Source organism: Centruroides vittatus, unplaced genomic scaffold, assembly GCF_030686945.1.
Source record: "Centruroides vittatus isolate TY-2023 unplaced genomic scaffold, ASM3068694v2 contig_439, whole genome shotgun sequence".
Lineage (NCBI taxonomy): Eukaryota > Metazoa > Arthropoda > Arachnida > Scorpiones > Buthidae > Centruroides > Centruroides vittatus.
In genome coordinates this window covers 202,917-275,005 of record NW_027122239.1, presented here as the reverse complement: position 1 = coordinate 275,005, position 72,089 = coordinate 202,917, and the positions used below count along the sequence as shown (strand labels likewise).

Below are 72,089 nucleotides of genomic sequence, written 5' to 3'. Positions count from 1 at the left end.
ACTTAAGAATATGGAAACCTTAAGTTACTTATACTAACAATTGTAAGTATGAATAGTTTGCAAAATGTTTTATATTTTATACAAAAATATTATAATGATATTTGTTTCAATAAAAAAATCTTTATTGAATTAACATTTAAGAAAAATGCAAGATCTTGATGTCTTGGAAATTTTATTAATTAAAATTTTTATCAATTCCTGCAGCCATCTTCAGATATCAATGGCAATAGAAATTACAGAGATGTTTTTAATAATATCATTTAACTTATTATATCTTAAATTTAATAATACTTAAAAAATACTACATCTTATCTCAAGAACTTTAGAATGAAAATTGAAAACATTTTAATCATTACTATAACCTTTATTACTATGATAATATTGTTATATCTATATTATTGATATGCTATCTGAAAATAAGAAACTTAATACTTAAAAATAATACTTAAAAAAAATACTACGTCTTATCTGAAGAACTTAATACTATGTCTTTAATCTTAATGTCTTAATACTGCAATTTTCTTTAATTTTTTTTTCATTATACAATGTAGCTCTGAAACTATACTATATTAAATCAACTACAAACAAAAAATCCATTTTAACAATAACATTTGCTCTGCATTGTGTAATGAGTTTCATTCTAATATATTTATAAAATTGTTTAGTACCAAGCTAAAATTAGCAATATTTGCCAGATATAATCATTCACTTTTATTACCACTTAAAAAGGGTGGTTTTTAGACGAATAAAATGAAATGTTATGTCCTTCGAATCCAACATTCACCAGAGTTCAAGATTTACTCAGAAGACTGTTCTATTCCCAGATATTTTATTTAAATGCATTTTGGATCAGAGTTTTTGCCAATCCCTCTTCAGTAAAAGGTACAATCTGCAACAGAGTTTACACCAATTTTTTGGGCCTCTTCAACACTTACCATAATTGATATCGGAGAGGCCCAAAAATTGGTGTAAACTCTGTTACAGATTGTGCCTTTACTGAAGAGGGATCAGCAAAAACTCCAATCTGAAATGCATTTAAATAAAATGTCTGGAAATAAAATCATCTAAGTAATTCTTGAACTCAGGTGAACATCGGATTCAAAGAATATAACACTTTGTTTTATTTGTCCAAAAATAACTTCCTTTTAAGAGGTTATAAAATTGTGTTTCTGTTTATCACATAATTTTGTAAATATGAATATAAAAACTATATTTTTACATAATAATTTAATATACAAAAATCAGCAATAATTAATTTTCACATACTATTGGATCCTAGACATACTAGACCAGTGATTCTCAACATTTTTTTCGTCACTGTACACTTTTAATAATTAAAAAATTTGGCGGCACACACACACATAGTTACTTCGGTAAGTACTGCAAGACAGCAAGACAACCGGAGACGTCATAACAATGATTTTTAAACGCAGTTGGTTATTTAGGTAACATTTTCTAAACGCCTTGGTACCTACCGGCAGTTACCAGTAACACCGGTTACAATTTCTAAATGAGCCCAAGGAAGGTAGAACCGATTGAACTACTTGTCTGATGTCGCTTATGTTTGGGTATTTGCAGTGGCGGCACACTTCAAAAATCTCGTGGCAAACTAAAGTGTCTAGTGTGCCACAATGGTTGAGAACCATTGTTCTAGACTAATAGGGGAAAAATGATCCAATAATACTAATTGTCTGTTGTATCTAAAGATATAAATTGTTTTGTAGTTAACCATGACATGAGATATGATAAGAGAAAAAACAGCCCAAATTATGGTGTATATAAGGAAAGCAAACATCATACTTTCAAGCAGGGTCATAAACAATACATTTGACACACAAAAAAATATTCTGTGCATTAACAGCCCAGTATATTTTTAAATATTGTAATTCCATTCCAAAATATTCTTTGGAACAAGTAGATCTGATTCATTGTTTCAAAAATCTGTTACATCCAGTTAAATCAGTCAATAAAATTGAGGATCAATAGTATTTTATTAAAATAAAATAAAACAAAAAAATATTTTTTTAATAATTTTTATTTGACCAATCATCTTTTTCTTCTAACCCAAATTTGCTGTCATTGTATTTTGAACTTATCTATGGTCTAAAAGAATCAATCATTTAGCCACAGTGTTCTAGAATTAACCATTAGACATACAAGTAATTTGAAGTGTAGAGTCTTTCTGGTCTGTTAGTCACAAACCTTTGTCTAAGTGAACAAGTATGCTGTGTTTTATTGGTTTCAAAACAATGTTCAAATCTTTAGGCTACACAAATTGTATTTATGTATATTTTATTATTTATGACATGATTTCTTTTCTAAATATTAATATTTAATCTTAATTGTATGATCTTGGCAAGATTTATCAGCTTAACAATAAAAAACAATGTTGTAAAAAGTGTAAATATACATAAATCTTGTAACACAGTAATTAGTGCAAAACTGTTATAAAAGAATAAGAACCAGTAAAACTAACAAAAATAAACAATTTTACTTTTATGACTTTAGGAAATATAATTTACATTAAAAACAGTAATAACTAAATACATAAACATCTTACAACTCATGATACATATGCCAAATAATGTACTGTACAGGACATGCATTTAATTTTCATCACTGCTAAGCACTATGTAATAAAAATGTTTTCATTTTTGCAGGATATTTTCACCTCCTGAATTTTTTTCTGCAGTATCTAGATTTGTTTACTTTTGCTTGCTAGAGCTTTGTAATGTTCATTATAGAAAGCTAAGCAGATACACAATCACCTGATAAATATTACTAATCAAATGTTAAAGCCAGATTTTTATTGGGCCTACTATGAGACTAATTAATCAATCAAATCTTAAGCAATTAGGACTAGGTCAGTACTTCCTATCCAATAAAATCCATCTTATCCATTGACAAATATATATATCACACTAACCTTATGAAGCTTTGCAAATATTTTTAATGTACCACGAATGTTTTTGGTCCACCTTACAACCACACCTGAAGAGGGTCCTATTCGAGAAAACCTTTTTCAGTGCAATTCCGTTCTATTCTGTTTTCAATATGTTCTAATTTTCCTTTTTGTATTTTTTTACTTTAAAAAGAAAAATTCAAAAGAAAATTAGAACACATCAGAAATGGAATAGAATGGAATTGCACCGAAAAAGGTTTTCTCTAATAGAACTACACCTGAAGAAGGTTGTAAGGTGAACCAAAAACGTTCATGATACATTAAAAATATTTGCAAAGCTTCGTAAGATTAGTGTGATATGTATATTTGCCTATCCAAAGTGATTCTGTAGTCCAAAGTGCAGTATCTGATTAATTAATTAGTTTCATGGTAGCCTGATATGGTCATAACATTTGATTTGAAGCATTCTTTTGAACTTTGTGCTCCTTTCAATAGAATCAACATTCAAAAATTAAGATTCTAATTGATTGGATAAGTTTATGCCTTCCTGTGTACTTTTTTAATGCAGAATTTAAAACTTCAATTCAGAGGATGATAGTACAAACGAAACTTCTGATTTGATTTACTATGATTCCATTTCTGCTAAATATTCTTTATCAGCTTTTTTTTCTATCAGTAATTCTTGAACATCTTCAGTAGTTATATCTTCAAAAATCTTCACCTTCCATTAGCTTAGCAAAGTTTTACTATTGCACAGATTTTGGTGGTTCAACCATATTTTCTGAATAAACTGATTCTAGCTATATATTTTTCTGACAAGCATTTCATGTTGACAGCTTTATTCTTTGAGCAATAAATCTACAATCTAATATATATGGTCACATTCAGCATATTAACAGGGTTTTCTCTGTACAAGTCAAAAACACACAACTAAGCCCAAACTACTATATTAATTAAATCATTTTATACCAAGCTATTTTGAGTTATATCCTGGCTAATTAAGAATTACATATCCAAAACAATAAGTCTTTTATAAAGTGTTACTGTCTTTAAAGTTAACACGCAATTGCCAGTCAGGCCAACCTTGTATATTTCTAAGGCTTACAAAAGGCTTTGTTCTTCTGGCACTCCAAAAGGAATTTAAATTTAGCCTTAGCCCTAGTCAGGGCTAGTCCCAGTTTTTTGTACAACTTAGCCATCATAGCTTGTACAGATTAAAATTAACTTCTTACCAAATTACTAGAACGAATACAATCAATCAAGAACCTTTAAAATTTAGTAAAAATTTTTAATAAAAACATCCCTAGTTATTATTGTTGATATATAGCTCAATATTATACAGCAGTTGCTATAGCTTTATTGTAATGTATCTGGTTTCATAAAATGTTTATATTTGACAATAATATTTTTATAAAAAATATGAAATTAATTTCTATATTAATATTTTTGCTGCCAAATGATGTAAAATTGCATTATTTGGATGTTGGAAGTTTTTGGTAAGTTGCATGCACATCTTTTTTGTTGTTGTTTATTTCTATGTGAAAGTGTAAGAAACATTATATTTTAATGATTAGTTTCATATTTTCCCAGGACATATTTAATTATAATGGTTTTTCATTATTTTGTCTTCAAGTAGATTCCAGTGACTCACTTTTGTGTCATCATATATAATTCCATAAATATTGTTTGCAATAAAATTTTTTTTATTCTTAATCTGTTTATAACAGTGACATACTTTATGAAAAAACAAATCAGCATACTCAGACACCTTATTTGGTTCCAGCAGACAGATTTAATGTAAAAATCAACCAAACCAACATTTTCGATTACTTTCTGAGATCTTTGTCTTTTTTTTTTTTGTGGTTTTAGGCCTTTTCACACTCAGTGAGCACTAAAAGACCAAAATCTTCATCAGGTTAATATACTGTTCTACAAATCAGCAATTTGATACATCTTTCTCTCTCAATGGCAGCAGTGAAAGTGTTAATTATGCATATTCAACTGCCATAATTTGAGATATTTTAATGTATGAAATTAAGTAAATAAAAACTATAAAAATTTAATTTTATAAGTTTCTTACTTTTCTAAATATAATATTAAATTTAAAATTGTGAAATTTCAGTTTTCACTATTTTCACACTGTGAATACAAAGAGTACTTTCCTCCTATGCCTGTCATGGGTTTGGTCAAGCCTACATTGGAGGTTGCCAGGTTGTGTGAGGAGCAAGACAGACTACCTATAAGAAACTCCTGAGGTCTCTAACCAGAACTCAACCTGTAAGCCCAGAGTGACAGGCTATCATCTTTACACACACAGCCATCAGGGCCATTATAATGTTTTGATTAAATATTTTCATAAAACAATTTATATTTTAAGCTGATTTAAAACTACGCACATGCATAATTACAAATATTTTAGATTTGCTATAAAACTTTAAATATAAAAATTGATAATTTCCACACCTTTTTTGAATATTTTAATTTTCTTCTCTACAATATAAAGCTAGTAATACATAACATGCTTGACTTTATAAATTTCTAAAGTTCTAGTCCAATAGTTAATTCTGCTGTATCATTTGATTATTAATATAATTTAAGCTTAATTTTCTGTATATCTCTATATTATAATAAATCTTAAAAACTGTTTTAATTTAACCACATCCTTAATTATTGCTACAAATCTTATACTGCATTTAAAGGTATTGATATGACATCCTGAAGTATTGATAAACTAAAAAGTTATTCATTCTAGTTTTAAGCAATATTGTGTCAAGATATCAATAATTGCTGGCAGCTATTCAGAAGATCTCTGACACCATTTCATAGAAAAATCAATTTAGTTTGCAATTATAGTTAACATTGTTATATTCTGCTTTTCACCAATAACAATAATATTAAATAATAAATGAAATATCTTAATAAACATTTTAAAATTATTAAGGTTGTTAATCATAACCAGTGATTTAATTATTTTTATAATTAATAATCACATCGGTGACCTTTGCTTTAAAAAAAGACACATTACTGATGTGATTTATTTACATTTTTTCAGTTTGGATTTCTTTCTTTTATTTTTATAATAATATCAGTATAGAAAAAAATGTTAATCATATGTTTATGTAACTTCTCTCCACTTTTTAAATTGATAAATATAAAAGGTATTTTTATACAAATTCAGAAAGATAAATTTTTAGATGGTTAATGCATTCATTAATTTGTCAAACACTAAACATTAGTGCTGTACATATTGTTTGAAGTTGTCATATTTACACACTAGTTATAAAGCTTAACAGAAATATTTGCTACTAACAATTAAAATATATTTATAACTTATTCCAATCTTTGATTAAAGATTTCATATTCAGACTTACAATATGCAGTATATTTTAATTTATAAATGGCTGAATTACTTAATGGACTTTTAACAATGGGATTTTAAAAAAAGAAAAATGAGTGACAACCTGTTATCTGTGTCAAAAACATTAGTGTTATTTTTTAAAAATCCCACCATTATAGGTACAGTACATAAAGTAATTCAGCTAAGTTACCACAGTGGCTACTACATCATCATCTTTTATAAACAATTTTATTTAAATTATTTTTAATAAAAAATTAATAGAGTTTGAATATTTAAAAACATAAAAATCATTAGAATACAATGCAAAAATCAAAATAGATACTGAAGTCCTTAATTCAAACATTTTCCTGATATCGATTAATGTCAACATGTAGATTTATCAGTTTCTAAAAAGATAAAAAGTATTGTAAACATTGACAATATATAGTAAAACATGTATTAAAAGAAGATACAACAAAACTTTCAAAAGCCAGGAAGTTATTTTAGTTTCATGATTGTTAAAATTGATTTTTGTATTTTAAATGTGTATAACTATTCAATGTCAAATAATATCAATCATTCAAAGCACAGAAAATATAAAATTAGTGTGTAGAAACACAGGAAGGTAAAAATTTAAGCTTTAGAATACAAAAATACAGTACATAATATGTAGTGATGACATATATCAAAAATCATAATGAGTAATTGTCTTTAGGTGTTAGAATTGTTATTTTCTATTATTATATTTGTATACTAGGATTTCTGATGTAGGAAAAAATTCCTGGAAAATTTCAAAACATTTTCTTGTCTGCAATTTCACAAAAAACAACTTGGTACTTTATAAAATTAAACTTATGAATCTAACCCAGAAAAGTGTTGAATTTTTTATAATTTTTAATTCCAGTATAATGAGTATTTTATCAACTATTTCTGTTGAGGTAAGTCAAACATGTTTTATTTATACCTAATACAGGTATGTACTGTACTTGCTATTGTATTAATAAAATACTGTACCTTCTGTGAAGTCTTTTACAGTTTACTGTGTATGACCTTTATATCACAAAACCTGTCTATCTCAAATTTTTCTCATTCTTGTGAGATTTGAGATATACATAAACAGTTGAACCTGTCTCTCTAAATACAATGTTTTTCAGCTGATATTTATATAGGAACAATTAATTTTAATATCACTATAGCAGTTTTAATAAAATGATGTGAAAAAATCTGGAGTTACATTCCAAAATACCAGTAACAATGTTAGAATCACATGTAGACATTTTGAAAAAGGTACAAAATGTAAATAAACAAGATTTGCATCTTGAATGTTGCTCATGCTGAGAGAGGCATCACATCATCTTGCCAATATCCCATAAAAGAACGTCTAAACATGCTTTTATTATATCATTAGCAATAGTCAGTCAATCATTATACAATTTACAGAAGTATCAGAGAAATTTTCTTAAAATGCATAGCAATATATTCCACATTTTTGTTTTAAATTTTTGTCTACTTTTTTTTTTAACAAATCTCTCTATTGTATGTCTTATTTACTAGGCCACATCATAAATGTACTGATAATGTTTAAGGTACAGCATACAAACTATATACATTACTACATATAAAGCAGCTGTTTGTTAACAATTACATTAATGATTTGCAAAGTAATCAGAAAACAATGTTTTAAGAATTTTCAAGTTTGATATGATAGTGTTTGATTGTTACTTATTTATAGTTTGTTACATATAGGCATTTTGTTGTTTTTGTAATGTTTTAAAAAACTGATTTAAGATTTTGGATTTTTTTCATATTTTTTTTCCAACTCTCTGTCCTGCAGACACCAAAGGTGACTTTATTCCATGCCCATTGTGGGTTCAACCAGTAGTAAAGGATGATGCCCCATATATCCAGGACAGAATACTCATGAAATTCCTGAGGTTGTTCACCTAAATTCAATCCCAGGTCTCCAGAGTGGAAAGCTAACACTGTCTCGGACATCCAGATGCCAATCTTTTGGATTGTGTTGAAACAATCTTTTTCTATATAGAATAATGGAAAATAGGCTCCTAATTATAGTTTTTACAGGAAACATTTGATATTAAAATGCAGAATGATTGTATAATATCATCTTTATATGCAGACCATATAATAACCTTATATGATTAAAATGACTATAAACTAAGTACAAAGACCAAGTAAATAAAAAACAGCCATAAGCAATAATAGAGTTATTAATTTTCCCTTTTGAGTCAGTTCATTCACCACACAATTATCTTCCTCTTCAGGCATCTTGTTAGTTAAACACTTTGTTTGCATTTAATATAAGTTCATATTCACATGTTTTTGTTATATGTAATTAATAATAATTGTATGGATAAACTAGTAACTAGTTAATCTACCAAATTAATCCACATACCTTTAACAGTGAGTGAAGTTAAAGAAACGCTGTAGTAATAGTATTGAAAAATAGAAATTATATTTATTGTTTTATTTATTTTAATTTATGTGTAAATATGAATTTTCTCTAACTAATTTCTATTTATTTTAAAACTTGCCACAACAAATCAGTGATGAACAGAATTAAAAATTTGAACAATACAATTAAAAAGCACATTTACTTGATAGGAAAAGACTTACATTCGATGGCATTAGTGGTGTTTGCAACAGAATCTGAGACAGAGGTACAATGGGAAAAGGATAGTATTATCCATCTGGTGCATGACTTCATGGACTTATCAATTTCAATTTTTTTCTAAAACTCAAAGTCATTGAAACAAGGCACATATATTGATTTCAAAGAAGCTAAAGATCTTTCCAATGCATGGAGATCAGTTTGTAAGGTGTTGTAGTGTGAATACGAGACTCCACATAAAATCACAGTGGTATCTATGGTTTGGGTTATCTGTGTTCTCTTAAAATTTAAGTATTTGTTTTTTGGCAATTGTATTTTACTCAAGTGTTGATTTGTTTCTTTAATAGGATATAAATGTGTTTTGTAACAGGAAATTAAAAATTTTTGTAAAAGTATGAATTCCATTAAATTCACACTGATAGACTGTAAATAACACCACCAAAACCTTCAAAATACACCAGCAAATATAATTTAATATAAATACATTACAACAAACATTTTCGATCCCAAAAGGATCTGCATCAGGTCAAAAATGATAAAACTGTATTCCATTTTAATTTTTGAAAAGCAGTGTGCTTTTCAAAAATTTTTGTAATGTTTTGTCTGTTCATTAAGTTTAAGCACATGGAATGTATGTTCTAATTTGTATATCAGTCAAAAATATCATCCAACTATTTAAATTATTAGTCATAACAAATTTAGGTTTGATGAAAGATTTGTATTAACTATACAAGACTTGAAAAATATGTTCATCTATAACATATAAAAACACAAAAACTTAATAAAGAAATTTCAATTAACAGAAAACTAAAATGAAAATTATGCTTTATTATCCTAAGATATTAATTTAATATAACTGAAAAAAATAAAACAAATATCTAAATAATTTATAAAATTTGAGTGATTTTTAGTTTTATTTTTCACTCAGCAACACTAAAAAGAAATTTTAAAAATGTTAAATTTCTTTTTAGTGTTTTTAAATAGTTTTAAATTTCTTCTTATTAACAATTACTTATGCATTAATTTAATTACAAAATTGAAAATTGTTAAGATTACTTACATTCCAAGTTGTTTTTAAATGTCCTTTTCAATATTATTTTATTCTTTTATCTGAAGATATGATAATTTTATGAAAATATCTAGTAAATAAATTATTTAATTTTGTCTATTTGTTTTAAATAAAATTATTTAATTCATATAACAGTGTTTTCTAACAGCTATAACAACTGTATTTTCACAAACAAAACTAGAGAATCACTGACAAGTGATTTAGAAACAGATTCTGGCTGTGCCAAGAATAGAGTTTGTATTATCCGTCAGGCTAAGTGACTATGACTGCACTGCATAAATTGATTGCTATGAATATGACTGAGAATTTCATGCTCAATATCCTTACCAATATTTTGCATAAATCAATAACAACAATATATACATTTCTGTTGGGATATTGAAATTTTTCTCAGTCACAAGAATATAAATTATTCATATTAATTATAAGAATAATTTATATTTTATTTTGAAAACTTTTTTAAAAAGATTCAATGCCAATAAATTACAGAGAAACCAAATTTAACAGACATTATATTGTAACAATATGCACTATACAAATCATGATATAAACAGATAAATACCACAATTAAACAAAAACATAACTGTTTTCATTGTTTTATATGAGTTGTTTTTTAATGAATCAAAATTTATTTTGGACTTTTTAAAATATAAAACACTGATACAAATATGGATTTGCAAGAGTTAACAGTAATTTAAACTCTTAATACAAGATGTCTTTTCATTACAAAAGAAAATAAATTTTATAGAAATTAATTCCTTCTCAGTATTGTAATAATTCTATAAATTTACAATTAGTCAAACTAACATATTTAAGTTAATCTGATTAAGGAAAAGTAGGCCTACTAATAAAAGAAAAGAATAGAAAAAAATGCAGGGTTAACTAATTAAATGACTTGTGTTACAGCATTACTTCTCAAAAACTTACAATAAAAGTAAATCTAAAATCTTAATAATTTGCACTTGACCATTTACACAATCAACAACAACAGAGAAAATATGTACAAGGTAGCTTCAAAAAGTCTCCAGAATTAGTTTATTACTCAAAAGTATGTGTACAATTAACAAATCAAGCAATGTGTCCTTCAAAGTATTTGTTCCAGCAAACACATGCTTTTGCCAATGCTGGTATAGCTGCTAAAAACATTCTTGGAAGCTGTCTCTCAACAGTGTCTGCAATGCAGATGTCACACATTATATAACCTCATCTTCATTCTTGAAATGGCATCTTACAAGAAGATAGGGAACCAGGGGAAGAGTAGTGGGTACTGGGAGAAGAGGTAGAAATTGCATGAGGTCCACTATGAGCAATTCATAGCAACATGTGTTGGCAAACATGATGCATGTTCAATTGATCATGCAGGATGGAATGACAACTTCCAACCGAAATTTTTGCCATCTTGGAGATCTCAATTTACTGCCATCTGTCTGACCTCATAATCTTGTGCACAACCAACACTTTCTCCTCAGACATTGCTGTTGACAGACGAGCATTTCGCAAATCATCAGCAATACTTTCTTGTCTCTCACGAAAGCATTTTTGACAGTCAAACTTCAGAATGTTTCATGGCAGATTCAACATAGACATCCTGAAGCATCTTCAAGGTCTCAGAAGGATCACCCCAATAACACACAAAATTTGATATTTGTACATTGTTCTTCCAGACATTTTCATTAGACTCTGTTTCATGTCATCTCACCAACACAACCTTCAGTAAATGGTAACTGTTGTCATCTTTGCAGCAAGTATGGATTTCTTTGAACATATTTCTCTATTCCTGACATGTGTAACTAAGACATATACTACATGTTCTTTTCATTGCCTTTAATTGACTAACCCAGCATAACTCTGGAAACTTTTTGAAGCTACCTTGTATATGATAATAGCTAATTTGTTTCATTATTTTTTAACAGTATTTCTTTCTTTTTTAAAATATATTTCTTGTTAGTATCAGAATCCTAGCAATATATATCTGAAAAGTAAGATATTTGATTAATGGACAAGCATAAAGTTTCTCAAGTTCTAATCATAACTATAGATATTTGGAAAAACAAGAAATTTATATAATCAAAATGCTTACTGTAAATTAAATATTTTCAGATACAATTTTCAAACTTCATATTTTTTCTATAAACATATAGTAAACCAAGTCCAAAGTATATATTAACAATCAAATGATAATGCTAATTTCATCATCTTGTATTACAAAATGGCAACTTAATCACCTATGTTTAGTTCAAATTATATAATATCAATATATTTACTATGAATCCTGTATCACCATTTGTAATTTGGATTATTTATGTTTTTTGAAAATCTTTTCAAAATGCAGCATCATTTAGGACAATTATAACTCCTTAAACTACTGACAAACAAAAATTATTAACTCAAGTACTTATTTAACAACATTAAATGATATTTTAATATTCAGGAATTAATTAATTACTATTAGTTATATTCCAGTCAAAGGTTACTTGCAAATTGTGTTGCAATTCAACTCTCATTTTAAACAAATGTTTTTTCATATGTTTCTAATATTATAATTTAAATTAATGTTGTCAACACATAAAACATATTTAATGATCTGTAAATTTGGATATAGGTAAACAACTTTATTAACCCAATTTTAATCTAGAGATTGTAATACAGTTAAGGTTTGATAATTATTTAATTATAATACTATTAATTTATGTAATGATCAGTTATAATAATATTTAATAAAAATATGCATGCATACTATTCTATATTCTGATGGAAACAAATTATACCACTGTAATATGATATATAATTGTTGAGATGTTCCATTTTTTTCTTACATATGACAGGATAAGTTCTCTCTTTCAGTTACGGCCTCTTTTATTAAATGAAAACAAAATAATAACACAGTAATAATAATATTTTAGTAATATGAAAAAATAATACACAAAGATAAAATAAATTAGATTTATTATTTCAGAAGAATATCAAAGTTTTTATCAATAAAATTTATTTTTATTTAATAATGATAAAAGCAATAAGGAAAAACTGATTTAAAATTTGAGATTACAGACTTAATTCTAATGGAAGTATAAGGCAATGTAAAGGAAATACATTTATAGTTTTCCTTTTATAGTCCTACAGTTCATTTTTAAAGCTAAATTCATTCTGTTAATATATTTTTAAAAATATATATTTTTTCTATTTTAAATAAACAGTATTTTGTAACACATTTTGATCCTTTGATGCTGTTTAAACAAACAAAAATAATAAAAAAGGTAAATTTTAACAAATTAAGAAGTCTTATTTAATTAACATGAATATGCTTGAAAACATTAGTGTCAAATAAATAACACTTCTTAATTTGTTAAAATTTTTGTTTGATATTTAAATGTATTATTTATTGTAATTATATGTAGATTTATAAATCATTATCATCAATATAGAAATGGTGATGCCAAAGATCTTTTGCAATGCTCTTAATAAAATACAGAATATTGAGTGCAGTTACATACTTATTTTCACTTTAAAAAAGTTAATAAATGTATTATATATATTAGGCTACTTAATAAACATTGATGTTGACTTTTTTGACTTTTCTGTTTCTTTTGAAAACTGGAGAGAGGCTGCCAGATATCCAAAATAAATTTTTTAAATACAGAATCAAAATATATGAAGTTTATTTCTCAAAAACCCCAAAATAACATTCTTACATTAAAAATTCATTTGTAACTTTGCTTGGTTGTAACAATAATGTTAAAGAACAGATTAAACAAAATATAAAATGCTTATATGCAGAATTACATTGTTCAATAGTGTATAATGCATATTTGATTCAAGGAAAGGTTTATATATATTATTAAAAACAATTTATAGGTTGCTTATAAAATTGCTTATTTTACATAATCTTTTGATTAATATCATCACATGGAATTATGTTCTATTAGTCATAATTTATTAACTGATTCATTAATTATTGAAAGTACTTTTAGTCACATATTTTTGAATTCTCTTTAAATATATATAGATCTATTATTAATAAAACCATTATTACAATTTGAAACATTTAACACAGCTAGTAAATATTTCTACAATTTCTTTTAAATGAATATGTTATCCAATTTCATATCACCACCTACACAGGAAAAGCTTATCAGAATATCAAATTATTCCAAGGTATAAGAATAACAATAAGAGTAGAATTTAAAAAGATACAGAAATGTTTTATTACTTTGTATTACATATGAAAATTATCAAAATTTCATCTTACAAAGATATTTTCTTCATTATATTTTTTTTTATTTATATTGCATTATTCTAAGATCTTTACAAGAAAGGAATTATATATATATTTTTTAAATAATGCCCTTTCAATGTACTTTTTTTTTTATCTCTACTGTTAAGAAATTGCATAATATTGAGTTCCATTGAGAAATATTTTAAAAGTATAGATTAAGTAATATTTGGTCAGACATTCTTTAAATAAATGATATCAATAAATAGCATACACAAATGTATTATCAGAAAACAAGTTTCACCTATTAATCTTTTTTTTAAAAAAAAAAATCTATAAGTTTATTTAAAAATTGTATTATATAAATTTAATTTAGATATATTTCATAATTTTTTTTATTTGCTATCACTATCATTGTATTTATTTTTGTATAAAATTACACAAATCTATCGTGATTTAATAGCACTGCGTTTTTAACAGTGTTTAAGAGGGTTGAAAACGTACTGAAGTTAATATATGTTAATTGAAGTTAAAGGTTAGTGTTTAATGATGATTTAATAATAAATCATTTCTCGTTGATATTTTGAATTATTTGGTCTACAGCATCAAAAAAAATATTGTACCAGTACATCATATATCTTCAAATACAATAGCCGATTTAGAAAATGATATTTAATAATTGTCAGAGAAGATAAAGATCAACTGCCTGGAGCCATATTCAAACTGCCAACCAAAGAAACTGTCTTAAGCCTTTTGCCAGCTGATTCTGATTTATCATTAATTTAGAAAACTCAAAACATTTATCAATAATTATAAACATGTACACATGCACAAACATTACTCAAATAAAACAATTAATTAAAGACATAAAAACCATTAAAATGTTGAAATCTGGAATAAACTGTAGAAGATTTTATTGGAGTCTGCCAAGTATTTTTGTAATACTATCTATTACAACATCTGTCTTGCTTCAATATAGCTTATAAACTATAAACAGTTTTCAGACAAAATGAAAATATCATCCAAGTGCATCTGTTTTTCTTCATCATCATAAAATAAATGATTCACATAATATGTCATTTATATATTTTAATTATGAGATTATAATGAAAACACAATAAATTTATTTTTATTTGATTCAAAATTTATTTTTTACTTCAACTGATTAAAGAATTTCTCAATATCAGTTTCTTATGTAGTGTTATTAAATATTTTGTAATTGATATATACAAGATTTATATATATTTTACTTCATCTGTTAATATTTAAAACTCCTTTCAGAATTATTCAAGACATTTTAATTATATCATCTCTTACCCTGTAATTTAAAATCATTAACTTCTTTAAAAATTTACATTTCCACCACCTACACAATTATTAACACTTCCTAATAACTGAATAATGCAAACCATCCTTGATGAAATCAATGCGATTTGTTTTAATAATTTCTACATTTATTTTCTTCAAAATACAAAAGAAAATGTAAAATTTTCGTAATGATCCTATTGGTTGTCGATAAGTTTTATCGATCAGCTCACCACTATTAATTTTTCAAAACGTGAGATAAAATATTCATCAAACTTAATCAAAAAGCCAGCATCTATTTTAAAATTTATTAAATTTTTATATATTTTCCTCAAATTCATTTATTCCCCTAAAAAATTTGATTCTAGAAGCATAACAAAAAATAAAAATAAATAAACCTTTACTTACAATTTAATAAATTTTAACTTAATTAAAACAATTAATCATTTACTCTATAAGCAATAAACCAATGAATCAATAACTCAATAATACAAGTTCTTATACTTAATTTAAAGAGAATAACCGACAGAATTTTTCTACTTTTAAAACTTCATTTTTAATTTAATATTTTTAGAATTACAGAAAGATTGAAATCCTCCTCTAATTTTAACTTCGTATCTTAATCCCCTTAGTAACAGTTTATAAAACACGATCATTGCAAGAGCATCCCCTTAGTAACACACTTTAAAAAGCTTCTCACAAAAAAAAAAAATAAACAACAATATCCTTAATAGGAATAAGGTCAATGGTGCATCGTATCTTTGTAGGGCCCGGGCAAATTTAAATTAGGGGCCCCCGCATAGCATTTTGACTTTGGACATTTTCATTCAGCCGAAATATTTTCTCGTAAAAGATCGGTTCGGGGGCCCCAAATTGCCCATAGCCACCTAATAATGCAATACTAAGGTAGGGAATACACCATATAAAAACACAAACCACAATAAACAAAATAAACCTTACTGTCAAAAATAGTCCTTGACCCCTTTTAGTAACAATATTTGGCAGGAACAAGAACTGAAGAAAAAAAATTTAATCCTGCATCAACCTTTAACCTTAAAAAAGCAAGTGACGTGATAGACAAACAATTATTGGGTAGGTGTCACTTATAGGTAATTTACACGTATATAAACACACGAGTAGATGACCTAAAAGTAACATCTACCAATTGTTATAGGAGGAAGTGACTTATAGTTTTTTCCCTTTCATTATTAAATACAATTTAAGTGAAACTGATTTTTTAATGCTCTCTCCTCCACGTAATTTCACACGACAATCGGTTGCTAAGGGTAGACATTATGTAGTTACTTGAAAACAACTGTGTATATAATATCTGTCATTATTATTGATCAAGTGAAATTTACATTGTCCCGTTAAGCCTAACAACAAATGATCAAAACACATAATTGTGTGTACAATACACACGTAACACTAAACTTACCTTTTCTTTACGTGTTATAGATGTTCTTTAATTCAAATATTACGGTTAAAAAAAAGGAGTAAACGTACAATCCCTGTTTATTTTCCATCGAAAGCTTCGATCATCAAAAAAGCAGCCGACCGTCCAGCGACTGAGTGACAAAAAAACTGACCGGTTATTGGTAGGTTTGAAAGTAATTCGCCAATAGCGTCTCTCGTTACATTAATGCCATAATTACGTCATCAATGGAAGGATGGGCGCTAGGTGACGCCCTGAGTTGTTTGTATTTGTTTTTTTTTTATTTCGGTTTCTTTTTCTTTTCTTTTTTTTTAATTCTTCCTTTAAAAATGGTTCGTATTTTTAAAACGAGTTTTAATCGATTCGGATTAAATTATTTATTTATTTTTTGAGCAATTTTATGTTATTTAATCCGCATTTATAAAAATAGAAAGTAATAAAATGGTTTGTAAATTGCGTGTGATCATTTTTTTGTTTTCCATTCATGAATAGTCATTTAACAATTGATACGGAGTTAATGAGTGACTACAAAATTATTTAAATACCTTTTGTTAAAAAGTTAATGCATTGTTAAATTTAATATAAATATATAAACTTAACCCACATTTTATTTTATTTTCTTTTTAATTTAAAAATGAGAAATTCACATAAACGATCGCCGGAATAATTACTTTTGAGAATGGCTGCGTGTGTGATTAACATCAAATTTACGCGATAGGATCGTTTGTATTTATAAAAAAAGGAAACAAAAACACTTTTAAAGTCTAATATCCTACTATATAGATCCTAATTTTCCTTTTTAAAACAAGGTAAACAGGATAATTTGCTTGAATATTGTATTTTATAGTACGAAAGAATCCATTCTCGAAAATTATATGTACCATTCGCATATGAAATTGAGAGATTTATCTTTATTGTCTGTGGCAATTCCGCCAAAAAGGAGGAGGAGGAAAGTATTTTATAGTAAAATGAAACCAGTAAAATATTTATTTCTTTAAATTTAATAAAGTTAAACATTCATGAACCGGGTCAGACAATACAGGAAAGGTTCCAGTTTCATAGGCCAGTGCACCTCCGCTGAAAATACAATGGCAAACCTAACAGATATGCATTTAAAATTAAAATAACGTAAATTCTGAAGACATAAGAATTTAATTAAGTAGAAAGTCTAAACTGTACATTCGCACTTTCAGTATATTAACAACAACTGAACTATTCAAAAGATTATTGAATGAATCAGACTATTGGAGCGATTACCTTTCATGAATAATTTTTAAAAAGGAAATAATAATTTTAAAATATTTTTATATTGATTTGAAAGTTGCACCGGCGATATATACCAAAATAATTATAAGTCACGTATGAATGGAGATAAGCAAAAAGCTTAGCATTAAATTATTCTTCACGTATCTAATTTTTATTATTTCATCATTTATTTTTTAATGGCCTAGAACTTATAACCGTGACCGGACTAACAAACCGAACTGACTTTTATCTATTATCAATGGAATGTACGTGGAATAAATAAATAAAAAAATAAAACAAAATTGTGTCTAACCAGTTGACGTTTACACTACAACAAATGCTACTACAGTAACAAAAAAAAAAATCAGATTGTTTCACTTCTTATCTAATACTTATGTAAATTTTAGTGTAATCTAACCCAAAAATAGTTAAATTACTTCAGAATATATTGATTGATTATGTGTACATTTTTATATTGAATGTACACATCCAAGTACATGTGGTATATATTTTTAAAACCTTAAAACCTAGTTAGAAAATAATTTTTTTTTTATGGACGAACAAATTGTAAATAAATGATATAATGTATTGTCTGATAATAACAGGAATGCCATTCATCAATTGCAGTGAGGCACCGTACAGTAAGTCAAATAAACCAACCTCCGCACTAGGATAAGTATTAGTCACCACTAGAAAGACATTACGTATATGCAAAACCATGCTACCTGTCTAGCCACACCTTTATTTCATAAATTAAAATTGTAAGCGAGTTCCTCCACAAAGAAAAAAGAAAGAAAATATATGTATATGTATATATATATATATATATAATCCTTACTACAAGATATCTACGAACCCGTTACACGTAATATGTCGTAATCATAATTTTATGAGTGTTTTTGAATGAGGAAATTACTTTTTTTTTTATTTTTTATTTATAAGGTCAACGTTCAATAATTGTAAAATGGATTGAAATTTTAGGGAGGAAATAAAAAGAAAATGTAACTTTATTCTAAAAATTCTAAATAGTTATCAGGGTGAATCGAATTTTTTAAATTTTTAGAGGAATTTTTGTATATAAAATATTTATAAATTTAGTTCGTAATTTAATATTAAACAGTTCATAAAGGGTTTTAATGGATAATTCATGTGTTACTAAACATTAATAGAACAGTCCATACAGTCTCGTAAACTATTAACTAGCAGTTCATGCAAACTATAAATTCACAAATTAATAGCTCTGGCTATTCACATAGAAAATTAATGATTCTATAGAATTGTTTATAACTGCATGTATGATACAGCATTCAACGCATTTTAAGCTCTTATAAAAGGGGTCGAGCATTAATTACAGATATAACTGTGATCCTTGCCTGTTATGTACAGTGATGTGCTTTTAGCAAACCCCTTTTCTTTAATTACGTGTATAATAGCTCATGTTCTCTCCGCCATTGAAAAAATGACGTAAGTACTTACGTAACTAATGATGATAGTAAATACGCTTCTAAGAAAAAATTCGTTGTAACATTAATACCGCTAAAATAGTTTACGTTGACAATTCCTCGATCTCCTCCCTCCCCATCGTGCACAATAATGTATTTTCGTGACTCCCCTTAAACTGTACACGTAATTAATGCGCAGCCCAAATTTTTGGGTGATGCATGCATTAGTGAATAATTCACACACTATTTTACAAAATATTGTATAAGAAACGTAGAAAAACCTTCTATCTTATGTCCTCTGCAAGTTTTTATATTTAAAAATACGTTTTAAATAAAATTTAATTCGTAAAGATGATAACATAATACGAATTAATCGAACATAGAAAGAATTATCCAGCATCATCATCGAATCCATCTTTAAAAACACCTTATCTAATAACCCGAAAGCAAATTTCTCAGTTAGAAATAACATTATTTTAACACATCATCATCATTAAATGAAAAGTTTATTAAAATTCTAAATTAAATAGCATATTAAAGATAAATAAGAGCATAACATAGCACATATACCTTTATTAGCATCTTCTCCAACTTTCGCATCGGTATGTTCATCATGTACAATTTTAAACCACCAAGACATATTTATAAATGGAAAAGTTACTTTTACAACTTAAACTAATTTACAGTTTCCTCATCTAATAAATATTTATATCGTTTGGATGCCATTTATCGCATTAGACATATAAACACGTGTGGCAGATAGCAGGCAGATGTCTTAAGTTCTTAAATTTCTTCGATAATTTTCCATTAATAACATTTAAACTCTCGACCAAATATTCGATTCATCACGTAAGAAGGACACGATTTTTCTTGTAAGTCTATAACATCCGATAAATGCCACGCAAAATATTTATATAGATAAATAAATAATAGAAACTGCATGCTGCAGTTGAGACTTCGTCATTTATTTATTGTATAAAGTTGATTAAATTATCTAGCTGTGGGCTTATGTTATTTTTGGAAAGACCAGAAAACTTTAAACATGGTTTTTTCGTGCAAAAATTAAAAAATAAAATAAAATAAACGGATATTTGATGATTAATATTGTGTGGATAGTTCCTCACATTCAGGATTTTTATGTTAAAAGTCTATTAAATTGAAGGAAATTAAACATCCTTTAGGATACTTTCACAATTACTTAATGTACATAATTTCCCGTTTTTCTATAAAAGGAAATAATAAAATTATTAATTATAATATTAAAAAAAATTTATTCTGTAATAATTATTTTTTTAATCCTTTTTTTAAACATGAAACATTGTTTAAAATTTAAATTTTTGAAAATAGCCAATCACAATTAATTCTTTAAAAATTAATTTATTAAATTTAAAATTATTAAAATCAATAAATAAAATTTAAACCTGATTAAATCTTAAAAATAGAATCATAGAAATTTAATCAAAGATTTTTAATATAAAATAATTTGTATTAATTTCAAAAATTTGAATTTTTAAACTGAATAAATCAGTTTGAATCAACCAGATTTAAACGTTTAAATGTATATTTAAAAAAATCAATGTTGTCATGCTGGGAAGTCACATTTACAGGAAAATCTCTTTAATTAAACGATATACAGCAAATATTTGAACAGTTTAAAAGCTCTTCGTGCTTAAATCAATTAAATAAACAACTTTTTTTAAAGCAGAATATTGTGTATAAACAGCGATTCTGGGATCTTAACCTTTAAACGAAATGGATTTATACAGTTGATGATAAAGAAAAGAAACTTTGTTAAAACAATTTATTACACAATAATAAAAATCATATAAAGTAAACAAATATTTTATAAACAAAATGAGTTTAATAATTACTGAAAATAAAAAGAGAAAGAAGAGAGGGAGAAAATTTAAAGTATCACATGACAAGAATCACCTAAGTCTATCATTCAAGCTTTGATTCTATTTATAAAAAGACTTATCAGCACCTCAGATGTTAGAATGACTCAATCATCCATCTGGCAAAATGACCTCTAAATGTCAACATAAATATCTAATAAATAAAATGTAAAAAAAAAGGAGTAGATACTACGATTAAATGTTGATACTAAGAAAATGCTGGTTGATATCAATGGAGAACATTTCCCTTATCAACCCTCTTAGTTTAAGAAGTGCTTTTAAATATATATATATTTTTTTAATTTCAAAGATTTAAAAATAAATGTTTAAATTTTAAATTTAATTAAAAATATACAGGCCTATTATATAATTTAATAAAAAAAAGAAAAACTTTTAGATGAAAGCTCTAATTATATATTTTTTTTTAAAAAGAAATTTACCACACGAATAAATTTATGCATAAAACTTTTTACACGCTCTTATTTAATTGTTGAAGTTATTTATTTTTTCCGAGCCACTGCACTTTTTATGCTAAAACTTTCCGCCACTGCAAAAAACACAGTCTTCACTTTACTTTTTTATTTTATAAAAATTGCACTTTTAAATATATATTTTATATTAATTTTTAAAATAATATATTTAATTCTAACTTAAAAAATGTTTTTTTTTTCAATTTATTTTTAATCATTAAAAGTAACTTAATTATAATGTAAGACTTAAATTAGTTAACTTTTATACTTAATAATAATAAAAAAAAATACAAATTTTCTACTTCCAATTACAGAATTTTCAATATAAAATTTTTATATACATTAAACTTAATGAGTTTTAATTGAAATTCTTGTTCCACATCAATTATTAATATAACAATTACAGTTTATATTCGCAACTTTAATAATTAATGCCTTAATTAGTAAAGAGTTCTTTATATTTAAATATTTACTTGAAGAAATGCATCATTAGTAACACAATTATCTTTTTTTTTGTAATTTTTATATAACATATTTAAGAGCTTCAATAACCAGTTATTATTAGGGAACTGTACTCCGACATTCTTTAAAAAAAAAAATTGTAATGAAATAATGAATAAAACAATCAATAATACTTATATTTAAAGGCACTAGACTAGTTTCTGGTTAGAGAGAGAGGGGAGGGAAAGAAAAAAACAGCAAAACAACTGCATATGGTCGATGGATGTACCGAGGTTAACAGCTGCTAAATGGTCCTTAGAATAAGTCTAACAACTGATATTATATTTAACATGGAGGGAACCAAGAATGAAAGATTAAGTCCCAGTTAACAGGAAGTTATTAATTTGTGGTTGATAAGTAAATTGTAACTTCTTTGATGATAATTGTTACTTTAAATTCCAGCATTATAAAAACAATCTTGCTTGATTTATATCATTTAAAATGTTCCTTAATTTATAAATTAAATATTAAAATTTTTTTAAATATTAAAGTTGTATTTTTTAATTAATTTAGCACACATTTTTTTATAATAAAATTTTTTAAAATATTTATTAAGAAAACATAATAATAAAATTAATATATAACATTTTATTTATTAATTTTTTTAAATATCACAAATTTGTGTCCAAAAACACAGTCATTTGAATTTTTTTAACAAAATTTTTATATATATATTTTTTTTAATAATTAAAAATTTAATTTTTTTTAATAATATAACAACAAATTATTAAAATATAAACCTCCTCCACCACGTTTTAATTAAATAAAATTATATATAGTGTAAATATAAAATAATCACAGATAACCGAATACAAAAAGATATTCAGATTAAAGAAATTTCATTTTCTTTTGTTATTCTGGTCCATATATTATGGAAAAGTTCTATGGATTTAAAAGTAAATCACTGAAGTTAAAATTGTTTTTTAATTACAATTTGTTTTCATTTTGATTTAATGCTGCTTTTAAAGCATTCAAAACAAAATTGACATTTTCCACTTTACAATTATAACCCATTAAACCGATTCTCCAGACAAGTCCAGCCGTTGGGCCCAATCCTCCGGATATTTCAATTCCGTACCTAGAAAAATTTATTGGATGTTACTCTTTGTAATTATGAAATTTATAAATCATGAATAATGAAAATGTAATATTCTGCAGAGCAATACAGATAATAAAGATAACTTATCTGAAATTCATAAAAAATACAATAATTTAAAAAGTAGATCCAATCCCACATTACATTCTTTAATAGGTAATGAACCCTTTATTACAAATATTTAATATGTTTGTAGTAAAGGATGCTTCCAAAAATGTTAACATTAATATGAATGTGACTTGTTATGGCAGATTTATAGTGGCAGGATGTTCTTGGCATAGTTTATCATATGCAAGTCACAACCCAATTGTGGAATTCTCAAAAAAGTACAGCCTTTCTATTCCTGCCACAATAAATGTACACCTTCTCTACATAAGTGTTAACATTTTTCTTGAAATCCTCTGTAGAATCTGGCAATTATTTTTAAAATTTAAGTAAAATTCTCAAATTTCTGATTGTAAAAAACATGTCACTCTTTGCATTCTATGAGGATTGTGTTATTCTATTTTGATGGCCATCTCATAGTACTATTATATAGCTCAAACTATATTTCCAAAAATGTAATGTTATGTTTATGATACTGATCTTAAAGGAAATAGGCTGTTTTCTTTATTTTTGGCCCTTTTATTTCTCTGTTCTACAGACACTACAAGTCTTTTTTTCCTTACTTATTGTGGATTCAGCCAAACTCACAATGAGGGAAACTGGATGGGAAGGAATGGGGCCCAACTTAACCATGAAACATTCCTGCTACACTACTGCTTATCTGGCTTAATACACCACCCATGAAAAAATTCCTAGTTGATCAAAATTTGATTCTACGTCCCCAGAGTGTTATACTGATGCATTAACCACCTCAGCCACCTGGTTTCTGAAATAGGATGGCTCACTAATGCGCATGCATGTGCACACACACACCCACACAGTATAACCAATTGATGTTGAGTATAATTGATATACTAATATAACTAATATAACTAATAATACCACAGTATAATTGATGAACTAAGTACACTAAAGTCTTGCTGATCTGACTATTCCTTGCACAGAGGGGTACTAGATCAACAAGACTGCTGAACGACTGAGAATATCAGGATAAAGACTGCTTAAAGACAATAAATGATGACCTGTCACCTTTTGGTACTAGTTCTTTTTTGGATGCAAGCAAGCAAATAATGCAGCAAATTGACATATAATATTTCATAACAGGACAATAAATATATTCTGTTACTTATACAAGGACAATAACCTCATGGATAAAAAAACCCTCTGGACAATAACCCTGTTGTGTAAAAACTGCCCAGAATATAACCTTCCGACAAAAAACTCCCGGATAAAAATGCCTATATTAAAAACTCTCCATGTCAAAATAAGAGCCAAACCCTCAACATTTAAAAAAGGATATTATTTAATATTATTTACTGTATTAATGTGTTTCCACAGAAAAATGACTTTTTATTGAATTAAGAGTGTAAGTTTGACTTGCTCATTAATTAAGAACCTTTGAAGCTATAAGGAAAATGCAATAAATGCATTAAGTCAGACTCTTAAATATGGACCAGTAAATTTTTATTATTTCTTTAAGCGGCCATGCTGGGGATTCTGGTGGTTGTGTTCCTCTCCAAATTAAATTCTGACTGGACAGTAAATTTTTCATCAATAATTTATTTCCTCCAACCTGTACAGTTTGTTTCTTATCTCCCATTCTTTACGAAGACTTTCTAGATACAGGGTTGAGAAACTTTTCAAATCACTGTCATAAGCCCAATTATCAAAAGAAATTTATTGAAAAATGATAATGTGTTGTCACCAATTGGCACCTTCTATATATGAAAAAAGGTTTATCACACCTGACAAGTCAACGATTTTTACTTCTTTTCATTTTTAATTCTTTGAAGGCTATAAACTGGTATTTTGTCAGAAATCTCATTTTGTGCCGATAAAAATATGTTTTTGTCGTCAATTTAAGATATTTATTCCAAAAATTTTGTTTGGGTGAAATTAGCATATCATGTTTGATTTAATCTACTGACATTTAATCAGTAGATTAAATGTCTGGGGTTTTTACTCAGAAGGGATAATTATTGCCTGGAGAGGTTTTTATGCAGGGGATTCTTGTTGGAAATTATTGTCCAGGGGGTGATTATTATAAAACTGCAATATTGTAGATAGAAATTAAATCCAAGAAACAAGAAATTAAACAAGAAAACAAAGTTGTGTTACATGACAGAAGTGCATAGGCAATCATATTGAGTATGCTGGATAAGCAGGAGTGTAGTGCAGTTTTTAAGTATGCTGTCTAAATCCACTTTATTCAAGTATCATAAACAGAGATTACATTCTTGGAAACAGAAATTGATTCCTTTTATTTATTTTAATTTATAAATAAATCTTTGAGGTATTTGCAAATTATAAGCTTCAATAAAATACCACCACAGAATTTTTAAATTATTAAAATGTTTTCCTCACTTCTGTAGAATGTTATTACATTACATTCTACAGAAGTGAGAATGGAAAAATATACTATAGTTGATTACAACAATGTTCAAAATGCTTTTCTAAATTATATTACATATATAAATACGTATTTTATTTTTATTATTTTTAGCTGAATTAAATACTGACATAATTATTTATTGAAAATATTTATTAGACACAAGATAAATATTTAGTAATACAAAAGGGTGACAACCTGTTCTGAAAAACAAACATAATTTATTTTGAATAAACTTAAATACTCTGTGTTTATTTTGAAATTCTTAGATATTGAACATGTTATATAAACTGAATGGAAAAAATAGCTTTATTTATAAAAATAAATTAACTTTCTTTCCTTTTAATACGATCTACTTCTACTAAACTGCTAGATTCTTTGATCTATAATGACACTCCTAATTATTTATTTAAGCAATATAACTTAGCTTAAAAGGTTAGTGGGTGGTTAAACCAAATTAAACTGTTTAAATAATTAATTAGTAGCCCCATTAAAGTTCAAAGATGATTATCAATAATTAGGCTCAGTAAGTGTTTATGTATAATCTCTATTTACATTTTTGAATTTCTTGTAAAACTGATGATAATGTATTTATTTGTAGAGATAATATCAAGTGTAAAGTTTTATACATTATCTCTTGTATTTAAAATAAGAAAGAATTTCATAATTATCTTGATTAGAATTAATTAACTAATGTAATAGATCAAGATTACAGATCTATCTGATTAGAATACAATTGATATCATTATCTAAATTCGTTATGTGTCTTATTTCTATTCTGTAATTATTGATTTTATTAATTATCATTGTGTGAACTTTGTTTATCGATAAAATGAGTTATCTTGAAAATTTAAAGAGATTTTTATTTACCCGGATATGGCACTTAATCAGGAATATTAGAAAAGCTTAACAATAATTGAATCTAATGAATATTTAAAGCATGAAGTTGAAGTTTGTAGATTCAGATGTAGATACATATCTTCAATAGATAAATAAACAGATAGATAAATTTAATAGATTTTAATCTTAATCAAATTTTTTTGAGATTGCATGATTATTATTGAGCTGGTACAGTAGTGCAATGCTGGACTGAGAAGATGAGTGAAGATCAAATCACAGAGGCAACAGATTTCTGCCTGCTACAGTTTGCTTTTTATTGATCTGAAAGCTCATCCAGCTTCCTTTCCAATGGGTACTTGGAAGGTAATCTCTGGAGGATATAATTAGCATTGGTATGAAATTGGTCACTTCACCCACTTCTATGACCTACTATGAATGGAGGGGTTACACTTCTCTTCCCAATGTGTCTTCATGGTATGCAGTAAGGGTTGCCATCTGCATACAATACATAAAATAGAATGTCCATCTGTTCTCTATATGCTTCTAAATCCTTTGACCAATCGGCACCAAATTTTTCATAGTTTCTCTTTAGGACCTTGAAGAAAATCTTCAGAAAGCTTCCATAAAATCTGGTACCCCTGGTTTCATTCCTTTACAGTTTGTGATAATTTAAGTTTAATATAACCTTATATAAGTAATTAAGTAGTATTTCCATCATTAATTCCATAGTAATTAGTTAGTATTGCCATCATTAATTCCATAGTAATTAATGATGGCAATACAGTCTATGAATCACATTCTTAATGATTTCAAAGAGTATGTTTTCTTTTGAATCTGCTGAAATAACACTGTTGATTTCAGCTGACCTAAAATGACCAAACTTTTAATATGGTTTTAATTTTATTATTTGTCTTTATTACTTTCGCATGGGCAATGCTGGGTACATCTGTTAGTTACGTATATAATTATTAACATTATTAACAAGAAAAACATAAAATTGTCAAATCTCTATGCTTAAAGTTTTCTTCATATATTTTATTTTTATCAGTTTTTTTTTACATATATAATTAATTCATTTTTAAAGCAGTTTTAGTCTATCAGTTGTTAATTTTAAAGGAAAAATTATTCAGTGTATTGAAATATTTCAATTATTACATAAAAGAAACAAATAATAATCAAGAAATCAGTGTAAGCAATGTCAAGTGTTTTCGGTTATCATTTGCAAATATATAAACAAACAAAATCTAACACCTTATCTTTGCCGAGAAAGTTTAATTTAAAACAAACGTTTTCGACCTATTCTATAGGCCATCCTCAGGCTAATTTGCAAATATAATCAACACACAACTTTGTTTGAAAATATTTTGAGTTTACAGTTAGAATAAAATTAGTTTTAAATGATTTTGTTATTAACCAATTATATATACAATTAATTAACATACACATCTAAATTTCATTAATTTGTAGAAATTTTGATATAATTTTGCATACAGATAACTAATGTTAATGAAACCAAACAAAGAACATTCTTTTTTTATTCTTTCAGCTAGATTGGAACAAAGCGAATTTATTATTATGCCCATCGTGAGTCTGGCCAGCCCCACGATGGACAAGCTGAGGGTGAAGAATGACAACAAACACATCCAGGATAGACTACCTCCCAAAAAATTCTTGGAGTTTTTGACTGCTCAGATTTGATCCCAGATTATCAGAAAGATAAACTGATACCTTAACTGCTTGGCCATCTAGTCAACAACAAAGGGTTTACAAAACATTATTATATTCTAACAGAAAAATAAATTCTGCATAAATTTAGGATTCCAAAGTAGTTCCAGATGACTGCCTAGACACTTATGCAACCATTTACAATTACAAGATGTCAAACTGCATTTAAGATGTTTTATTATGTCTATTATTATGAATAAATATTTTAGTTTGATGTTTCTGAAAGAACAGAGCAAAATTTTATTACATTATTTCATTATATTCAAATAGAGAGCAATAAATTTTATTATCAAGTACACTCTACTTGAAAAAATAATAAAAACCAGGGTAGTCACCAAAGGTAGCATTCAGTAGTTGTGTTTCAGTGGCGTTTGGTGACATTTGATGATAGGGAAGCTGTACTGGCCCAGGATAGAATCATTGGAAGCATTATACAATATTTTATTGTGTAGCATCTACCAGCTAACTGCGTGAGGTTGGTGCTCTGTAAAGCACATGCATGAATGCCTGTAATCTGGCTGCTTTACATGATTCAAATATTTTGGCTGTGGAAGCTATTCAACAATATGGCGCTTCCATTGGGAATATGCATATACAAATTTATATTCAAATCTTATTTTTTTCACATGTGGTATAGAAATTTGTAATAAGATACATAATGCGGTTATAATAAAATATTAATTTTAATTAATTCAAAGTATGTTAAAATATGAAAATAATCACACACTATATTTTATAAAATACAAGGGAAGCAGTGCTTTCATATCTTCCATGAATGGCACACCACTGCTGTGTTTGGAATGTCAGAAGCTTTTTTGTGTTAGAAATAGAAAGTGGTCAGTAAATGTTTCTGTTTTATTTATTGAATAATACTTATATATGCTAAAATAAACTCAGAAAAAATTTTAAAAAATAATTTTAATGTTAATAATATCCAATGACTGATTCAAGAGTTGATCACTCGGTTCTTATTTACAACACAGAATTATATTTTATTCAATAAAAAAAAAGCTTGCTTATATGGTAATTATTTGATGGATTTTAATGATCAGATCATCCAATAGGATAATAAAATTCTGTTTTGTTCATCTAATTACTCTAAAAAAACATTACACAAAATTTTTATACTATTTTCTAACTTGAAATATATTTAATAATATTTTAAATGGTATATGAATGCTACTTTAATTAATACCAGTATATGGTTTAAAAAATGAAGCAATAAATCAAAATAATTTAGTAATGATGAATTTAGTAGTAATAAATATTTTGTTTCCTGCCATGTAATGTTGTGTATAAACAAATCAAAACATTACACAGTCAAGTTTTAAATGTATATAATTATTTTATTTATCAAAATATACTTTTTAATGCAATGAAACAGAGTTTGTAGCTTGTTAATGTTGCAATTATTAAGTCATGTGTTTAATCATCAGAGAGACTGACTAACCACTCATCAAAACTGATTTTAAAAAGTTCATCTTTCATTGTGCAGACTATAAATATATAACAGCAACAACATATTATAATAACAATAATAAATACTAAAATAAACTTGGAAAAAATTAAATAGAAAATTTTATTTTTAACATTAATAATATCCATTGACATAGGCTTGAAAATTGGTCACTCAACTTCTAAGTATAACCTTTTAAATAGTTCTCTGAGGAAAATTATTGAAAACTTATCAGCATTTAAGATAGTAGAAGTTCAAGTACAAGTGTATACAAAAACTAAACAAGCACCTGATCACTCGCTGAGAGATATTTATTCTTAACACAAACGTTTTCAATCCAATCAATGGATCATCATCAGGTAAAATTAGAACATTACAAAAAATAGAACAACAAGTTCAAAATACAAAAAATATAACGGCTAACCAATATGTAACTAACAGCACAATAACGTTTCTAAATATCAACAAATTAATAAAAATGCTGCTAAAATTAAAAATAAAATATTAATATATAACAAACAAATAGTGTATACAAAATATTAATACCTCTGCCTTAATAAACAAATTAATAACACTAAATATTAACACTGCTTAATAAGCTGTACAGAGCTTTTCATTTAACTATACATATTAATAAAGCTACTGCTCTTATTTGAAGTTTATAACTGCAAACTTCCATGCGGAAGGAAGTCCCTCGGCATCTCTTGCGTTGATGCAATTCCCTTTAAGCTTGCTTTTATAGATTTCTAATTTTTCGGCCGTTCTTGCCAAGGTCGGGGAGTGTATTTGTTTCAGTATATCTGCTTCATTCCATCTTACTATTGAGCCTTCCGCTTGTGCCATTTGTGACAATACTGTGGCATTAGAACCTTTTCTAACATCATATCTGTGCTCTTTTATCCTTACCCCTAGATTTCTAGTAGTAACCCCAACATAATCTTTACTTATTCCTAACATCTGATTCTCGTATGGAATCCTATAAACGCCGGTCCTATCCTCTTTCTTAATTAACCCTTTATCATTTCTAAGAATTCTGTACAGATTCGGAGCGCTTAGGAAGCATTATGAAAGAAATCGCACGTATAAAGGATACAAAGATAATCTTAAAAAGAGCTTACCAAGAGATAATTCATGGAAGATATGAGTTTATTTTAGCATATATAAGTAAAGATTATGTTGGGGTTACTACTAGAAATCTAGGGGTAAGGATAAAAGAGCACAGATATGATGTTAGAAAAGGTTTTAATGCCACAGTATTGTCACAAATGGCACAAGCGGAAGGCTCAATAGTAAGATGGAATGAAGCAGATATACTGAAACAAATACACTCCCCGACCTTGGCAAGAACGGCCGAAAAATTAGAAATCTATAAAAGCAAGCTTAAAGGGAATTGCATCAACGCAAGAGATGCCGATGGACTTCCTTCCGCATGGAAGTTTGCAGTTATAAACTTCAAATAAGAGCAGTAGCTTTATTAATATGTATAGTTAAATGAAAAGCTCTGTACAGCTTATTAAGCAGTGTTAATATTTAGTGTTATTAATTTGTTTATTAAGGCAGAGGTATTAATATTTTGTATACACTATTTGTTTGTTATATATTAATATTTTATTTTTAATTTTAGCAGCATTTTTATTAATTTGTTGATATTTAGAAACGTTATTGTGCTGTTAGTTACATATTGGTTAGCCGTTATATTTTTTGTATTTTGAACTTGTTGTTCTATTTTTTGTAATGTTCTAATTTTACCTGATGATGATCCATTGATTGGATTGAAAACGTTTGTGTTAAGAATAAATATCTCTCAGCGAGTGATCAGGTGCTTGTTTAGTTTTTGTATTATTTTCTGCTGAGCACGCTGTAGGTTGTTTACAAGTGTATAATAATTGTAAATAAAATGTGAAGTGACACAAAATTAATGCAACAGAACTAAACATGAGATATGAATATACATATCTTTGATGGATTCATAAATAGTTATAATAGCAAATAAATATTGTAGTGTATATGGGATTTTTCATATTTTCTAAAGATACTCTTGGTTACTTTAGACAAAGCAGAAGCTGTTTGAAGAGTTTCAAACACAGATAACTCGCATAAAAAGTTATCCATATGACCTTACAGTAAATGTGTTTGAAAACTTTATGAGACCACTAGAGATGTGGAAATTATAATAAAGAAAATTACAACAATTCTAAAAAATCAATAATTATATCACAAATCTATATATATAATTGAGATGGGATGATGATGATGATGATGATTGTTGACAAAACTGCGTCAAACAGCTGGTTAGCTCAGGGATGCCTCTTTGGGTAGACGGAAGGATTCATGATCGCCATACAGGATCAGGTCATAAATACTAAAAACTACAGAAAACACATACTCAAAGATGCAACACTCACAAATGACACATGCAGAAAATGTCACATCATGCCAGAAACTATACAACACATCACCTCTGGTTGCAAGCTCTTGGCACAAACAGATTATTTACATAGACATAATCAAGTAACAAATATAATACATCAAAAGCTTGCAAAGAAACACAAATTAGTAGACATGCACGAACCATACTACAAATACATTCCACAGACAGTATTGGAAAACAACACGCACAAAATGTACTACGACAGAGCCATAATCACAGATAAAACAATTTACCACAACAGACCAGACATCACACTCATTGACAAACACAATAAAATCACATACATTATAGACATATCCATTCCAAACACTCACAATATACAAAAAGCATACATTGAAAAAATTAGCAAGTACACAGAACTCGCCCAGGAAATAAGGCATCTGTGGAGGATGGATAGGGTGCTTATTGTACCTGTTGTTCTCTCCTCTACAGGTGTCATACCACACACACTACACAAAAGCTTGGGCACATTACAATTGAATAGAAACACATACATCACACTACAGAAGGCCACTATATTGAATACATGTCGTATTGTGAGAAAATTCCTGAATACAGACACACACACACTGATACACTTCTTTAATTTCTGTTTTGGTTACTATGCCTTGACTTTGGTCCGGCATAGTACACAGCCACCGGTGTTAACCGAGTATATCTCACTTAACCCAACATAATAATAATAATAATAAGCAAAGAGCCCAAACAATTAGAAGCTAAAAGTTGAAATTTGGTACACAGTTAGGGTACATCACAAGAATGTACACTAAAAAAAGGATTTTTGGAAATCCTTTGCAGGGGAGAGGGAGAGGGTTAAAAATTACCCTGAAGAACTTGGCTTCTACTATTTTATTTTAGATGTGGTTTTTTGCATTTTTGCGGCAAATTGAACTTATTTTTAGACCTATTTAAAAATTCTTTAATTAGTCTCAGAAGAGAGGGGACCTAATTCTTGCACCTGATGAAAATGGGTAAGCTTGGCTATAATCTAATAATCTTAATCTTCTCTATCATTACTTTTTGCCTGAGTAACACCAAGCTCATCTGCTAGTTTCTAATAATTCTTTTATTTTTTTTTAGCTAAAATAATATTCTCATCTTCAAACAAATTATTACATAAAAAACAGAATCAATCAATTCACCTACTGCAATTTAATTGAGTGTGTGTGTATTTTTTTTCTTATAAACTGAAGAAACAGACTAAAAAGCCATTGAAAAATTATCAACAGAAAATATAATAATTAATAAATTTTATTTGAGTTTTAAAAATGAGAGCATTGTTTGCTTCTAAATATATAAAATTCGCAGTACATATAAATTTCTTCTTTGTACAGTACATCTAAATTACAGATTTAATTACATAGAAATAGAAAATAATTCTTATATATATATTTTTTTATATTTTCAGGAGCAAATGACTTTTATTTTATAAAATGCATGAAATTCATTAGTTATTATTATTGTTCATTAAAACTATAAATCTAATCAGTTTGTGATGTTTAAATCATTAACTGATGAACAAGAACAAACTAAAAAAATTTTGACTTGAAAAGTTTTTGTGATCTAAATCAAGATTTTTGAAAATTCCTATGCATTCAATAAAAAATATACTGCATTTTGAGATATGACACACTACCAATTTAGAACATTTAGGAAAAAGTATTTACAATAAAACCTCATTATTTCAATATCAGATAATTTGAAGTCAAGTCTAGTCCCTGGCCAAGAGAACAGGATTTTGCACATATTTTAGTTTGGGTAATTCGAAATGCACATTCAATGAAATTTGAAGTCATTATCTGGTCTGGTGACCCACAAAAATATCGTTTAATTTGAAATCTTTCATCATATTACATATTTATAAGAAAATTTCCACACCCAAATAGCACTTTTTGGTTTCAGTTTTACCATTTATACATTGTTGATTTAGTGGACGTCCATTCAAGGTCATTCAGACATTGTACATTGTACACATTGTCAATAAAGAGAAAACTTTTTAATTTTTTTATTTTCATGGAAGAATCTGTTTAACATTTAATTATTCTGGATAATTTCCAGAAAAATCTAGGTCCATTAAATATACATGCATATTCATGATAGAATGAGTTCTTATAGCTTTAGCCATTAATAGAGCTTGTTTTCACTAGATCACATGATTTTCATAATCTTGAACTCAAGACAGTGAATTCTTCATCAAACTAGCCATTGATCCTCTAGATAAAGTTTGTAGTAATTTTTATTGAAGCACTTAAGCATCTTTTGTATGTAATATTCTGGTCTTGCTTTAAATGTAATTTGGTTATGTTTTCATTAATTATGTGCTACACATGCCAACTGATAGTTTTTTAAAATAGCTTAAATTACTAAGTAATAACTCATAATCTTAATGCATTTGTAAATGAATGTATGAAATTATATAAGATAATGTCATAATTTCATTCGAAAATTACAAAATCCTTCAATTTGAAGAAAAAAGTTTGAATAATTCGAAACTGGACAATTTGAAGTCATGTGTTTTTGGTTTCTTAAGTTTCAAAATAATGAGGTTTTATTGTAATGTATTTAAATTGTTCTGCACTTTTGGAACTTGGCCCCAAATATTTTTTAATGTATCCTGGTTAAAAAGTAAAATTAAAATACAACACACTTTTATTTATCAGGGGAAAAATTTAAAAGAATCATGTACAGTTAAAATTTTTCATTAAAATATTTTACATGAACACATGCAAAAGCTGCTTAGCTACAGCAAAAAATGGTGATGACAATAACATGTTTAATTTATTAACACTTGGGAAATTTATTTGCTTATGAGAGATTGCAATTTCATATATAAGTACAGAGCTAGGTTTTGAGCTCTTTCGGGACAAAAGTTGTGTGTTATATACCATAAAATAGTGCTCCTATTGTATTTAACTTACAATAAAAGCAATATTTTACAATAAAGTTAATACAATTTTAACAACTGAAATAAAAACTTTTGTATAGGGTTAGAAATTCTGATTGATAAACTTAAACTAAATTTATTCTTTCATTATACTCTCTATATATATAGAGTATAAACCCTTATCTAGATATTTCTTACTAAATATTTAAAATAATTTTTGAAATCTTACTTTTTCATTATCAGCATTGATATTTCTTTCCAATTGATGCCTTCTGGAACTCTTATTGTTGTAACTGTGGGTAGTCGATAATCCTGTAAAAATGTTTTTAAACAGAATCAATTAGTAATTAATGCAGAATCTATTAAACTAATACAAATATTTTAAAATTAATTCTGCAGCATGCATATGCACAAATGTGCAATCAATAACAAATAAACTGGTTTGTATAAATCATAAAAAATTTGTAATAAAAAAATTTTATTAAGGATCGTGTTACTATATTGTTATACATTTCAATAACTGATGAATGATGTTCAACTCTATGACTTACATTAAATTTATCCTAGTTATTGTTTATAGCTAATGAAAAACATGTAATAATTGTATTTAAGGTAAAATCTACATTAACAAATTAATCAATTTAGTAGACAGACTATATGTATATACATGTGTGAATTTTGGGAGAAGTAGAAATACCTGTCAGCAGACAAACAACTATGATTTATTATAAAAAAGGAAAATAATTTTCTTTTTTCTTGGATTGAAAAATGTGACTGTAAGTGTTAAATATATAACGAAATAACATTATATATTTTTAAAAATCTGATAATTAGAATTTCTTTATTTTAAAGTAATTTGTTTGAAACATAAAAAGAGAAAAATCTATTAACATATTTAAAAAATTTATATTATATATGTCTATATTTTTTCATTTTGAATCTTAAATTTGAATTTTATTATTCACTGATAAAACTTTATAAAATCTCAATCAATTGGAAGTTAAAACTCAAGTATTTTTTTAATTATGCAACTTTCTGCAACATGAAGGATTTAAAGAATTAGCAATAAAACACTTAAATAATTTGTAATTATTATTATTAGGAAGGTATTAATGGAGTGTATCCTACACAGCTTATGTATCTGTGTTTAACATTATTCCATACTAACATCAAGACATAACTATAGAACAAGCTATTGTATGATATATAATAATCTAGCAATATATATCACATTACAGAAAGCTGCCATACAAAACACTTGTCACATAGTCAGGAAATTTTTAAACGTAGTTACATACACAAACTGTCTGTTGGTGATACAAAAATAATTTATTTTTTGAGTACTTTTGACAGTACATAACTGTCTTCAGGCAGAATTGTTAGTAGAGATTCCAGAGAACAAGACATTTGAATTCAAGGAAAAGAATCTGAACATCGACCAATGTTTTTTCAAAATTGTTTGTCCTGCACGTGCAAGGAAATTTAAATTACACATGTACAGTTTACAAAAGTTATACAATAATACAAAATACAATAAAATGTAAAATAAAAACATCAAGAATAAAATTGGATTAAAATAAAATACATAAATTACAATAAATTAAATAGTCAATAAACAAAAGCATAAACATATAGTGCCACTAATATTGCTAAGAGGTGTTTTAGAATGCTATGCTTCTGTCTCATAGAACATCATAATGATATAGTGCCTAGCAAATGTACAACAGCATTAGCTAAAACAGCAATAGAAAGAACTACATTTGAACCACTTTGGTCACAAGCTTCCCTTCTAAAACACTGTGGGGATCAAAAAACATTATTCATATGGAAATCACTTTACATCTCAATGTTGTCACCCTGAAATTTTCCCATGCTAGATATACCGAAGTTGTGGACAGCACTGTTTTATCTTCTAAGTTATAAATCACATGGTTTCCTATAAAACACTTCATAGCCACTATATGTTTATGTTTTTGTTTATTGACTATTTAATTTATTGTAATTTATGTATTTTATTTTAATCCAATTTTATTCTTGATGTTTTTATTTTACATTTCATTGTATTTTGTATTATTGTATAATTTTTGTAAACTGTACATGTGTAATTTAAATTTCCTTGCACGTGCAGGACAAACAATTTTGAAAAAACATTGGTCGATGTTCAGATTCTTTTCCTTGAATTCAAATGTCTTGTTCTCTGGAATCTCTACTAACAATTCTGCCTGAAGACAGTTATGTACTGTCAAAAGTACTCAAAAAATAAATTATTTTTGTATCACCAACAGACAGTTTGTGTATGTAACTACGTTTAAAAATTTCCTGACTATGTGACAAGTGTTTTGTATGGCAGCTTTCTGTAATGTGATATATATTGCTAGATTATTATTATATCATATAATTAATTTTTTAATTAATTATTTTAATATCAAAAATTTTTATTAAACAGTTTAACAAATAAACAATTATACTTTAGAGCAAAAAATTTATGTACTTGCGTACGAGAATGCCAAAATATATTACTCTGACTATAAAATAAATTTGATTAAAAATGTTTTAAAATTATTTCTGAAATATATATTTCAGAATATTAATATTTCAAAGATCTAAAACTATGCAACATGTAGATGTAATTTTAATCTATCATCACACTTTTTTTCCTGCAAATCAAATTTTAATAATTAATTGTGTGATGTAAAATTTGCCATCAGAATTTTTCAATAATTTCCTCTGCAAGATCAAATACATGCGACAATTTTATTCTTGAATTGTTCATAGAATATGTGAATTTCTATCAGGGTGTACACAAAAAACACAACACTTGCAAATTTGGTATGGGACTATTTATTCATTTAGACTTCCTCCAAGTGATACTTTCTGTCAATCTTGGAGTTCTTCCACTTCCAAAGCAAATCCCGTTATTTGGATGATTTTAGTCTCTAAATATCGGCCAGGGATAATTTCTCACCACATACTAATCCAAGACAGGTTGACTTTATGTAGTCTACTTTCTTAATCATTAGACCTCGTCTCCCCTTTTGATTCAAATATTTTCATATTTAAACAATGAATATCTCTTGACCAATTGGCATTAGACATTAGTCCACTCTCTTGCAGGCCTGCCTCAGTGCCACATTATTGGGAAACTATGACCAAACAGGGTATCCAGCCACTTCCGTCCAGACAAACCAATAGAGTGAAAATGTAAATTGCTTTGTTCTCTGGAACAAGTTAGACTTAACCCTCACAACGTTCATGAGATAAATTATTTATCCAGCATTTGAAATATAAAACATTTTTCTAGAAGATTGCTGTTAACCCAAAAAATTCATAATTGAAGTTATTAAAATATTCATATTACTCAAAATTACAGATAAAAAGACATCATTTAAGCTCTTAAAATATTTATATTAATTGATAATTATGTAAATCAGTTATACAGAAATTAATATGATTTGCATTCAACTGATTTTGTTGAATATTTTATTGTTTCATATTTGAATAATGAAATATTTAAATATCATTAATTTTGGAATTGCATAAAGATTGAAACAATATAAAATTTTTCAATGTTACTGTAATAAACAATTAAAAATTTTAGATGCTTAATTTCTAATTTTATCAATTAAAAATTTTACGAAAATGAATGACCAAACACTTAAATTTTCTAATATATTTACATTTATAAACCAAATTAATTGTAAATAACAAATCCATAAACCATATTCTTAAGCAATGCCAAATAATCTGCTATATTGTTGGATCTATAATAAAGTAATTATAGAGTATAAGGTAATAATCTAGAGGTAAAAGGAAGTGAAGTCTGGGTGGCTTTATTGGCAACACATCTGCCTGTTAAGCAGGAGTTGTGGGTTTGAGTCCTGCTCTGAGGCAATTATTTTCAGAAATTCTAAATTAAAAATTAATTTACTATAATTATCACAATATGGCAGCTTATCCACCTATGACTATAGGTATATAGTCAAATTACTTTCTATCTAACTATTAAATTTGCCTTAATTATAGCCCAATAATACAGCAGATCATTTGGAATTAAATAAATTATTCTAAATTAAAGTATAAAAGTATTCAATTAGTGCATTTTAAACTAACCCTTTCTTCTACAAATAATTCCAATCCCATCTTTTCCAATCCTCTATATATAATAATTCAGCACATTGTTTATGTCTTTTCCAACATGCTTCTAATTTTTCCTTTGCCAGTAGTGATAAAGCTTCTCTAAGAGCATAAATATTGCTAATTGGGCCTGTGTGATGATATCTAAAATTATAAAAAGATTTAATTGCAAATACAAAAGTAATCAAAATAAAAAAAAATTAGTTTACAAATTTTTAATAAATAAAATCTTTTTCCCTAAAACATTCTCAACTAAATCATGAACTTTAATTTTTATTTAAAAAAAATTTTGACTAAATTAACCCAAATTTTGATAAAAATTGTTATACTTAGAATATTAAAAAATACTTAAAACATAGTTTGTTTTCTGTTCAAGCACTAGCTAAGAATTGAGTTAAAGTGCCAGCGAGTCAATAGTTTTGTTTGTGGTCCATATATGACGATCACTTGCAATTACTACAGCAGTGATGTCACCTCTGGAATAAAAAAAATTTTAAAAAATTGTGCATCTTTGTGTTAGTGACCTTGAACACTGTCACTTTGACCCCACTGTATCTCAAAAATGAAATCATGGATGCCCAACTTTTATTATATTTTTAAAATTTCCTTGTCTCATATTATGTAAAATTACAAAGTTTAATCAAAATTGACCAATCAAATTTTGGGAACAAACTCAGTTCTATGAGACATATAGAACACTTTGCTAACACTCCATCTCAAATATTATGTAACCCAAATAATGCAGATAACAACTAAATTTTAAAAATTTAAATTACATTTAAATAAATTGTGTTTGTGGCTACATAAAATTATTCATTTGTTTTCTAATTATAAATCAGTTTTATCACAATAAAAAGTTCTTTTACAGATATAAAAGTTTTTGAAACCATCAGTTTTATTAATAGAACAGCAAGTAAAAAAATCCAGCAATGAGTTTTCCCGGCAACATCTGGTGGTACCATATGTCATAATATTTTATTATTAAAAACTTTTTTTATTTTTAACTAGTATAAATGGCAAAAAGCTTAATTTTGAGGTAGGGATGAGTTTTATAAAAATTTGTAAATGCTAATAACAAGTAAAATAGTCATTAAGTCTGACTCTACTGAAGATACACACAATCTTCATTATCTTTCTTTATCAGTGGGCAAAGTTTAAAAAAATGCTGATGTTTTCAAACTGGTTAATGGGCCATCTTCAGGAGTAGACAGTAGAAAGTGGGATGCCAGTATTGGTAAAGAAGATGGAACAGACTAAACAAGCAAACTGCAGCCTACATTCCTGCCTGGCAATATCTCCTTAGTCTTTCACTTCATCTTCTACAGTCATAATCCACCTACCTCTGTTGTTAACTCTCCATCTTCCTTCTTTACTGACAGTGGTATTTCACTTCAACTATCCACATCTGAAGACGACCCATTAACTAGGTCACAAATGTTAGCGTTCTTTAAACTTTACTCATTGTTAAAAGTGAATTGATTAATTCAACTGAATAACTGAGTAGTTAATCCTTATAAATACAGGTGTTAAAATGTAAATATATAATATAACTAGTATATAAGATTACATAATCAAAATAAAATTAAGCCTCAACTAACAACAACATATTTGATTTTCAATAAAAATTCAAAAGATATAATTAATTATTTATCATGTAATTTTTTAAACTCCATTTGAAGCAGTATTTTATTAAATTACAAATTATATCTGATAATTGATTTGTGATAAACATATTTATAAATTAATATTCAATTGTCCATTATTATTAGAATTTAAATTATTATTTTAAAACATAGTACTGAACAGAAAATAATACATAACTTTTTAATATTCAATAACAATATACAATAATTAAAATTTTTAAAATTATATTCAAACAGCTTCATTTTGATATAAAAAATATTCAAACTGAAAAATTTTTATGGATTAATTATTATCCAGTAAAACCTATTAATTTAATCATCGTTATAAAAATTTATTGTACAAATTAAATATATATTCTGATAAAATATAGCAATTTGTTATTGTTTATACTGAATTAGTATTATACTTGTTTTTATAAAAATATTCAATTTTCCAATTAAAAATAAGAGCATACCCAGGAGGATCTATGTCACAATTCCAATAATTTCCCAATAATAAGGCATCCATGTAGTAAGACTGAACAGGCAGATTTCTGTTCTTTATTTTCTCCCTTCATTAAAAAAATTTTCCTTCTATGTTAAAAAAAATGAAATTTCATAAATAAAACTATGTATTACTGAATAAAATTACACTGCTCTTGGACTAAAACTCATTGGTGAAGAACCAGGTGGAGCACCAAGTACTTTTTGTGAACCAGAATAAATTACATCAATTTCTGAAGAAAATTAAATAAAATGTTTATTGGCCTATGCAAAATATTTAACTTTATACATTTCAATTAAAAAATTCTTACCCCATTTATCAGTATAAATAGGAACAGCACCTAAAGAAGCAACTGCATCAACAATTAATAGACAATTATATCTGAAAAAAAAAATTCATTTAAAACCATAATCAGAATTTAAAAGAAAAAACTATAGTCAGTTTTAGAATAAGTGAAAGATGTTACCATATACATAAATCAAAACTACAACTCCCAATGATGTACAGTACATACATAATAAGCCAACAACTATCAGATTATATCAGGCTATTATATAAATTATTGGGTTGTTTGGAAAGTAATTTCGTTTTTCCATAGAAAAATAAACACAATATTCTTATAATAAATAAATATTTTATTGAATTATATATTGACCATTTTGGTCAAATACCTCTTGTCATTGTTTCTATAGTAGCATGATTTCACATTCATAAAAATTTTGATCGTTGTTTACAAAAAACTGATCCAAGTGATTTTTGACATTGTCATTTCAAGTAAATGTCTTACAGTTAAAAAATATTTGTATAGACCGGAACAAGTAATAATTGGAGTGTCCCTGATCTGGTGAATATAGTTGGTGTGATAACACATCCCATCTAAGCTATAACAGTTTCTGATGAGTTACCAAACTTGTGTGAAATTTGGCATTATCATGGCTTTGTTTGTTGATCAATTCTGGCCTTTTCTGTTTGATGATATTACTCACTTTGTTTACTCGATGGCAGTACACTTTCGAATCAATTGTTAAATTGTCTGGCAAAAGCTCAAAAAAAATTTCTTTAAAATCCCACCATAGAGAGCATTTCTCATTAATAACATGTGGAACCCATATATCGAGCTTTGAAACAAAATCAATTCGTTTTAAGTAATAATAAACGGTTCAATTTAACAGATTTAATCTCTTAGTGATTTCATGTGTTGTTATACGGCAGATTGCTTCAATCGGTACCTTTATTTTGTTTTCATTGGCTTCAAATGGCCATCCAGAATGTGGTGTATCTTCGATATTAAAATTGCCAGAATGCAATTTTGTAAACCAGTTTTGGCACTGTCTTTCTCTCATCACATCTTCTCCAAACATGTACCACAATTTTTTTCTTGTTTGAACAGCATTTTGATTTTTTAGTTATAAAAAAGCAAAATATGCCGAAAATGATGCTTTCGATTTTCCATATTTGATGGGTCATCGAAAAAAAAACAATTGTACAGAATCAAACAAAATTTTTTACAAATAAGCCTTAAAATGTCAGTTGTCGAAGTATATAATGAAAATGTGGTTTAAAATAAAACTGGCTGGTAAAAATACATCTAATTCCTCTAGTAATAAAAAAACGAAATTACTTTCTGAACAACCCAATATTTATAAATTTAGTAATTAATTTAAAATAATTGTGATATAACAGTCTGATATAATCTGGTATTTGTTGGCTTATTAAAGATGTTACCATAAAAGCTGGTTTACACAACAGGATTACTGCCAGCATTTTTTAGTTCAAAACCATAATACAAATGGATTTTCTTCATTTGAACAAATATACAACTTGTGGCAATCTTGGTTTGCAACTATGTCACAGAAATTCTCATCTGTTAAAGATTTTTTTGCTTGTTGCATCAATGAACCAATCAATGATAAGATCAAAACAATGTGTTAGATTGCTTTCTCACTAATATCAAGAGGAATGAATTTTCTTGCACATGCTCAGAACAACTTGCAACTTTCTATTCTAGCACATCTAGGCTACTGACAAATCTTGTCTTCATGTTTTTGGGTGTGACATAATGCTAGCATTGGTTGTATTGTAAAAAACCAGTCTTGAAATGAAGTCATTTTCATATCAATGTATCAAAACTTATTATGATATGCTTCTTGTCTAGTCTTGGTATAAACTTGTGAGCACTATGTTGGCCTTTCTTTATTACTAGACTTATTACACCGTCACTTGACACAAGATCAGCCTTAGAAAATAACTTTATTTCCAAAAAGAATGCATTTTGGACCTTAAATCCGTCATCAGTTTTTTATAATATAACTATATTCGGGAAATAAAACACGCAGTAAGATTATGTTGACAGTAAAAATTTAAGGTCGTAATTCAACTTACATATTTATGAAATTGATACTACCACATTTACAAAATTTACAATAAAATCATGACATTTGGTAAAAGAGCGATGACAAATCATTGATTACAGATCAAAGTTCTAGATGTTTGCTATATTAACAGGATGTTAACAATTTTAAAATACCTCAAATAACATAAATGGAAATGTTGTAAAGTTAAGTCTAATGTAAGTTTACAACATTTCCATTTATGTTTTTTGAGGTATTTTAAAATCATTAACATCCTGTTAATACAGCAAACATCTGAAACTTTGATCTTGTTGATTCGATGCTTAGAGTAGTATAATTAAAACAAGCAGTGAAACAAACAGTATATGTAATAAAATACACTGTTAAAACAATAAAAAAATAAACTTATTCTCTGTTTCTAAGGCTGATCTTGTGTCAAGTGATGGTGTAATAAGTCTAGTAATAAAGAAAGGCCAACATAGTGCTCACAAGTTTGTATCAAAACTTGTTAATTATATTGCATATAAAATATATTATAATAGCACAACAATTTAAAGCTAATTTGAGTAATTTTATTTACTTTATTCTTCAATGTAAAAAATCAACTCAAATCATATCACAGTAAAAGTTCAATTTATTTTGTTTTTATTCAATGAGTTACTGTGTTTCTTTTATAATATTTATCTTGAAATATAAATAAATATTTTCCTTCCAAAAGTTTCAAATTCTTCAAGCATTTCCATATTTGTTGATTCTTCTCCATCCTGGATAATCCTATGATCTTATATTCTCTATTTTCTAACTATATTATTATATTTTTATTAATAATTATTTTAAGTAAATTATACAGAATAATGTATAGTATGTTGCAAATAAGTTAATATCAAATTCATATACTAATTAACTTATTACTTGCAACTTAATGAAAATATCTGTATTGCTGTCAAAATTGATCTAAAATTAAATTATAAATTGTCAACCAAAACTAAAATGAATATTAATTATAATAATAAACTGAAAATTAAATGTGTGTAATTGTGGGTATGACCTTGTTGTAAGGGGTTGGCTATGAAAGATTGCCAGGCAAGTGACAAGGTCTCACTCACAATTGTTAATGCAGTCCCTTTTGGTTATAGTGCAAAAAATTGCCAATGCCTCTAAAGTTCTTAATTTATAAACCACTGGTGGAAATGAATAATACAGAGAAAAAGTTCAGACAATTATAAAATATTTTAATCTGAATATAGTTTAAGACTAATTATTTACTTATGGCACATTTTTCCAATTCCTTCAAGAGGATGTAAAACACCAGTACTGGATTCTCCATGACAAATGAACAATACTGAAGGGTTGTACTGTATAATTGTCTGAAAATGTATAAAAGAAACAATTAACTCTTACGTTAAAAAACACATATCAACAAATGACAAAATCATATTACTCATATTATAAAAATTTATTAAAAATATTTTAACAATCAAATGATAAAACTAAATTCATTATCTGGCTAACCTGATAAATATACAGATTTTATGTAATTTGGACTACAGATAGTTCATTAAGTCACCATCTTTAATTCTAATTATTAAATTTAATACAAATTAATTAATTAGAATACTCTGAGAAAAGATCAATTTAGAGCAAAACTCAAGCCTGCAAATCTTTATTCATTGCCAATTACAATGCATCTGCATGGTAAGCAGAAGTTGCAGGTTTGAGTCCTGTCCTAAATTGATTTTTTCTTTCAGAGTATTATAATCAATTAATTTAATTATACAGTAAGACCCCGCTTAATGCTGTTTTGGTATTACACGGTAGTATTGGAATTACCCGAGATCGCATGCAGTGTTGGGATCAAGGCGTAATATCAAATTTTAAAGCTTGTTATCTACAGCGGACATTCTGACAACTGATTGATAAAACAGATGGAGCAGATAAACAATCCATTAGAGATTTTTGGAAAAACTATAATATCATGGATGCTGTAGACAACATCAATCTTTCCTGGAATGAGGTGACCGAGAAATGTTTTGAAAGGAGTATGGAAGAAAGTATGGCCGGAGCTAAGCAAGGATGTTGACACAAGAGAATCCATTGTTAATGTCGATGAAATTGTCAAGGTAGCTAATGAAACAGGGTTAGATAATATAAATGCGCAGGATATTGAAAAATTATTGCAAGTTACAACTGGAGAAAGTTTTTCAACAGCACTCTTAAAGAATTAGTAGAACAACAGGTGCACGAAGATGACGAAATTAGCATTTCTGAAGATGAGGAACAAAAGGAACTTTCAACGGATTTTCTAAAAAAAGTTTAGCCAGTATAATGGAAATAATGGATCAGTTTATACAAAATGATTTCAATTTTGATAGAAGTTCAAAGGCAAGACGAAGTGTCATGGATGCGATGTCTTGCTATCGACAACTGCTTGCTGAACGAAACAGGAAACGGCAAACGACGTTAGATGACTTCTTCACAAAGAAACAAAAGATGTCAAATGAGGAAGAACCTTCCTCATCACAAACATAACTTCTTTATTCAAACTTTTTTTTTATTTTCATGAATGTTTTATGAATAAATATCGATATTAGCAATAAATAAGTCTATAATTAATGTAATAAAAAAGTATTTAACAATAAATGTTACAAAATAAAACAATAAAAAAAAAACTGATAAATTTTCCTATTCTCTGTTCTGTTTCATGTATCCCCCTTATTTACATGTTAAGATGACCTCGTTTAGCGCTCTGTCATCTAGGAACGCATCCCCCGTGTTAAGCGGGGTCTTACTGTAATTATTAAATTTAATGCAAAATGGTGTCTTAGTCACTTTTAGTCCAAATTATGTAAAATCTATACATTTAATTAGTAGGTTATAGCCCAATATTGAATCTGACTTTATATCATTTGATTATCAACATAAGTAATTTGAGCCTGTTTTCTTGTTTTCTACACAATTAAAAATATTTTTCATTAAAATAATATTCTTCTATATTTAATTTTTATTCCAAACAACTGATTGATAATATCCATGTAGTATATTTTACTTTCAATCTTCACATGGACCATAATAGAATACAGGTATCCCTTGCTTAACATAGGATTCAATTAATGCATGAAATTAATTGCAGCAATCCCATTATATATGTTGCAAAAATTTTAATATGGTTTTATCAACTGTCTTTAATCAACATAGATACTGTATTTGATTAATGAAATTTTGATATATACAGCAGCATTGAGGAATTAATTAACTGCATTAATCAAGGGATAATTGTACATTACATTACTGTTATGTTGTTCTTCTATCAGGGCTGATTTGATGGATGAAACAATGATGTGACTGTCTCAAGAGGTGAAATGGGCAGTCAAAAATGTTCAAAAGCAGAAATAAATAAAAATTATAAGCAGAATACAATGAAGGTCTGTAAATGTACTTTAAAGTTGTTTATAAATAATTCATACAAGAGTTTGGGGTTAGAAGTGTTTTGTATTTGCAACCATTGTAGACAAAGGCAAAAATCTGTTTTCCCTTAGCTTATATAGCCCTTTCTCAATATAGCTTGATAGTAATTTGCCTCAGATGCAAATTACCCTCAAGCTATACAATCTTCTACATTATGTTATTAAAAACAATGTTTTGTTCATTATTGTACATTGCAAATTTATATGAAAAGAATTAATGATCCATTCTTTATCTGTCAGCAGTACTTGTCAGAACTAAACTATGACAATCTTGCCAACTTAGTTTATTAGAATTCAACTTGAAATATCACACAATGGAATATAAGCATGCATCTGGGATATGATCAAGATCATCATGATGCTGTGAATTAGTTGATATTATTTAGTGGAGGGATTCATGTAAATCTCACAATAAAATGGTTTCGTTCTTTATCCTTTCAAATTATAGTTTGTTTCATATAATTATTAAAAAACTTTTAATTTAAAATTCTTGTTGAGAATGATTAATTATATAATATATAAACACAATTTTATTAATATGCAAGTTATAATTGAAACATTAATTAAAAAAATACCTTTTCTAAAATTTCTAGGTCACACACACTTCCGAATGGAATGTTAATATTTACAATTCTTGCTCCTATTAAAATAAAATGGTTTATTAAATTATTTAATTATAAAAAAACTTAAATAAAATAATTTAGACATATTCAACCATGTCTCGATGCTACATCAGCAGCACGTTTTCCCCAATGCCCATTTACAACAAATAAACCTGCTTCATCAGGCTCAAGAAGATTGCACAATGCAGCTTCCATTGCACAATGTCCCGTACCACTTACGGCAAATGTAAGTGTATTTCTTGTTTGAAAAGCATATTTAATTCCTTCTTTAGTTTCTTCCATTATCTGTAAAAATATATATATATATATATATTTAAAATAAAGACTTATTGAGATTTTAAAAAATTATTTTTAGATTGTAAATATTAATAAAGTTTAATTTTTAACATTAGAGTGAGGTAAAAATAATTAGGGAATAATAAAGTATCTTGTTTAAATTCACAAAAATTAGTTTTAATCAAATAAAGCAAGAATAATTTAATTAATTTCTTTCAAGAAATGCTGAAAAATTATGCATTGAAGTTCATTTTTGATATGTAATATTTAAAAGAAATAATAATAAATAAATTAATTAATATTTTAAATTATAAAAAAATTTAATAGACTTTATTGCATTTAACATTTTCAAAGTAATGAAATTATATAAATCAATTATTTAATGTTAAAAAAATACAATTATTTATTCTATAAAAATACTAATAACAACTATACTTGTAAAAATTCTGGATGAAGATGTCCTAAAAGAGGTTGAGCAGCAGCTTCCAAAACTTGTGGTGGACAATTTGATGGTCCAGGACCAAGTAGTAACCTTTTAGGAACAGAAAATGGCTTTAAAAGCTCTAGGGGCGGTTCGATGTCATCATCAAGAGTCATACTTGCCTAATATGTTTATAAAAAGAAAATCTTTAAATAAAATTTTATCAAATAAAATTTAAAATTATTTTTGAAATACTTACTGATATACTTGATTCTTGTTTCAAATCACTAACTAAATTTACAATAGTTACAGGTATGCGATCTTTACAACTCGACGTTATCTTAGCATCTTGAGCAGCACATTTTGCATGTTTAACTGTTTTTGCATGATCTTCCAGACTTTTCTTATGCGATACTAATTCGACTTTGCAAAATTTGCAAAATGCCGATCTTTGTTTACCAGGTACGGGTTGAATCCAATCTATTATAAGATATAAAATGGTTATTTATTCGATAACAACTTATTAAATAATAAATGAATGTAACTTACTTACCTTTTAACACCGGATCAGTTTCCCAAGCAGTTCTGTAGCGTTGTTTAAAAGATTTTTGATTAATTTTTGATACTTTGTTCACTTCAATCTCACTATCTAAATATTCTTCCTGTGATAAAATAAGATAATTTCTTTTTAAAAAATTCAGGACAACTGTTTATATAATAACTGATGTTGAATTTAGTATGTGAAGATATATAATTTATATTAAAATACATAAATTTCAAGTAGGAAGTATAAACATATTTTAGAGGTAGAAACATACATATAACATATGTTTATGTTTCTTCCTCTTGTAAACAAACTTACACTAAATTAATAATAAAAGCCCTCCACTATGCATTAAATGCACCAATTAGATATTATATAAGCGCTGATAACTTCATAAATTTTCTAAAAATTAGAATTCTAATTACCAAAGCATTTATTCACTGCAAAACACGTTTATCTACTAAAATCCCCTAAATCCCCGATACCTCTGAACCTCTAAATTATCCTCTGATATTATGGAGGTTAATTTACATCACGTTTAAATGAAGTTTTTAAAGGAAAATTTGAATAAAGTATAAAACGTACCATAAGCATTATTTCAAGTGATTAAAATTCGATTTATCATAGATAATTATTATAAAATTGTTAACGTTTTAAAGATAAAAACAAAGTTTAAAGACATTTACACTGTTTTACGCCATCTGGTGGAATAAAACTAGAGGTAACTAAATTGTAAAAAAAAAAACAATAATAATTTTTATTATGAAGGCAACATTATTGTTGTAATAACTATTTTAAAAGTTTAAAAATCGTTTCGAATAATATCATTCAAAATTTTTTTAACATTTGAACTGTTCAAGTGTTATTTTTATTCAATTATTGTTATCATCCACAGATTAGGATGATAACACGATTATCTTAATCCATATTATCATCATCAAACGTTCAAAAATAATGCGATTTAATTTATTAAAAGATATTTAAAATTTGTGTTTAAATAAGTTTTTTAAATTTAATTTTGTATAAAATAATCCGGTTTGTTAAATTTAGAGCTAAGTCTTAATTAACGTGTACAAAATATAAAATTGTTACAGTAATTCATGGTTTGCAATGTCGAGCTTTAATTTTATTTTATGAGGCCTCGCATATCAGAGTGATCTGTTCCTGAAATGTGAGGCCTCATCCAAAAAATTTCCCAGGCTGATACTCAGCAATTTTTGTGGGGTGTTCTGTCCTGCCGCCTGCGACCTCATGCTCTTTATTATAATTAGAACATTTTGAGTAAATGAAGATACGGTTCCAATTATTTTAAAAAAAAAAAAAATGGTTTATTATAAAATAGAAATTGTAACAAGGCTGCTGGCTTAGTATTGTCTTATGAAGATTTGTTTAAAGGTCTTATTATTTTAATAACAGTGTGTGAAAAAATCGAATTGACACATCATCATAATGTAACGATAATTTAAAGAAAACCAAACCAATTATTTTTAATAATTGGAACTGTCTATCGAAATTTGAAAAATGTAAAAAAGAGAAATTTACTGGTCCCGGATAAAAGATAAAATATAACTCAACAATTAAAAAATTTATATGCTCGGTAATTTTTATTTTTATTTTACAATATTGTGATGAATTAACTATACAGTATTGTGAATACAGTGCACTATTTATATCAAAAAATCCTTTTGTCTTGGTTCACTACTTGTGTTAGGATTGTATTACTGTAATGCTAGGGAAGTACTATATGTATGTAAGCTGATGAGGGGTTTTCGTATCCGAAATGCATTCTTACCTAAATTTAATTGTGGTTATTAAATGGTATTTTTTGTAAAATCTAGTCTATTTATTCCAGTTTGATGTGATAAGCCCTCTAATTTATTAAAACCCTATCTATTAGGATAATCAATTTAATCCAGATTAATGTTCTTTAACAGAGTATTGTTCGGCTTTTTACAACCTGCCCGCCTCCCATTTCTACATTCGGCGTCTTTATTTGTCGCCTAAGGTCAAAATTCGTCCTCTGAAAGAGTATTTGAACCGATTCTTTTAGTTGTAAAATATTTCGTATGTAATTAATTCTTTCAGAATTGAATTGTAAATGTACGAGTACTTTTAGAATTCAATTAAAATGAAATTTTTACAGCTGACTTACTAAATAATATACTGTATATCAGTTTCCCAAAGTGGTTCCTACGGTCCCCTGGAGGTCCTTGGAACCGCTGATGGGGTCCGTGGCAAATTAAAATTAATTTCGGGGTGCGGGGACAACGTCAAGGATCTGCGAAAGGTGTAATAAAAAGTAAAATGATTGTGACCCATTTTCATTATTACGAAAGTTAAAAATAAATAGTAATAAATAAATTGATAGTCATTTTTAGTCCTGACATAAACGTTTGTTCTATGATTAAAGTTATTGCTGGAAAAGTACAAATGGTGTTGTTTTTTTGATTTTATAGTCAAATTTCAGGTTATTTATCCAAAAAAATTAATTAAAAGTTCTCATATTGTCAAAAACGATTTTAAAAATAGAAAACAACCTGTTAATCGTGTTTTACTTAAAATTTACACATTGATTAAGTACGTAATAGTTATTTTTATGTTATAAATGTAATTTTTAATTTTAACTATATTAAATTTAAATATAGAACAAAGTACTTTTTAATAAAAATATATAGTTTATTTTATACAATTTTATTATTTATTTTATAATCATCTATAGTTTTTACTATATGAATCATTTTATAATTCTATTAGAACTATTTAATGACTAAAAATATATAAATAATTCATTTATTTTTATCAAAAATATGTTTTTCTATAAAAATGCAATAGATAAAAATAAAAAACTTATTAATTATACATTTTTGTAATGTAATTTTAACTCAATTGGAAGTAAATTATACATTTTTTTGTTTTTTTTTTGTTTTCACTGTATTATACCCGTGTTTCAAAAACAGGCAGCTTTAGCTAGTAATTTCAAGAATTATTACTTTAAATATCAAGATGTTTTATTTATATTTTATTTTTATTTCACCACTCATGACATCAAAGTTAAATTTGTAATTTTGCTATTATGTAGTAGTGTAGTTATTTCACTTGGGGGTTCATGGTCAGGTTTTTGCTATGAGAAGGGGATCTTGGGCATAATAAGTTTGGGAACCGTTGCTGTATATAATTAAAAAATAAGGAATATATATACTATATATACTGTTTGATAGAACAATAATTACTGATATTGAGGGACATCAATGTTAAAAACTTATTGTTTGTGATACGTAGGTAAACACCGAGGGTAAACACAACCTGCATTTAAGTACTTTAATATTTGTCACTGCTGTCGTCCTTTGAGCTTGTTTGTCTTAATTAATACGCCTGTTTAATTAAGCTTTGTTTATGAATAGATATTTAAATTACACTCGCTACATACAAATCGCACAACACTGACAAAAATGCACATCGGATATCAGAACAATCAATGAAGGATAATGGAGGTTCATTCTTTGTAGTGTAGTGTTTTTACTGCTATTAATTTTGCTTCTCGTCACTCCGCGCGATTAAAAACGAATGAGACGAACAGTAACAAAACTACGTTTATTTTCTGCTCGCGTAACAGTTACATGACTCGACGATGTGGCTAACAAAAGGCAACTGGCTGACCAAAAGGTCCCACAGGGTGAGTCCGGTCCCGTTCCAGGAAGTAATAACTCTTACCACCTGGGGTTCGTTACGACTGTTAAGATGTGGAGAGTGACGTTCCCCACAGAGTATCCCCCAGTGAGGGACGAGCGATAGAACTGATGTCGAACGAATCGCTTAACGTTACATTATGGTGACTAGTCTTTTAGGAAAATGAACATGACGGCCTGATCTCGTGGTAACAGTTTGATCTTTTTTGGAGGTCGTTTCCAGTTTTTTGTTATTCGCTGTTGCAGATGAAGATGGTGTCTGTGATGGTCTTGATTGGACGGGTTTTATACTAGATTTCTGAAGTGGTTCGTCCTGTAAGATATACGCTGGTTTTACTCTGTCAATTGAGACGGTGGATTTGCGACCTTGGATGTCAATTACTAGTGTTTTGTCGTGTTTTTCTAGCACTTTGTATGGGCCTGAGTAAGGTTGACGAAGAGGAGGTCGGTTTGCGTCGAATCTTAAGAAAATATGTGTACACTCTTTTAGTTCTGGATGAATGAAAATTTTCTCTGTGGAATGAGCGGAAGTTGCTAACGGTTTCAGATTGGCCATGTGGGTTTTTAGTTGGCTGACAAAAGATTCGCAAGAAATTCGTGGGGTGTCGGGGCTAATGATGTCAGCTGGTAATTTTAACGGGGTACCATATAACAGTTCAGCTACTGTTGCGCCTATATCGGCTTTAAGTGCTGAACGAATTCCCAGGAGGACTACCGGAAGGGCGTCGGTCCATTTGGAGGATTCGTGTGCCATTAGCGATGCCTTCAGGTGTCTATGTAATCGTTCTATTAAACCGTTTGATCGGGGACAAAATCACTTTTAACATCTCAAGAAATTTTAGAAGCATCTTCAACTTCATAAAGCAATAGAAGATGATCCAAAAGACACTCAGGTGACGAATAACTTTTTACTTTTTTAACAAATCAAATGAAAAGTGTGAAGAAAATCATTTGTCCTCTTATTCATTACAGATATGGCTGCCCCTTAATGGACTAAAATGAGAATTCTGGTCTTCGTTCAATTACAATCTGTTAATCTGGACTTATGGTTTTGAACCAATACTCATTGCTTGATTGATATCTTACCAATCAACTATCTGACTTGTACTAGAATGAACTTGAAACTGTTCATAAAAGTTTCACAGGCAGACGTCGCTTCTAATTTGAACCTATTTACTGAATAGTAACATCAATCTTCACGGCTGGATGAGCGGAGCCGTAAAAACATTACTGTTGCTGTAGGAATCTCGAAAATCCGGGTTCGAGTTTGCTGAAATTTTTTTTGGGTGAGTTGAGCCATATTTCTCAGCAGGCTACTTTTATTATGGGGCTAATGAAATAATAAGGATTGTTCAGTGACCGAAAGGTGGAGAGTCAGTGGATGGGCGCATATGGAAATTAGATGTTCATCCAAATCGTATTCGAAAAACGCATGTAATTTTTTCAGTGTGTTATTAAAAAAGCAAATTCAATGCGTTCTCAAATCATGCCATGGAAGGTGGTGTGGGATGGAGCTTGACATTTCCAGACTGTTTAGAAAGTTCATTATGGATTCGGTCAGGACGATAATGGGATGCCAGGTGATGAGAGAGAAGCCGACATATCCGTTGGGCAATAGGCCGTCGTTGTGACACTTTGTTTTTTTTTCTTTTAACTCTTTCTGCCCTGTGAGCACTAAGAAGGTCTATTATAACGAGCCCATTATGGGTACGGCCAGCCCAAAATGGGGCGGCCGAGTGATGAGGAACGGGGTCCGACATATCCGAAAAATTCCTGGGTATTTTTCGACCCGTCCGAATTCGATCCTTGGTCCCCATAGCGGTAGGCTGCCACATTGACTGCTTGGCATCCGGCCATCGTTGCGACACTTTAGTGTGCCGCAGCACTCATATTGAAAATTATTGAGCTACAGCACGGAACCGTGCTGAAAGAAACTGAAGTAGATACCCCTTTTTTTTTTTTTAACTCTTTCCGCCCTGTGGGCACTAAGAGGGCCTCTTTTAGTAGACCCATTATGGATTCGGCCAGGCCCACAATGGGGCGACCGGGTGGTGAGGGACGGGGCCCGACATATCCGAACGGACCACCCCCGAAAAATTCCTGGGGATTATTCGACCCGTTCGGATTCGATCCCGGGTCCCCCAAAGCGGTAGGCTGCCACGTTGACCGCTCGGCCATCCGGCCGTCGAAGTAGATACCCAGTTGAAATAGCATCATTTTACAAATATAATAAAAAATTGATCAAATGAGATAGTTGAATGGTAGATTATTAAGGCCTCAACCTATTATTTTCGGAATCCGGGTTCGAATTCGAAACATGGAAAAATCCCAGGAATATTTCGGGGATAGTTTTTTCCGGATATTTCGGGCTCTATCTCTCACTACTCGACCATCCCCATTACGAACCCGATCGAATCTATTGAGTATTAAAAAAATGCCTTTTAGTGCTCACAAGGTGGGGAAAGAAGACTCGGCCAAATGGATGCGCGTTTAGGATTCACGTTTGAATTCAATCCAAGCTCTATAACGTGTCATAAGTAGTGGAGATTCGAGCGTCGTTCAGTGGCACATTATAGCTTTACGAGGCCCAGACAAATTTTAATTATGAGGGTCCCATGTAAAGATTGACTTCAGACATTTTTGGGGAAATATTTTCTTATGAAAAATTGGCTTGGTCCCCCATGTTGATGGGGGTCTAGGATTGAGAAAAATACTGTAGCATATATTCACGAATAGGGTGACAAAATGTACAATTAGAATCCAAGTATAAAAATTAATTACGTGATATTTTTCCGTATGTATTTTAATATTTATTATTTGCCCATTATAAATAAAATTTGAATTAAATTAATAAAATTTGTTTATTCACGCAAATCCCATAAAAGGAGACGGCAACAATGCTGATGATACTATAATTGTGCAGATGCTCCAATTTCGAAAAGGTAAGGATTCTGCTCTTTATTTGTTTTCGTAATGAATGCGTTTAATTATTAACAAATAAAGAATGAGAGTAGGCTCCATGTATATTTTATTATTAATTTTAAAACGAGGAAAATGGAATATGATTACGTAACGTTATAAATATTGATGACGTAATAATGGGGTTATAATTAGTAATAGGAAGTTGAAACAAGATAAGATAATGAAAACAGCAAGAACAGCGAAGATTGTTGAGTTGCTTTTAAATCAATTAACGAATATTCGTTAACACAATTACTTGTGTGTTTTCTTAAGTACAGTTATTTTACATTTACTTACGTAATGCTTTCGTCACAATTGTTAGAAATTAATTAGAAAAGTTATGAGAAACGAAGATTAAAGATATCCAATTGAAACTTTGTACCTTAACAGCTGTAGACCATACCCACAGGAGCACAAAATACAATTTTACCTTTCCACTAACACCTGACAATTTCATCCTCTTCAGAATGACTTTTTAATTTCATTCTTCGAATATTTTTTCAGGTTTATAAAATGATATAGTGAAGTATTTCTGTTCTTTTCATCTTTGTTGTGTGTGTTCGTGTACGTGGGCATACCAGTTTAGACCAAGCCTGATCTGTAACGTGATTATGTGGTATACGTTCTTGATATTTAAGTCTGCCGAGGCTTGCTCTGTAGACTAATTAAATATATTTATTTAGTATGTACAAAAAAAAATGTAAAAGCTGTGCAAATAAAAATGATAGTTGTGGAAAGGTGTGACGTCAACTTTAATATCCAGACTGTCTGAGGGTATGCCTTTGTGGTCCACTTTCCTTTTGGTCCTAGTATTTGGTCCTAGTAGTCCCTCTTTTTTTGTTTTTCCTCCTCTCCCACCCTAGTAATCCATGCTACCTCACCTGTTTTCCATTTCCCTTATGTTATGCCTGTCCTGCTAGCTTTGAGAAAATGTGTTTGCAACTTGCGAGCCCTTTCCATACGTGGCATGAGACAAGCAAAATTTTTGCCATTGATTGTAAGTACCAGTTTTAGATTTCTGGATATAAAATGTCAATTTGTTTTTAGTTTAGTAATGACAATATTATCTTGCGATCCCTTTCCTTATAAAATTGCGGCTTTCAGAGCATTAGTCATGAGAGCGTACACACATTCATCCAAGGCACGGACAGTAACACAGGAAATAACATAGAAATGATAGCAAAGAAGTGTGGGTACACCAACCTTGTGCATAGGTTAAGTGAAAACTGCAAACGTTACTATCTGAATGTGTTTAATCAGGAGAAAAGAGATAATAAGGAAAATGAAGAAGACAAGACAATAGTCCCCGACACGTATAACCCGATTCTAAAATCGATATATAACACCATTGCCAGGAAACGAGAGATCAGAGTAGCATGCAGGAGAGGTCGGACCATTTATAGCCTACTAAGGAACAGAAAAGACCATCCGAACCCGAATAGATTACCAGGAGTCTATAAAGTCCCTATAAAAGATGGCAGGCTTGATAAGGAAATGGTTTATGTGGGTGCAACCAAGATGTCTTTAGAGGTACGATTGAAGGAACGTAAATCGGACACATCACGAAATAGATACACGACAGCCCTTTCGACCTATGCATCAGATCCTGACATTACAGCAGAATTTAACAGGGCACGTATCGTTCTCACCACCCCACATCAAGATCACCTGAAGATATTAGAAGCTATGGAAATATTTAAAGCGGAGTGTGAATGCAAAAGCATTAATTATAAGGAAGAAACGTCGCTTTCTACAGTATGGCAATTCCTAATGGACGATAGCATTTAAGTTTATTTATTTATTCACGTTTATAATCGTTTGAATTATATACGATTTTCATTTCGAATATTATAGTAGTTTACGATGTTACGTTGGATTTGAAGTGCGCGCACATTAGGAATGCGTAAATAGAATGCCTGTGAAAAATTCGAAAGTGAAGAACCAGCTTACAACGGTTTTAGTGGAATGCCTGAAGAAGAGCCCAGAAGGGGCATCGAAAATGTTCGCATTATTAGAACAAAAATTTTTTACTCCAGTTAGTAGGTTTGTGTGAAAGTTATTTTTAGACAATATTATTTTAAATATAAAGAACTAAGTAAAAAGTACCATCATTTGCCAAGAACATTCCTTCTTGTTAAAGAAGATAGCTGGCAAAGTGAATGCTGGTTTATTATATGGTCATGTGTTTTGAGTTGCAATGCCAGTGAAAAATGTGACCATGATAAGACACGTGCAACTTGCACTTGTTGCAGTTGTCTGTGCAACTGGAAATTGCTAGGTGTGACCATTGCTTTACCTGCCATTACTCTAGGGTGAGCACTGTGCTCATCTTTTGTTTTCAAATGCTTGTAACTCTGGCTTCTCCAATTAGTTTTGTGGCCAGACTCTCACCTACCTTCTTTCCCAAGTATAAGACACCAGAATTAGAAATAATAATCATTGCTAACACTTTCAGTGCAGCCTGTTTTAGTTGTGTTGGAAAAGTGAGCATTGGTGGTCACCTGCAAGTACTTTTGTGTATTTTTTTTTGCATTTGAAGTGGTACAATTCTAATTGCAAAATGATATTGTATTTACATACTATCGAAAAATGATTAAATGTTTCTGAAATGGCTTGATGAGGAGTCTGAGAAAGATAACGTAGGCTCCTTCCTTGCACACAATGAGAGTGAAGAGGTTTTAATGTATTCTAATCAAAGTAAAGTAAGGTAAGTGTTACAAATATGACCATGAGGAGCACTGGATTAAGAGTGCCTTTTTAGCCAGCCCATTATTGGTTTGGCCAGGGACCCTCAATGTGAAGGATGGGTCCTAAATATTTGGATGGACTGCCCTTGAAAAATTTAGTTTTTTTTTTTTTTGAACTATTTGTTTTTCAATTCTGGATCCCCACGGTGCTAGATTGCCATCTTAACCAGTCACACTTTGTATTTCTTGATATTAGACTTTGTTGTAATATTTATTGCTGACTATGAAATCATTATTTGAATGTTTTGTTAAAGTCTAAAGTTTATACTGATTTTTCAAGACAATGCACACACCTTTCACGTTTTTCCAGCAACTAAATTTAATCAAATCCAAATGTTTTTGGCCTGATTGATAAGCTTTCATCAGAGATTGTTGTTTGAATACCTAAAAGGTATTTGAAAACAGAATCTGAAAGCCCACATTTTGAGGAATTCTGCTTTACTTTTACTGTTTTATAAAAAAAATAAAACCTATCTGGCAACCTATGAGGTTTTCACAGGACATGTGCTGTTTACCTGCAGTTTGTTTATATTATTACTATTAATTAATGAAAACTAGCATTCTGTATAAGTACCTATATTCCGTTTGCTTAATAGATTACATCAACTACATGGTATTTCACATATTATACAGAAATGTGTAAATATAGGTATACTTGCTTGATAGATGAGGCTGTTAAGGCTTTAGCCTACTTCTATAGAAGATCCAGGGTCAAATTTGGATGGTGCTAAATGTGGATCTATTCAAGTTAATCTTTGCTCCAAGTTGTGATCAGTTATTTTCAAATTAGAAGATACAAAATGCTTTTTGTGGCAGGCCAAATATCAGTTTGTATAGACCATACCACAGTGGCTTAAGGCCTGAATTAGAATAAGACTTTTTTAATTTAATATAATAGACAATGCTTATATTTTATTTTTCTTAAGTGGAAAGTAATATATATTGAAATAAGGAAAAGTGTTGAATTATATTGATCAGATAAATATATTTGTATATACGTGTATTTGAATATATATTTTGTAATTTATTAAATTTTATTTAAAAAAAATTATATATAAATAAAATTATTACTTTTTTTCCAGGAAAAATTCTACAAGATTTGAGTGAGATGACAAATGAAATGCTGAATAAACAATTACTTTTTGCTTTTGATTTTACAAAGTAACTTTTATTAAAGGGAGTATAGAAATAGAAAAAAAAGATTCTCCCTATAACTATAAGCTTTTACTATTTAGAAAATAAAAACAACATTGAAGTCTTATACAAGTTATTCCTTTCTTTGTAAATTTTATTTCCTAGGGTTTGCAAAAATAATAGTCAGGTATGAGGCCTGATTCTGTTTATGTTAAGTTTGAACTGTTTTAGATGATTAATAAAAATTGCTATGCATTAGCTTGAAAGATATTTTTGATGTAGTGTCCATGATACCAAAAATTTTCTATTTGTTTAATAATAATAATAATTATTATTAATACTATAACTAATTCAAATAGTTTTTTTAAAAATAAATGCTAAGTAAATCTAATATATTTGTACTGTATTACTTTTAATTTGTTTTTATTTTGATATTATATGGTGGTATAAATTCATAAATTACTTACATATACAGTAATTATTATTTGATTTTTAAATATTTAAATTGATCTATCTTAAGTTTGGTATATCTAATGCATTTGTTTTAATCTTACATAATACATTTTTATAATTTTTTTTGTATTGTTTAGAAAATTTTATTTATTCTAAAATTATTCTTAAGTCTATAGTAAATACTTTCATTTTGAAATGCAAAGTAACAAAGAGAATTACTTGCTTATGCTTTGCAAATTCTGGAAATTCACATCATTATGATGAGGTAGTCTGTTAGAAGAGAGAATTATAGCAATTTTAAAAGTATTTGCATTAAGTTTAGATTTATTCATATGCTACAAGTGAGATAATTTGTTATGCCAACAAATATTTGTGCAACGGGGAGATTTCAAAGGATATGTAGCCAAGCGGAATCATCCGACACAAAAAAATAATGCATTTTCTGGATATTCCAAGTATACTGACTGTACTCTAGTTTTCTCCCTCTGTACAATTTTGTGAGACTGATACATTTTGTTCATAAATTTTTTTTTATAATTTAAGCAATTTTCTTTGTAAATTAGATCATTAATTTTTTGTTTTCCACAGCTTTATTTTCCATTTAAGTTGAAGAATTTTATATTGTTTCTGCTTTTTAATGATTGATAATGAGTAAAAGATCAGAAGTTCTCAGAAATTCTCCTTTAGAGAAATCTGTATAAGTTTTTTTTCTGAAATGTACCATGTTGTAAGATATATTTAGCTGAAAGTAAATTGGATAATATAAAGCTTATATTCTATGTGTGTTGCTTTTTTAAGTGTTGTTCTTGTTATTTCGTGTGTATTAATTAAATTTTTTTTCATTTCTAAAGCTTATTCTTGAGTACTTTTGAAATTATGAAAGAATACATTACACAAAATACTTATTTAAGAAACAAACATGAATAACTTCACTTTATTCTGATATTTTTAAAAGACCAATTAAAGCGTTGTGTTTACTAAAATTGTAAATTCCTTATTAAATCTGAAATGCCAAAAAAATTACTTGATATTTTGCATGCTAACATCACAAAATTTTTCAAAAGTAATGAAATTCCTGAAGGTATCAGAAAGAATATAGATTTGTTAATATGAGTTGTGTTTTAAGAATAAAAAGAAGCAAGCAGTTGATAAAGGCAAGATTTTTTTGTTTATAATTTCAAATAGGAATATAATTTCTCTTATAAGAACTGTAGTTGACATTAATGTTATTTCTTTCCAGCATTTTACAGAATGGCAAATTGAAGAATATAAAGAGCGTCGTGATATTATATACTGAAATTTATTCTTGCTAGCAGCTCCTAATTATAAATTTTAGTCAAGATTTTGGTTAAAGAATAATAGGGATGGGAAACTAGATATAATAATATAATCATTTGTTTATTTTTTTCCAGGATTCGGTTTTGATTTAGGTATCAGAACACATTCGATGAAAGTCGAACAGAATATACAAATAGCATACAATGAAGAGAGACCGTTTGCCTGTAATTATTGTCACATAAGATTCAAACATAAAGTTGATCAAAAGAAACATCTTCGCATACATACAGGAGAAAGACCATACGTGTGCAGTGTATGCAATAAAAGATATACACGAAGTGACATATTAACAGAGCATTTAAGAACTCATACCGGGGAGAAACCCCTGAAGTGTAAATACTGCAACGAATATTTTAGATTTAGAAATCAGTTGAAGTTTCACATTGCTCGTCATCACAGTTAAATGTAAAATGTTTGGAAAAAAATTATATGTAAATTTGTAATTTAAACTTTTTATGTGATTATTCACTATTTGTAGTTTATGATAAAATTTTTTTCTGTTCGCGAATAAAGGTATATTTCATTATATTCAATGAAATAAATTCGGGATATATTGATAGAAGAATTTTTCTAATGAAGATTGATTCACTTCATCAGGATGTTGAAAGTTTTCATGTTTAATAGTGTTGATCATTTTCCTGAAGCATCTGGAAAACTTCTCAAAATATCTGTAAGAGAATTTCAATTGTTACATAGTAAGAATTTTCAATAAGTTAACAAGGAAAAAATTAATAATTAAATATTATATAAATGATAAAGACATTTTTATTATCTTTAGATTATATTTCTAGCATGTTTATTTCAGGAAAGACTTGGAGAGAGTGCTACAAACCTATTACTGGAAGAGGAAATTTAAGAACTCGTCAACTACATCCGCAAGAAAAACGTTTCATCTGTATGCTTTGTAAAAAAGGATTTAGAGTTAAGAGGGATCTCGAACGTCACATAATAACTCATACGGGTGAGAAACCATTTCTATGTGGTATCTGCAAAAAAAGATTTTCTAGAAAGGATTATTTTATGGGTGCATTGCAAGAATCTGCATCAGTACAAACCTTCACTGTGATCTAGAAATTCCAAACAAATGCTTTCAAATAATTGAATAGCTGCACTCGTTCAGTTTGGATTTATAATTATTACTTATATTTTGATGATTGAAATTGAAAATTGGACGATATATTTACTGTTAATAAAATTTTTCTTAAAATTTTAACTGTCAGTGGTTTTCTTTATGAAATTATTATACTGAAGAAAGGATTAACAGAAAATTTAGATGTTCAAACGATAAGCTTTACGATGCAACGCGCCCATAATCTTTATAGTTTAGACCAGTTGTACCAAACTGTGGTCTCCACTCCTCAAACATATTTGACGCATCACTTATAAATGATGAAAATAAATCTACTTTTAGTATGTACGGAGTATAAAATATCTGGTCCACTAATCGAATAGTTTGTTTCACTACTGGATGTATGAGTTAGATTCAATAAGGTTAGCACTACCAAAGGAAAAAGGCAGTCTACGGTAATGGTTCGTGACCTTAGAATTTTACATTGCTACAGAGAGGTAATAAGTATATTAAAATAACCAGGAAAGTAAGGCATTGCAAAATAACTATCACGTTAAAATCACCAATGTTTGATGACAATCCAAAATGCAAACACCGAGTATCTTTACGTCGTGTAAAACATAAATGTACACATTTTAAATAAAAGTAATGTTCATTTTGTCAGTAGTTTTTACCACAAAAACCGAAAACAAACTACCCAAGTTTTTTTTTAAACAAATCAATGCGTCAGTTTTTCTTTAGGGCAAACTTGTCAATCATTATTCATTAAAATCTGGAATCGTTTCTGGAACCTTTATTCAATTGATAAACACGCCATTCGCTTTAAGCCTGTCTTTGCTCATGGTACTTAAAAATGCCATTTTATTTTTTGTTTTTTTTTTATTAAAGTAGAAAAAATTTCTGCTTTCACAGTGGTCATCGGGAGAGTATCGACCAATCTTTCCAATAACTCAGTTGTTTCCTGGAAAACATCGTTATTAACTCGGGAATAGAACGTCCGTTTTCTTTCATTTCTAGTTTTTTAAGCGTTAGTCGGAAAAAATTTTCATATTTTGTTACTAACTTTAAACAAGTCCTAATTATAAAACCCAATACAAAAACTACTTGCACCTATGACACAACGCTTCGCGATACTGATTGGTGCGCTGCGTAAGTACAGCTCATCAGTAGACATCTAACATGGCTCTGATTGGTCAGTTGAAGGTCAATTCGCACTCATGCTTATCGTTGTATGTTATGACCAGTGTTATTCCACCTAGCACTTTTGTACTAATCTAGTACCTTTTTACTTGTTCCATTACCAAGATATCTAGGAAAATGTCCAGATGGAATCTGGACATTTTCCTAGTACCATTCATGAAATCCTAATACCTTTCCTTTCAATTTAGTACCTTTCAAAAAATTCATTTTTATTGTATATTTTTTAAACTTTACTTTGGCAGTAAATGGATATTTTGGGCTCTAATCTCTAACAGTTCCAATGCTAAACAATTGGTAGTGTTCAAAGTGATACTAGAGGTGCATGAACACCGATACGGTCAGTGAACACTGAACATCGATATTAGTGTAATGTTTTGGATCGCATTCCACTGTGGAATCTCCACCTCCAGCCTTCACATGGTAATATATGAATTTTGTATGTTACATGTAACACTATATTATATTTTAATACATAGAAATTTCAAAAATTATAAATTTATTATTTATAAATATATATATTTAAATAATATATATGTTACAGTCAAAACTTGTTTTTAGTTAGAACGAGTTTTAACTAGTTAAAACTAGTTTATACTGGATGTCTTTGTTAAAACCCGTTTTGTCTAGTTAAAACTAGTTTTAACTCAAATTCATTTTTGACTAGCAGTAAATTCTAGTTTTAACTAGACATAACGGGTTTAGCAGTAAATTAACTAGACAAAACCCGTTTTGTCTAGTTAATTTACTGCTAAACCCGTTACTGCTGTATATGTTTTGATTTTAGATAAAACTAATTTTAGCTACATAAATATGTTTGGGGAAAATAAAGTTATGTATAGTGATTTGGGGGAAGATGCCTAACATTATGCTTATAAAGGAAATTATAGCGATAATATGGGTTTTGGAGGCCTCTAACGAAAATATCATATTCTTGAGCATGTTTTTCAAATAAAACTTTGGAGTATATGAAAAATAATTGTATATTGTGTTTGCAATGACGACTTTTTTACTGTCTGGCATTTTAGGCATCTCACCCTAAGTATTCGGGTGAGATGACAAATGCCATTAGGGTAAGATGATAAATATAATTGCATAAAATTAATTTTCGAATATCTTAATCAAATTTAATTTATTGCATTTGTAGTACAAAGTACTTCATAGTAAGTATAACAGCACAGTTTAAATATTGTTAAATTTCCGCCCGTTCTAACGTGCTCTATAGCTAGCTGAAAGCTTTTTTCAGTCCAAAAACCTTTTTGAGAAGTCCTTATATAATTTCTATGCATAACCTGCAATAAAACGAGAAAACAAAAATTTATTAAAAATAGGCATATTGGAATTCAATTAAAAAAAAAATAAGCATATTACCCCATGAAAAATATGGCATCTTTTCCATTTGTCAGGGTAAGATGCCTACGTTGTACGTGTTCTAGCATGTCTGATCGGGATCGGCGGTAGCTCACAATGGAAACTTTAGAACCTTAACTACATCACACGTTAATTGTTTTTCGCAATTTTTAATAAATTCTATTTTAACTTTTAGTTTTAAAATGATTTTAGAAACATTTCACAACAAAAACTTCGTTCTTATCTTGCTTTTAGATGTTCTCAGATGTAGAAAATGAGGTAACGGTAGCCAACTACAGCTTTCCGCACTCAATATTGGCCCAACGATTCATCATACAAACACATGACGATATCTGACGTCACCGTTTGAAAATATCAAAAAGTAGGCATCTTCCTCCGCTTACCATCTTACCCCGAATCACTCTATATGTTGCGGTCAAAACCAGTTTTTAGTTAGGATGCGTTTTAACTAGTTTATATTGGATGTCTTTAAAACCCGTTTTGTCTAGTTAAAACTAGTTTTAACTCAAATTCATTTTTGACTAGTAGTAAATTCTAGTTTTAACTAGACAAAACGGATTTTAAGAAAGACATCCAGTATAAACTAGTTAAAACGCATCCTAACTAAAAACTGGTTTTGACTGTAACATATACATACATTCAGCAGTTTATAGTCAAAGTAATGCCCACGAGTCAATACAGTAGATTATTTTGACTTAATGTATTGATTCTGCACATACTTATGTCGTATTATCGATATTAATATCGATTTTTTAAAAAAAATACTATCGCACATTACTGATCTATTTCTTTTTAGAGAAAACTTAGTACCATTTTTTTGTTATCTAGTACTCTTTTTAGTACCTTTTTTATAGAAAGGCTTGGAACAACACTGGTTATGATGCAGCTCTCTCAGCTGCAACAGAACGTTGATGTCAGCGGTGTCGGTTTTCTGCTTGCTGTATTGTAATACAACTATAATGGAATTTCGGCATTCTATTATGCCGAGTCCGCGGCGATTAATAATAATAAATTAATAATGTAATTAATTAATTATTATTAAAACGCATTACACTTACAGGTTAGTGAGATCCATCACAGAATGTATGCGCATATGGAGTCATGCATGTCGCTATTAAAAGTTTGCAAGTAGGTTCAAAAGTTCAAGAAAGGCCAAACAAACACTTTCGAACTCAAGATTTTTTTGTAGTGGCATACACCTTGCAGTGAATCTCATTAGGCCTGAGGCCTTCGGCTGTCAAAAATCAAATAACAGCTCCCTGTTCGTTCTGATGAGTTTAATGGATGTGACGCCATTTTGTAAACGTCGTGATAGACGCAAATGCCATCTGGCATGGACCGTTATTGGTACAGGGCTACTAACATTATTTATTGAATCTGCCACGTATATATATATATATATATATATGAGGAAAGATATGAAGGTAAAATATGAATTCATCAGAGACTTCTTAACAGAAATTTAATTAATAAATCTTAATTTTTGACATGCACAAGTGCGTTAGATGATAAATTGCGAGATGTTATCTATAATTTAACACAAAACATGTTTTTTTTTCCCCCTTAAAATTTTTTCTAGAAATTTATACTTGTTTTCTGATCGCAGGTCGTAAACGTCATTTCCGTTGTTAAAACTGCTGTTAGGATTCCAAGATTTCACAGAACGATTAGTTTTTTTTAATGTACAGTATTGTGAAAAACTCAAGTTCAATTCTAGAACATTGTCTCGCGATGGAATTCGAAAACAGAGAGGGATTCGAACGTAATTAGGAGATTTAAAAAAATTCTTGTAGAGTATGGTATTTGGCAACTTCCCACTCCAGAAAGGAGTGTTGTCAGTGACTTGTAGTCACACCAGACTTAAAATAAACGTAAGATTATTGGTTTTTTACACAAATAATTGTATAAATCTATACAAAGAATATACTAGCGTATTTATAGTCGTAATTCGCATAAATACAGAAAAAGACACTTGAATTTATGGCGCGAATTTAGTTTCGAACACGGTTGATTCAGTTAAAAGTTACAGTACTCTGGAAAAATACAAATTACACAATACCAGACTAAAATGATGACGGGATGTAACCCATCATTCCTACTATTGGTTACCGATTGTCACGTGTTTTTCAAATCTCGCTAAACAAACTACGGTTAGAAAACTCTGTTAATTTGATGTTTCCATAATAAATATCTAGAAATAAATAAATAGAGAATGTTGATTAAAAAAATCTAGCAAATATCATGTGCCACACTATTCCTCAGTTCCTCTAATAATTCAGTTTTAAAGTTTATTACTATTTTTTTCTTGTTGGTTTCGTTTTGTATATATTCTGGACGTTTCTCCACCACTGCTTGTCCTCTGGTTAAAGATCCTCGAAGTTCTACAGAAACAGGTCTGATGATAAATTCGGATATAGAATCTGGACAAATAACTGCAGCAACTGCCAGCAAGTCAGCATCGTTCGTGCTTTCGATTGTTTCGTTTTCGGATATTTGTTGGATGATTGGCATCAAGCTGTTTACCATCTTCCCTTTTTTGTTTTTATTACTTCTTTCTAACCAATTTTTAAACCAAATCTGAAAAATTAAGATTAAAATTAAAAATCTTATAAATATTAATGAAATAGGTCATAATTACAAATTTATACTGCATTATAAAATTCTTTCCACAGACTTAATAGGCAATTTGTTTCTTTCAACTCTCTGCCCTGTGGCACTAAAAGGGCTTCTTGTAGCAAGACCATAATGGGACAGAGCCTGACATATCCCCCGAAAAATTCCTTGAGATTGATCGACCCGTCCAGATTTGAACCCGGGTACCCCAGAGCAATACGCTTCGGCCATCTTACCGTCTAATTTTCGTGTCATTGAAATGATTTTATTTACTTAAAACGATAGCAGTCTAAGAAACAAAATACTAAATTCAAAGCCAAACACTCAAAAATTTTTTAATAATATAGCTACAAAAATTCGCCGCGACAAAAGTTTTACTTCGTAAAAAAGAGGACATATCCGGGAAGAGAAGGACGTATAAGTAATCTTATTTAAAAGGCACTACTCTGTGCGTGAAATTAAGTAAAAAACGTTTATTAAACCAATCGAAAATGCCAACCCTAAAAAACATGTAGACCCAAATAGTACAGCTCACCAGTGGCCTATAATATAACACCACTTAACACTGGTTTGTGTCTTACCAACGTGCTGGTAACGTGGAATTTCCCGGGTTTTCTTCACATTTTTAACACCTAAACAGTGTCCAGTTTCCCATAGAAGTCCCTCCGGGAGGCACCATCTTGCAGATCGCTCTTGTTTTGCGTCACCTAAACCCAATAGGCCTATAGCTCCTGTACATAATTTAGTTTAAGAGAGAACTAGGCGCACAGTTTGTCAAGGTAGTTGAGTGTAACGATTGTTAAAATAAATTTACTCTTACAAAATATCTTTGCTTTATGAAATTATTATTCGGAAATAGCGAGAAGTAGAAAAAAAGTAAATGTCTGAAAGGTTCTCCTAGCCTGTGGTACCTGCGTAAACATGGCGCACAATTGTAAATTCTCGCATCAATTCTTATTAAAATTAACTCAAAAAGGTTGAGAACCATCGATCTGTACAATCGAAAATGTTTATTCAGTAACTGTAACACAGAAATATATTCTTAAACTTTAGAATGAAAATAAATTATAATTATCTAATTTTTAGTGAAAGTTAAAAGAAAAACTTTGTTACTTCAGTCATTTTGGATTTCTCACACGTTTCCCAAGGAATTATGGTAAAATTTGCTTCTTCTGACAAAACAATATAAGCGGCTTCGGGATCAGCAAAAAAGTTAAATTCTGCAGCAGTTGTAACATTTCCGATGGCTAAAAAACATTAATTTATATACTATATTATTAAATAAGCTATATAAATATAATATAAATTTGCTTACCATCTACGTTTCCTCCCAAAATGCATATCTCTTTCAAGTTAGCGAAGAAGGTCGGATCAATGCGTTGTGCCAGAGCTAGATTTGTCAAAGGGGCAATGGCAACAACACTAATCTCTTTCGGATGCTCTTTAGCTAAACGTATCAGAGCATGAACGGCGTGTTCTTCTTTAATACCTATCGAAGATTTCGGAAATTCTGACGATTTATTACCGAATCCATCAACACCAAAGAACTCTTCAGAGCACGCACGATCGATTAGAGGCTGATGACATCCGCGGAAAATGTCTAACTGAAAGCAAAAAACCAAATTTAAAAAGAATAAATTTAATATAATTTCGTGCATTTATTAATCTCACCTGCTTTATATCGCATGCCTCGCATACTCGCAACACATTATCGCATACATTATCCACAATCGTGTTACCGTGGCAACATGTAACTGCCAAAACTTCACATAGATCGCTCCTGCTAAAAGCTAGCATCAGTGCCAAAGCATCGTCTACTCCGCAATCTGTATCTATAACGATTTTTGCTCTCGCCATTTTTCTACCTTGTTGAAAGATCTACAGGAAACTACAACCTAAATCAATAACATGACATCATCAAATTACACCTATTACCTAAATTCTTGCATTTTAAAATCTTTTAAAGCTTACTTAAGAGGATAACAGCACTTATTTTATTTTTAAAATTACATTTTTCATCATGATTGGACGTAATTAAGAGTGATTATATAAAATTTTTACTATTCATTACACCATCGTAAACATTGAATTAATCAATAATGCTATAAAATTTCGGTATGCAAATTACGAGTTTTATACAAAAATTGTAGCTTCCTATCACAAAAATTTACAGAATTTATTTCATTTTCTAGTATATTGTGGATAATTAAATTAAAAAAAATAAAAATAAGATAATATTTAATATACTTACTGCAACAATTTCAGTTTGGCAATTGTCTAGGCGCAGATTTAGTGTAAATTATGAACTGTATGACTGAAATCAGGGCAAACTTGTTAAATTTATCTACTTTACTGTTTAAACTTTAAAAATTTATCCTTGTTAAGAGGTAGATAAGCATTCATATAATGATTTCTTTCGATAATTTATGATACTATGGCACTGACTAGTTGAGATTACTCACGTTCTTAAGTGTTAATGATAAGATAAAAAGTTCTGTTAGTAGACCTAAATTATATAATGAACCTACCTCATTTCGTAACGATGTAGAACAATTTAAAATCTTTTATAAACCAAGATTTAAATATTAATTAAAATAAAATAACGTTAAACATTATGTTAGCTTATTGTGCCAAGAAAGCAAGAATTAATTAATGATTCATTAACCGCCTCAGCCAATTGTCCGCCATATTTCAGTATACAGAGGTGACGAAACTATGGCACGCGGGTTCAAAAATGTTGCCATCACTGGCCTATACAGTGGAGTCTACTTAAGAGAACATCTAGGGTCCATATAGTTTTCGTTTCAGGCGGATCCATCTGTAAGATTCTTTGGGTGATTCTACTCAAATCTTCAGAAATTTTCATAATCGTTCTCTTGTCGGAGTCCATCACTAATCAGTCGAACGCGCCATTATGATTAGTGATGGACTTCTACGGGTTCTATTACGCTATTGTGGGAATGCGATAGAACCCATAATGAACACGAATAAAAATCTTTGCGCGCACGAGCTTAAAGATGAACAAAAAAAACTGTATTTTCATTTTTAAATATCTGTTAGATTGTAATACTTTGTAATGATTTTTAGGTTAATGTTACCTCAGGTGCCAAGATGGCGGCTCGTCTCTGATTCCAGCAAGGAAACAGTGGGACGCACGTTCTAACCAAACCTAACCTAACCTATTCTAATAAATTACCATAATTATTAGCAACCAAATTATTAGAATAGGTTAGGTTAGGTTAGAACGTGCGTCCTACTGTTTCTGGAATCAGAGACGAGCCGCCATCTTGGCACCTAAGGTAACATTAACCGATTTTTAATATAATTTTTGGTTTATTACTTGTTTTCAAGTTATTTAACCAGCGGGTGGCAAATTATATATCAACGAGCGACCTGGTACATATGTACTGTACCACAATGCATCGTGTACCGAAAATAGTATTTTAGCTACACGATGGGTGCTTAGTACTGTAGTGACTGTAAATATTTTCATAATCTTATTAATAGTTGAAATTATAATGGATTGTTACTTTCTATTGTGGGTACTCTAAAGAAAAATAAAGTTTAAATTCCTTCAGAAATGTTAGTTAAAATGTCACGTGAGTCAATTCCATTTCTGTTTAGATTTAGCGAACAGACGGTGACTGCTCTTCCGTTACCAAAATTGAAAAGTGTTATTATTTCAACAATGCATTACAGAAATGGAGTAAATGGTTCAAAATAAAATGGAAATAATACTTTATTTATGCTTTATTAATAGAATAAAAGACGAAGTAGACAACATGGATAAATGGTCACACTACGCAACAAAACGGGATTGGTAGATTGCCATGGGCTGTTTTATATTTATTTATATTATTTTAATTATTTATTTAGAGCAGTGTTTTGCAACCGGTGTGCCGTCACAGGGTGAAAGGTGTGACGTGAACTTTTACTTATTCTATTAATCAAGTTTTATTTATACAGGGTGGGCCAGTGAAAACGAAACGGCAGAGTGTTCGTGTTCGTCCAAGCAAAGCGCTCGGACAGGTCGATTTTACTCTCAAAGAGACATCTTTTGCAATAAAGTTTTCGCGATTCTGAATATTAACTAAACAAACATTTTTTTTTCAAAATAAATGTTTGTTTAGTTAATACAAAATAAATGAGTTTTTAAAATTTTTTGTTGTCTGTTGTATTCAGAATCGCAAAAACTTTATTGCAAAAGATGTCCC

The 72,089-nt window shown here is 28.7% G+C and overlaps 5 protein-coding genes across 10 annotated transcripts in view; 1 reads left to right on the top strand and 4 right to left on the bottom strand.

Annotated features, from left to right (window-relative positions):
• LOC136976992 (rho guanine nucleotide exchange factor 10-like protein) overlaps positions 1–20,352 on the bottom strand; it is an 81,778-nt gene extending 61,426 nt beyond the window's left edge. For 3 of the 6 annotated variants that reach the window (XM_067272394.1, XM_067272398.1, XM_067272399.1), the window contains exon 1: positions 16,891–17,055. The gene's annotated coding sequence lies outside the window, so the exon portion shown is untranslated. Of the gene's footprint in view, positions 1–16,412; positions 16,467–16,886; positions 17,093–20,144 lie in introns of those variants that run through there. The other 3 variants (XM_067272395.1, XM_067272397.1, XM_067272396.1) reach the window with 3 other exon arrangements.
• Positions 20,353–23,093: 2,741 nt separating this feature from the next.
• On the bottom strand, positions 23,094–49,999 carry Agxt (Alanine-glyoxylate aminotransferase). Its single transcript, XM_067272392.1, is given in 14 exon segments — positions 23,094–23,518; positions 35,596–35,678; positions 39,477–39,524; positions 39,527–39,644; positions 41,599–41,694; positions 41,775–41,859; positions 41,938–42,008; positions 45,245–45,345; positions 48,018–48,082; positions 48,158–48,350; positions 48,777–48,944; positions 49,022–49,242; positions 49,316–49,424; positions 49,892–49,999. Coding segments are annotated over 14 exon segments (1,518 nt in total). The 5' UTR covers positions 49,901–49,999; the 3' UTR covers positions 23,094–23,367.
• A 3,126-nt stretch (positions 50,000–53,125) lies between these two features.
• On the bottom strand, positions 53,126–53,746 carry LOC136977073 (uncharacterized). The gene has a single exon (XM_067272511.1). The coding sequence runs from the start codon at positions 53,744–53,746 to the stop codon at positions 53,126–53,128; it is 621 nt and encodes a 206-aa protein (XP_067128612.1).
• Positions 53,747–61,295: 7,549 nt separating this feature from the next.
• On the top strand, positions 61,296–62,696 carry LOC136977071 (gastrula zinc finger protein XlCGF7.1-like). Its single transcript, XM_067272510.1, has 3 exons — positions 61,296–61,368; positions 61,700–61,957; positions 62,404–62,696. Exons 1-3 carry the CDS (start codon positions 61,296–61,298, stop codon positions 62,694–62,696), a joined length of 624 nt encoding a protein of 207 aa, XP_067128611.1.
• A 4,318-nt stretch (positions 62,697–67,014) lies between these two features.
• Positions 67,015–69,757, bottom strand: LOC136976994 (nucleoside hydrolase-like). Its single transcript, XM_067272401.1, has 4 exons — positions 69,547–69,757; positions 69,191–69,479; positions 68,989–69,122; positions 67,015–67,839 (listed from the first exon to the last, which is right to left on the bottom strand). The coding sequence occupies exons 1-4, from the start codon at positions 69,730–69,732 to the stop codon at positions 67,492–67,494; spliced, it is 957 nt and encodes a 318-aa protein (XP_067128502.1). The 5' UTR covers positions 69,733–69,757; the 3' UTR covers positions 67,015–67,491.
• Between the last annotated feature and the right edge of the window lie 2,332 nt (positions 69,758–72,089).

Coding starts and splice junctions, on each gene's coding strand:
- LOC136977073 (XM_067272511.1), bottom strand. CDS start 53,746: ATGGCACACGAATCCTCCAAATGGACCGACGCCCTTCCGGTAGTCCTC.
- LOC136977071 (XM_067272510.1), top strand. CDS start 61,296: ATGCCAAAAAAATTACTTGATATTTTGCATGCTAACATCACAAAATTT. Junction 61,369..61,699: donor AAGTAATGAAATTCCTGAAG/GTATCAGAAAGA, acceptor ATTTTTTTCCAG/GATTCGGTTTTGATTTAGGT. Junction 61,958..62,403: donor CGGGGAGAAACCCCTGAAGT/GTAAATACTGCA, acceptor TATTATCTTTAG/ATTATATTTCTAGCATGTTT.
- LOC136976994 (XM_067272401.1), bottom strand. CDS start 69,732: ATGGCGAGAGCAAAAATCGTTATAGATACAGATTGCGGAGTAGACGAT. Junction 69,123..69,190: donor TTTGGGAGGAAACGTAGATG/GTAAGCAAATTT, acceptor AATGTTTTTTAG/CCATCGGAAATGTTACAACT. Junction 67,840..68,988: donor AGAAATCCAAAATGACTGAA/GTAACAAAGTTT, acceptor TTAATTTTTCAG/ATTTGGTTTAAAAATTGGTT.